Below are 72,089 nucleotides of genomic sequence, written 5' to 3'. Positions count from 1 at the left end.
TATGTTCCAATGCGTTGTTATGTTCATTGAGTTCATTTTAAAGTTTATCTTTGATTATGTTTCAGTTTTTTGGTCCTACCGTATGTGATATCTCGAAAACTTCTTACATGCAAACTATATGCCGGAATTAAATCAATTGATTCGATGAATTCTATCTACAGGAGGGTTGAGATCTTTTTCACAAATGAAATGATCACTTCAACAAAGAACAAAGATCCTAATGCAGCTAATAACAAGAAACGAAATTTTGTCTTTTTCTTTTTCAATAGCAACAAATAACAATAAATGCTAACTACTATAATGCAAGAGATTTTTTGTTTTCCTTTCCTTTAAGATGGCATGATGCATGTAAACAAATTCTAAGAGATATGCACAATCCAAGTTCAGTCAATGAAATAGAACCAATTCTAAAACACAAAATGAACCATGCAAGCAAGGAAAAACACAAAAACTAGTGAACTTCAAAGAGGCTAGAAGTGAAGTATTCAGAGTATAGAAGATCAAGCTTTAACAAAGCACTGGACAGGTGTAGAACAATCAACAAGCTGACTGGATGATCAAGAGACCGAAACTTCCCACAGAAGGCTAGACATGCAAATTCACTGGAAATAAGCAAACAGCTGAGGGATACAGGCTAAAACCAGTCAAGCAGAGGTTCAACACAGTTCCAGAGGCTAAAAGAGATATATAAAGAGACTGAATGAGCTTTCTACCCACACACAGGCAAAATTTACAGAGCTGGCGCGACTGTCAGCCTGCAACTTGCGCTACCACAGAATTGGCGCGAGTTGCTTTTGAGCAACGTGCGCCAACTGGCGCGACTGTCAGAGAAATAACCGCGCCAATTAAGCTTGCCAACTAAAAAGATAAAAGATACGACCTCAGGTCGGGTTGACAGTGCTCAGATGGGTCAAACAGTAAAGAATCAACTCAAAACTGACTCAGGAAGCTCATGCACTCAAGCAAGCAGAAGAAAATTAACATGCAAGACAGAAATCAAAGAGTTACTCCCCAGTGGAGTCGCCAATTTGTTGGTAAGGTAAATCCCCTCTGCGGACAGAGGCGATCCCACTAGCCTATCACAGAACTAGCCACAAACAAACCACGCTGCTACGCAAGTTCCTAGTTATGCATCAAAGGTGAATCAAGAAGACTAACCTGGAGTCCAACGCTATGATTGAAGCAGAGTTGATATCCTCGCTCCCTTGCTCCAACAGATCATAAACGAACACCTGCACATGCAAAGGAAGAGACAAATACCAACATAGAAACTACCAAGGCACAACTATATTTCAGTCAGAAAGGAAATAAATCAACATATCACCATGATAGATAATGAGATTGGAACTATAATAGCAGTCGCTCATCAATTAATAAACAGGAAAAGTTACAACCATTGTTCTGACGTCGACCCTTCTCCTGGCTGGGTGAGTAACTATATGTGTCTTGACATGCATCTCCTCTCCGGCAGCATAACCTCTCTAGCACTCATTAGCATTCTCTCCATGACCAATAATCATCACTACCATAACTCAATCACCAAATCACTAGCATAACACTAACACCAACACTCTCTTTTGCACTAGCTTGTCCAATGCATAATGACAAGCTTATATAGATGGAGAAGGGAGGAGGATGCGATGAACCGGGACACCTTTCGTGGAATTAGCAAAAGCCATAAAGATGGATAAAGCTCGACAAAAACTGATTTTCTATCCTCAGAAAAGCTCCATGTAATGAAGGAAACAACAGTCGGACGTGCATTAAGGCAAAAAGCACGACTAAATTTGGTTGGCGCGACTGTTGCTCTAAGATAGAGCGCCAATGGTCGCGCCCTCTTTTGAGGATCTCCATCATTGGCGCAGGTAGGATACTGTGGACTTGCGCCAATGGAAAAAGAGCACTTTTTAGGGATGATCTGCAGAAGGTGTCTTCAGGGAACATGGAGTACATACTCAGGGGAACATAATGCAAGTGTTTTTAGCCCTTGTCACTTCTTATAACTCCCGGAATGAGTCCTCCAAGGTACGACAAGAGGAGTAACAGGGATGGTGACAAATTACTGTGTAACAGATGCCCCCTAAAGCATGAAGTCCGAGAGGTGGAGAGGGGTGAAATGCTTTACCAGAACGCACACATAAGAGCACACAAGAGCACATATAGTTACTGCCACCGAGGAGCTGTATTAAGAGACATGACTGATAGTTCAATTACAAGATGTACGTGGTATGGTCGCAGCCATCCATAAGAGAGTACATAAATAATCTAGATCCATAGTATGGACGCAGCCATCTGGTTAGGATCAATGAACTGACTCAGGTATGGTCGCAGCCATCCAGTGAATGAGTCAAGTGCCAAGAATCACGCCTGGATTACAACAAACACAATCCAGGGTCTTGCGCTCCATCTCGACCCGAACAAGAGTACAAGTCCAAGCATGTGATTATATGAGCTGAAGTCGAACATGCATGAACATCGCCTGATTACCAGTCAATAATGGAAACTGTTAACAGACGCGAGAGGTACCACCAATAATGACAATGGCCCTCAAGGTACTATAGGTACAATCTACGGCGTGTGAATTAATGAGCTGAAGTCGAACACCCGTAGAATCATTCGATCGAAGGCCAATGATGAAAACCTCACGTCGAACACGAAGAACCTGCCATTGAGGCATGCAGGCTCCAAGGCACCGGAAGGGAGTCTCTAGGTCAACTTCCTGGATAATGAGCTGAAGTCGACAGGGAGTGACCTTGATCGAAGGTGGGCCATAATGTTTCCCACATCATCGACACGAGACAGAGAGATAATGTCGTGAATCAAGATTGTGCAAACTATCAGAGGGAGGTTGTTTATTTGCAGAGGTCAACTTATCTTGAACATATCGGCGGCACATTAACGGAATTGGCAGTATTTGACATCAATGTATCAAAGGTCATTATGACGAGGCAATGAGTGAATGAGAGGTCAAATAGGGTACCCAAATCCATGGAAGCGAGTGAAAGATATGAGATGAAATATCCCCACCCTGGACACGAAAGTAAAAAGTGCCATGTTCAAGAGCGACATACTGCCGTTACGGTAACAATTATGGTTCAAAAAATTTTATTTTCCCCCACCATTTCTGGCGAGTACCCCAGTTATTTTTAACAAGCTTGATGGGGATAGCATATGCTTGTGTTGTGACAAAATCCGATGTCATTAAGTTTTAACGAGTCTAACAAAGGAAGAACTCGACGTCTTTTCTTGTTTAGAGAGTTTGAAAAGACAGCAGAAAAGGAAACTCCAGGGATGTCCTTTTTCGTAAAGTTGTGTCTCTCGGGTCCGAAAAAGTATAAAATAATACCCGAAAGAACCACTCGATCATTACGATCGAGGAGTACTTTTCATGATTAGTGACTTCGACCTGAAAAAGTAAAAAAGCGGTCAAAACCACGTCGTTTCGTAACCACTAACGAGTTTGAAACGACAAAAACCCGGTAATCTTTTTATGTTTTAACGGTCGACAAAGAGAACTTAACACGACCGCCCCTTATCACCATTTAACGAGTCAAGAGGAGCGACTCGGCAATCTTTTCCTCTTTAAATGGTCAGAAAAGAGCTGAAAGCGGACCTTGAAGTAACCTTTTCTCGTGTTTTATCGAGCTCAAAAACCGAAAAAAAGAGTTCATTATGTTGCTCGAGTGGCACTAATCCCTGTCAACACACAAAAACAGCGTAAAATCATACTTTGACATAAAAATATTCAGAAAAATATGATTTTAATGTGTTTTTTAAGCCAAAAGAAGTTATAAATAGTGAAATAGTAAAAAATAAAATTACTTTTCACTTTTTACCTTGTGAGTTTACCGTTGGAGGGTTTTGGGTGCAAATTTCAACTGCTGATTGCGACCAATCCAGGAGACCATTCGAGCCGCCGTTTGAAACAGGTAAGAGGCCTCATCCTTAGCTTCATTTTTATTCCATTCTTTCAGTTTTCTATCCACAGAATTATCCTCTGTAAGGGGTATTGCAAAAAATAGGGTTGCGCCCATTGGCGCGAGTTCTCCTCACGGGACCGCGCCAATGGGCAATTTTCTCTAAAGGAGACGCGCCATTGGCGCGACTGTTTTCAAAACAGTCGCGCCAACCGCGCAAACCAATTTTCCCATAATTTTGACCGTTGAACCTGCAATTTTCTTTGATTTGTGGTTTCACCATTGATCTTATGATGACATTTTGGTGTTTTGGTTGCAGGAATTGGTCAAAATGGCTATAGAATGGAGAGAAAGAGAACATGAGGCCATAGATGCTTTGGCATTGGAAGATGACGCATGCATGGATGCTTTGCGAGATTGTGGTTTGAAAAAATTCTTCCTTACCTCATATCTACGTGCACAGCCCGAGTTACTAAGGTTTATTGTGGATGCCTGGGATATTGAGGATCAGGTATTTCGCCTGAAAGACCAGACATTGGAGTTGGATGTCTCTGATGTTTATTTTATTATTGGACTATCTCGGCGGGGCGCACGGCCCATCTTGACCAGTAGTAGACCTTCTGGGGAAAAGATGGGGGAGGTAATGGCCAGAGTTTGTCCTGGGGCCCATTTTGGATCCAATAGTGCCAAAGTGGACATTGTCACTATCCCAGATTTGGTGCTACGAGTGATACTATTCACTATCACTCGGACGGCTGGGGTACAGGCACCCCACGAGGCCAGCAAGAATCATTTGCTGCTGGCAACTGAGTGCCTACACCCTACATTATTTGATTGGGCCACAGCAGTAACAACAAATATAAAGAGGCAGCTTACCAAATGTAAGCGTGATGGCAATAAACAGTTCGGATATGGATCCATCATAGTATCATTTTTCCTGGAGCGGCTACCGATATTCCGGATCCCAGGAGGTATAGTGGCAGATCCAGTGCCACGGGAGCCGAGATTGGCTCGATGGGCACCACTTATGCCCAGAGGAGGTGGGGGCAAGCAGATGTCCTGGAGGCCCGAGTTCTTCATTTGGCTCCAACACCAGTTGATCGTCGTGGAGGACTGGCCCTATGCGAGCACTGGTTTTACTAGAGATCCAGACCTCCCATTGCCTGAGGGAGAGGACTGGGACGAGGAGCTAGGTAAGGACCTTTTATGTTTTCAATACTTTAGCATATTCGAGTTTTTATAATTTATGTCTGTTTCTTACAACATCTATATATGTATGCAGACGTTGGTGCAGAACGACCAGCCAGCTTGCCTCACAATGTACGGAGAGTACAACCTGCAGCGGACCCTCAGGCAGAGGGTGACGATGATGACCTAGTACAGAACCTCGAGGCACTTACTCGAGGGATCCCAGATTATGGCAGACTAGCGGACGTGCCTAGAGTGTACCAGAGGCATACGGTGGGAGTGTCTACTCGCGTCCATCGTCTGTTGAGACGTGTGGTGCGGGCGGTGACATGCTATCATGAGCATCACCGCGACTGGACACCTAGGTTTCATTTTTTGCACGTTTTTGAGAGGCATGTTGCCGACGGCTGTATGAGTTTTGGACATGTATTATTTTTTGGATGATGTAATGCGCGGGGCGCAAACATTTTGACACTCACGTATATATATATACATATGTTCATGGTTCATTATTGTGTTTTCATGTGCTTGCTTACATAATGTTTTAATTACAAATTATGCAGATGTCTATCTAATACATGATTGGCCAATGCATCAGATAATGTGTTTAATTGTCTCGGAACATGTTGATATGTAATAAAATCAAAATGTCTTTCCAACAACCTTACACGTAAATACAACCTTAGTATATGATGGTTTCTGACGGAATATTGCCTGTTGAGCTGGTGGACAACAAGTTGAGAGTCCAGGTTTACTATTAATGCGTGAATACCGAAATTAATTGCTCTAGCAAGTAACTCGATTACAGCAGTGTATTCGGCAACATTGTTAGTAGTATGGCCTAAACACACACCCTGGCAATCTATTAGCTCGTTATGAGGATCGTAGATTACCCATGCCGCAGAAGACAAACTGCGGGTACTGCGGTAGGCACCATCAGCGAAACCAACATAAGGTGCATCTGGCATCTGCACAAGAAGCGAAAAACACAATAAGTGGCAGCTATGTCTCGAAAACCGACACACAACACACCACAGTACATGTATGTACATAATAAAATGTACCAGCATCACGCATAGTACTTTTTGAAGTAAAGCCCATTTCGGGGCTTCCCAATAGGGTTTCCTTCATAATCAATCAGCTCGTAGGCCCCTTTCTGCAGGACTCTCTTGACAATATAAGGGCCTAGCCGCATAGACTCGAGTTTTCCTGCGCCTAGCTTATCTTTCGCTTGATCATAGAGTAGGACCAAGTCTCCCTCAACAAAAGAACGCGGATGGACGGTCTGATCGAAGTGAGTCTTGACTCGCTTCTTTTGTGTTTCGATGGCCAAAGAGGCCAGGCGACGAGTCTCATCTAACCGTTCTAGGTAAAGAAGGCGTTCTTCTAACGGGGTAGTGTTGGGAAGCAGTTCGATGGCTAATTTCAATGAAGGGATTTCACATTCAATTGGAAGGGTAGCCTCTAGTCCATAAACTAATTGAAATGGAGTGAAACCAGTGGCATCCTTCACGGCAGTTCGGTAAGCCCATAAGGCAGGGAATAACATCAAATGCCAGTTAGATTTATGCACACCAACGATACGTTGAAGCATTGTGACCAAGATTTTATTGACAGCTTCAACTTGACCATTAGACTGAGGGTAGTATGGAGTTGAACTATCGTGTTGCAAGCCTAGCTGGGTTGTTAACTCCGACATCATATGATTATGGAAGTGCTTTCCGTGATCAGTGACAATGGCTTGAGGGACACCGAATCGTGAAATAACATGATTGAATAAAAATTGCGCCGCAGTGTGACCGTCTTCAGTTAATGTAGGCATCGCCTCGGCCCATTTAGTAAAGTAATCGACGGCAACGATGATAAACCCATGCCCCCCGGCTGAGCGAGGGTTACAGGTCATATAATCAATTCCCCATTTTGCAAAAGGGCCGACGGAAACCACAGGGTGCAACGGAGCAGAAGGCGCTCGCATTTTCCGCTGGTATATCTGGCACTCATGAAAAGACCGGACGGCAAGAATGCAATCCTTGAAAATAGAGGGCCAAAAATAGCCAGCACGAAGGATTTTTTGGGTTGTAGCATATCCGGACATATGTCCACCACAAGCGCCAGCGTGGCAGTCATTGAGAACCCGTTCAGCTTCCTCTAGAGTAAGACAACGGCAAAGAACGGAGTCTACACCAAGACGATATAATGTATCTCCGATGATACGGTAGGGTTGAGATTGATGACGAATTCTCCGCCGAGCGTCTTTAGACACACCCGGACGGAAGGAGGACGTTTGCAGATATGTGATTATATCTCCGTACCATGGATCGAGGGTGCTAATTAGGAACAGGGTTTCATCTGGTATTTGGTCTTCTGCTGGTGAGGTCGAGGAAGACGATGGCAAAGAACAAATTAACTCAGCGAACACAAGAGATTTCTTAGACTTGGCAGTGGTAAATTCCAAGTCAAACTCTTGGAGGATAACAATCCATTTTGAGTATTTGCCCCCTAGTAACTGGCGTGACAATATATACGTCATGGGGTTGCAATCAGAAATCACAGTAGTAGTACGCAGAAGAATATAATGACGGAAGCGTTGTACAACACAAACCGCGGCTAGTGCCAACTTTTCGATATAAGCATATCGAGTTTCCGTGTCTAACAGGTTGTGACTCAGATAGTAAATAACATGTTCAGTGTTATCATCATCGGTTTGGACAAGAACCATGCCGATAGTGGTATCGGCAGTAGCCAAATACAAGGTGTAGTCGCGATAATAATTCGGAGGACGAAGCAATGGAGCAGAAACAAGTAAACTCTTGAGACGTTCAAAAGATTCCTGAGCTGTGGTATCCCAATGGAAAGGGATATCACGCTTCAGTAATCGCGTAAAACCTTTAGCTACTTCGGCATAGTTGGGAACAAAACGGCGTAAAAAATTGGCTTTCCCCTGCAAACTTTGTAACTGATGCAAAGAATTTGGGGGAGGGAGATTGACGATAGCTTTGACTTTAAGGGGATCCAAACGGATGCCTTCTTTAGAAACGATAAAACTGAGAAGTCTGCCAGATTCAACGCAGAAGACACATTTGTGGGGATTTAGCCGGATTCGGTAGTACCGACAGCGAAGAAAGATTTCGCGAAGGTGTTTAGGGTGGTCCTGAAGTTTAGCTGAATGAGCAGGAAGATCATCCAGATAAGGTTGCACAATATGCCGAATGTCATGAAATGCATACGACATTGCACGCTGGAAGGTAGCACCGGCATTTTTAAGACCGAAAGGGAGTTTTTTATAGGCAAAAGTCCCCCATGGGCAAATAAAGGTTGTTTTGTGTTGATCAACAGGAGCAATATTGATCTGGTTATAACCGGAGAAACCGTCCATAAAAGAATACATTTCACTGCCGGCACACTCGTCAATGATCTGATCAATGAATGGTGTGGGAAAATTATCTTTAGGACAGGCTTTGTTTATATCACGGTAATCGACACAAACCCGGATTGTACCTTGTTTTTTAGTTACAGGGACAATGTTAGATACCCAATCTGTAAGAGGAATAGGGTAAATAAAACCGGCGTTAAGAAGCTTTTCTACTTCGGCCTTAATCGCCGCAGCCTTCCTAGGATGTACAGGGCATAGACGTTGCCGAACAGGCTTAGCATCTGGGTACGTGATTATTTCATGGATCACTATACTAGAATCAATGCCAGGCATTTCTTCATAGGACCAAGCGAAAACATCACGAAATTCGCGAAAAAGTTCAGAATAAAGTTGAATCTCCTCTGGAGTACAAGTGACTCCGATATGAAGATGCTCGATTATCCCGGGTTTAACAGAGATGTCGAGAGGTTGGGTTCGTGTAATGTTTTCCATATTTTCTTCAGAAAAAACCTGATCAATTTGAATAGGCGTTTGAAGGATTTGTGATGGGAGACAAGGAGCGAACCGCTCGAGGCATGTCAGGAAATGCTGGGAGGCAGGGAGAAATGAGGAACGATGGTGAGAACTGTACCAGGGAGGTTCCTCTGGAGACATGGTCTCAATAATAGCTTCGTCGGAGAGGAATATTTCTCCTAGAGAATCCGAAGAAGCTTCATCTAGAAGTCCTGAGGATGGAGTAAGTGCAGAAGAGGGAGCCGAGGCAGCAATGATTTCAACATAATTAAACTCGGCAGGACTCAACGGCATCTGGTCGCCCTAGGAATCTACTTGGTCTGTAGGGGGTACGAGCCACGGATCAGAGCCAGTAACGATCATATTGACAGAGGCGACATTTATAGGAGGGAGTGGAAAAACACCCATAAGATCAGGATCTTTGAAAAGTCCAGCTCCCAAAGTCTTAGGTAATTTGGAAGTATGGTCCACGAACGGGATGGTGCCTTCGGAAGAAGAAGCAAAAAAGGATAGCTGGTCAACGGTAACGATCTTCCCTTGATGAGGAAAACGAATAATTCGGAAGAAAGATGAAGCAACAGCTTGCATTGCGTATATCCAGCTACGTTCGAGAAGGAGGTTGTAGGTTAGAGTAGCATCAACAACTTCAACTTCCACTTCGACCGTCTTCCCTTCCAAATAGATTGGTAAACATTGGAGTATACCGTAGGGACGGGACGCTCTTCCATCAAAAGCTTCCAAGGTGGTGGGAGATTGGCTCAACGCCGGAGATCCAATCGCTTTCCAACAGGCAACGGACATGATGCAAGTTGAGGCACCTTCATCAATAATTGTACGATGAATTGTCTTGGAATCAATAATTACCTGTATGAGGAAGGCGATTTGAGGAGGTAGTCTTAGAGTGTGGCATTCTAAATCAAAAGTTATTAAATCCGAATCGGCCGGATCTATGCCACCAATGGCAGATAGCATGGACTTCCTCTGAGAAGGGCAGCTCTGGAGAACCTCTAAAGCAGACATAGCCGACGGAGTCTGTGCTAAGTCCTCAACGATGTTGTAGTGCTGTGCAGCACGAGCATTCGGATTATACGAGGATTTACGGAGTACTCCTTTTGGAGGGGGTCGAAGAGGCGTTTCGGTGGTAGGTCTCTCAATGTGGAGTGGACCGGAACTGAACGGGGGAGCACTTGGGGGAACCTCAGGCTCTTTCCCGGCAGATGACGAATAATCCTTCGTTTGAGTACTGATATTAATGGGTATTGTACCAGCCATAAACACTTGAGAACCAAAGGAAGAGGGAGGCTGAGTAGGGTCAGCCACCATTTGATTTTTTTGAGTGTGTTGGGTGGGAAAGGGCTCCTTGAGCACCGCAGGAGTCCCAGAGGTGCCTTTTAATAAACGACTAACTTTGGACCACCTCGGGAAATCCTTGGTAAAGTGATTTTCATCGCAAATAAGACAAGGATATCTGGGTTTGCATTTAGTGCCGTCCTCAGGTTGAGGTTTTGGGGTTTCCTACTTAGGTTGCTCCGTCTTATTTTTCGCTTTCCCTCTTTTCTTCTCTTTCGAAGTCTTGCTTGCCGTATTAGATTGAACGACATTAACCTCAAAAGTAACATTCGAACCAGACGATGCCTGGGAAGGTTGTCCATTCGAAGTAGATGTTTTTTGCTTTGCAGGGTTCGTATTTTTCTTAGAGGGTGAATTAACCGAACCGATGATACCGTCAACAGTGGGTGTTGGCGGGGCTTTAGATGTTCCTTGTCTTGGGACATCAGGCAGATAATCATATAATGTACCTGACTGAGAATAAACCAAGTCAAGGTACTGAGCTCGAGCAATAGCTTGCTCTTCAGTGACACACGCCCCCATGGCGATATCCCGAGCGATTGGAGGCACGAACGAAGTCGTAAACCAATCGGTAAGAAGCTGGTCGGGAATCCAAAATTTGATCATACGTCTACGCCATCTCCATTCATGAATATGATCAGAGATATGCGTAGCTGTCGTTTGTCTTAAGGAAGTGAGGAGGTGCGTACCCGTTTCGTATCGAATGGGTAACTGGAAGTGAGTGAGAAACGCCATAGCCAAGGAATTGAAATCTTGAAAGGACCCGCGATGGAGTTCGATATACCACTTAGTGGCAGAACCAGTGAGAGTCCTTTGAAAAAGGCGAAGCCGAATTGAATCGTCAAGCCATGAATTAGACGAACACCACAAATGATAGGTCATAATATGGGCTTGTGGATCTTCATTGGCTTTACCATCGAATTTTGGACAGTCACCAGGTATTTTAGTTGGAACTGGAGGCCAATAAGGATTATGAAGGATAGGATCATTGGTTAATTTGGATACATCTGGTAATTCTAAAGTCGCTAAGAATGGTAATTGAGGATTGAAAGGCATCTGGGGCTGTTGGTAGGGTGGAGCACCAGGGTTCCACCCAGGTGGTGGTTGCCCCCATAGAGTTTGTCCGGAAGGATTTGGCCCCATAGTGGATTGGCCGTAAGGATTTGTATAGTGCCCCCCAGCATAAGGATTACCAAATGATGCTGCAGGCGTGCCGTATTGCTGTTGGTAAGTTTGCGAGGGATTTGCTTGCAGTTGTTGGTAATTCTGGTACGGGGCAAACGGAAACTGCCCTTGAGGTTGTTGGTAGCCATACAGTGGGGGGGCTCCGAATTGAGTTGAAGGACCAGGCTGGGTTGGATGAAAAGTTTGTGATTGAGACCCAATCTGCATTTGAAGGCCAGATGGGTGTTGGGGTCCCATTTGGGGCCATGGACCAGACTGAGCAGTACCAATGAACTGTCCTATAGGTTGGGCTATCTGGCCAGAAGGAAAACCTTGTTGATGGTGAGGTTGGCCGATCTGTCCAGACGGTTGGACCTGCTGATACTGAGGTTGGCCTACCTGCTGGAACGGTTGTTGCGCAGTTGAAGGTTGTCCTAGCAGACCAGATGGTTGAGGAGATTGGGCAGTTGGTTGGCCCAACTGTGTTTGGGGCTGACCAATCTGCCCAGAGGGTTGTGAATACTGGACAGTAGGTTGACCGAGTGGTCGAGTACCTTGTCCAGACATTGGACTATACTGGACATTGGATTGGTTCAGGTTAACAGTTTGTTGACCACTTTGTCCAGCGGGATAGCCTTGCTGGATACCAGGTTGGACTTGTTGAAAAGACGACTGACCTGAGTTACCAGAAGGTTGCAAAGAGGAAAAAGGAGCAGCAGTAACGAAAGGGTTCCCATAAATAGATTTCCCTAGTTGGTCTTGAGGGGGTTGTATTGGAGATTGCACAGATAAAACTTGACCACCATGGAAAGAGGTAGAGGTCCAATCAATTGACAATGGGACCGATACCTCAACAACCGGTTGAGATGACAAATATGGATCATATGGCTCCTGCATTGAGACATTTGTCATGGGGTGAAAGACTCCAAACAAAGAAGCTGAGGGACGACTATAAATAGAAGTCAAGGGGGCTGCACATACCGTTGGAGCGGTTGTGACGGAGGTAACAGATAGACCGCGACTTTGTGGAGTAAAAGGCTCCGTAGCAGGAACAGTGTGTGATGACCACATGGGACCTGTGAACGGAGTTCCAGAAGGCGTAGCATCTCTCAAAGCTTTATAACCCAGTGGTAAATTTGTAGTAGTAGGCGTACTACTAACATGTATAGGGTTCGTTGAGGTGGGAATTTCACCGCTCGTCGCAACGGACTCATCGGTTGTAGTAGGGGATAATTCATCCATGTTGGATGAAACTTGTGGGACTGACCCACGAGGGGAAGGCTGGTCCCAAAAAGGGATATCGTCCTCAAAAGGTTCCCACGTAGGGTTCCAATGATACTGGTAAGTCTCGTCACCCGGGGCACGAGAACTAAGTGGTTGTATACTTAAAACCACAAGAAGACTCACCACCGGCGCTTCGGTAGAAGACGAAACTAGTAATTCTGCCAGAATGAAACTTGAGAAGTTTATCGAGATAACTCCTACTTCGGGCTAACGCAAATAAAATCTAATTGGGTAGATGTTATCGTGGCCAATAAATTTTAAGACACTGAACTTAACCTTTTCATTTTTTAAGAGTCGAGAAAAGGGTAAAATATGACTCTAGTCTCCTTCGAATATTTAATGAGCACGAAGTGACAAGACGCTCACAGGCACCTTTTCGTTTAGGGAGTCCGAAAAGGATCAAAAGTGACTGCTCTGGAATTCTAGGTAGAGGGTGTGCCAAACTTTTCGCAAAACCACAGAATACTTTTTAGGGTACGGGTGGTCGATCTTCGTGAATGCTGTGTTCACTGCATTGCGAATCGTAGGGCGGCTGACACGGCTTCCAATGGATAAAGGCTTTATTCCTATATGGGTCTCCCAATATATACTTGACGGTACGTGGGAGCACAGTCCGTATTGGCAGCTACCGTTTCATCGTGGAGGAATCACCCAACCACTCGACGATAAACTACCAGGTTTAACGACGCCGGAACACGTCTCTAACCTAGACCTCTAGAGTGTTTGCGTTATGTTCCAATGCGTTGTTATGTTCATTGAGTTCATTTTAAAGTTTATCTTTGATTATGTTTCAGTTTTTTGGTCCTACCGTATGTGATATCTCGAAAACTTCTTACATGCAAACTATATGCCGGAATTAAATCGATTGATTCGATGAATTCTATCTACAGGAGGGTTGAGATCTTTTTCACAAATGAAATGATCACTTCAACAAAGAACAAAGATCCTAATGCAGCTAATAACAAGAAACGAAATTTTGTCTTTTTCCTTTTCAATAGAAACAAATAAAAATAAATGCTAACTACTATAATGCAAGAGATTTTTTGTTTTCCTTTCCTTTAAGATGGCATGATGCATGTAAACAAATTCTAAGAGATATGCACAATCCAAGTTCAGTCAATGAAATAGAACCAATTCTAAAACACAAAATGAACCATGCAAGCAAGGAAAAACACAAAAACTAGTGAACTTCAAAGAGGCTAGAAGTGAAGTATTCAGAGTATAGAAGATCAAGCTTTAACAAAGCACTGGACAGGTGTAGAACAATCAACAAGCTGACTGGATGATCAAGAGACCGAAACTTCCCACAGAAGGCTAGACATGCAAATTCACTGGAAATAAGCAAACAGCTGAGGGATACAGACTAAAACCAGTCAAGCAGAGGTTCAACACAGTTCCAGAGGCTAAAAGAGATATATAAAGAGACTGAATGAGCTTTCTACCCACACACAGGCAAAATTTACAGAGCTGGCGCGACTGTCAGCCTGCAACTTGCGCTACCACAGAATTGGCGCGAGTTGCTTTTGAGCAACGTGCGCCAACTGGCGCGACTGTCAGAGAAATAACCGCGCCAATTAAGCTTGCCAACTAAAAAGATAAAAGATACGACCTCAAGTCGGGTTGACAGTGCTCAGATGGGTCAAACAGTAAAGAATCAACTCAAAACTGACTCAGGAAGCTCATGCACTCAAGCAAGCAGAAGAAAATTAACATGCAAGACAGAAATCAAAGAGTTACTCCCCAGTGGAGTCGCCAATTTGTTGGTAAGGTAAATCCCCTCTGCGGACAGAGGCGATCCCACTAGCCTATCACAGAACTAGCCACAAACAAACCACGCTGCTACGCAAGTTCCTAGTTATGCATCAAAGGTGAATCAAGAAGACTAACCTGGAGTCCAACGCTATGATTGAAGCAGAGTTGATATCCTCGCTCCCTTGCTCCAACAGATCATAAACGAACACCTACACATGCAAAGGAAGAGACAAATACCAACATAGAAACTACCAAGGCACAACTATATTTCAGTCAGAAAGGAAATAAATCAACATATCACCATGATAGATAATGAGATTGGAACTATAACAGCAGTCGCTCATCAATTAATAAACAGGAAAAGTTACAACCATTGTTCTGACGTCGACCCTTCTCCTGGCTGGGTGAGTAACTATATGTGTCTTGACATGCATCTCCTCTCCGGCAGCATAACCTCTCTAGCACTCATTAGCATTCTCTCCATGACCAATAATCATCACTACCATAACTCAATCACCAAATCACTAGCATAACACTAACACCAACACTCTCTTTTGCACTAGCTTGTCCAATGCATAATGACAAGCTTATATAGATGGAGAAGGGAGGAGGATGCGATGAACCGGGACACCTTTCGTGGAATTAGCAAAAGCCATAAAGATGGATAAAGCTCGACAAAAACTGATTTTCTATCCTCATAAAAGCTCCATGTAATGAAGGAAACAACAGTCGGACGTGCATTAAGGCAAAAAGCACGACTAAATTTGGTTGGCGCGACTGTTGCTCTAAGATAGAGCGCCAATGGTCGCGCCCTCTTTTGAGGATCTCCATCATTGGCGCGGGTAGGATACTGTGGACTTGCGCCAATGGAAAAAGAGCACTTTTTAGGGATGATCTGCAGAAGGTGTCTTCAAGGAACATGGAGTACATACTCAGGGGAACATAATGCAACTGTTTTTAGCCCTTGTCACTTCTTATAACTCCCGGAATGAGTCCTCCAAGGTACGACAAGAGGAGTAACAGGGATGGTGACAAATTACTGTGTAACAATGCCTGTCCAAAAGAATGAACGTTGAGTGCGAGCATAAGTATTCTGAAAGCCTGAATGGCCTGCAGTGGGAGATGAGTGCAACTCTGCCAAAATGCGACTTTTGAGGGTGGATGTTGGTGATATCACTACTTTGCCCTTGTAGCGAAGAATCTCATCCTGCCAAGAGTAGCCCGTTGTGGAATTTGGATCCGCCTGCAATTTATTAATGAGTTGGGAGAGCGAAGGATGTGAAAACCATTCCTTGCAAGCCTCTTCAATCCACTCTGGAATGGGAAGAGAGATTGCTAGCAGGGTGCTTTCCGCCTCAAATTGGCGTGATAAAGCATCTGCTACGACATTTTCACGCCCTTTCTTGTAAATTATCTCATAATTATATCCCAACATTTTGGCTAGCCATTTATTTTGTTGTGACGAGGATAGGCGTTGCTCCAAAAAAAATTAAGGCTTTGATGTTCTGTGCGGATTTGGAAATGTCGCCCCAATAAGTATGGTCTCTAGGTATCCACTACATGTAAGATGGCCATCATCTCCTTCTCATAGGTAGATTGTCCCAGATTTGTCCCACTTATTTGTTGGCTAGTGAAGGCCAAGGGTCGACCTTCTTGCATTAAGACAGCCCCAATACCCGTACCTGAAGCATCACATTCAATCACAAAAGGTTTGGTGAAGTTGGGTAGTGCCAATACAGGATTGGAACACATGGCATGTTTGAAAGCTATAAATGCCTGTTGCGCTTCATCATTCCAGAGGAATGAATTTTTCTTGAGAAGTCGAGTGAGGGGTCTAGCAATGCGACCATAATTGCAGACAAATTTGCGATAGTAGCCAGTGAGACCCAAAAAATCCTCTCAAACTCTTCAAGGTCTTTGGTTGAGGCCAATCCTGCACTGCCTAGATCTTTTTGGGATCCACCCTGACACCAACACGCCCCACAATGTGGCCCAAATACACAACTTCTTCCATGCCAAAAGATCAATTGGACAATTTGAAAAATAATTTATGCTTTCGGAGCAGTTGCAAGAGCAGATATACATGTTGAAGATGTTTTTCCCAGGTGAGGCTGTAGATGAGGATGTCATCAAAGAAAACAAGGGCAAATTTTCTAAGATATGGTTTGATCAGGTGATTCATGAGGCTTTGAAAAGTGGATGGGGCATTACATAGACCAAATGGCATGACTAGGAATTCATAATGGCCTTCATGAGTTCGGAAAGCAGTCTTTGGAATGTCTACTTCTTTCTTGCGAATTTGGTGATAGCCCGAGCAAAGGTCGAGCTTAGTAAAGAATTGAGCCCCATTTAGTTCATCCAGCAAATCATCAACAACCAGGATGGGAAATTTATCTTTGACCGTCAGCTTGTTAAGGGCCCTGAATTTTGGACACATACGCCATTCCCCATTTTTCTTGAGCACCATGACCACAGGCGATGAATAAGGAATAATGCTAGGACGAATAACACCGGCTTCCAGGAGTTCCTTGATGATCTTTTTAATTTCATTCTTTTTGGCAAAAGGATATCTATATGGTCACACATTTGGTGGTTGTGCCCTTGGGACCAAAGTAATTCTATGATCATGTTCCCCTCTCGAGGGTGGAAGCTCATGAGGCTTGTCAAAGACCTGCAAATGGTTGTTTAAGAACTGTTGCATCTCAGGATGAATATGAAGAGAAGTGGGTTCGAAGGCCTGGATGGCATTAAATTGGGCTATAACTCCATGGTGGCCCTTTTTTAACAATTTTTCCATCCTATGCGAGTTGATGATAGAAGGAGCACTTGCCTGGAGTCCACGAAGGGTATGTGTGTGGTTATTCTGCTTAAAGCTCGTATATAACTCCTGGAAATTCATTGTGATTAGCCAGAGTGTGCGGAGCCATTCAACACCCAAGACAATGTCACACCCACCCATGTTGATGGCAAACATGTGGGTCTTTAGGTGATAATCCCCCATTTGAAGTTTGACATTTTCACAGCAGCATTCACATTTCATTGTTCCCCCATCAACAATCTGGACTTGGAAATTAGAGACTGCTCTGACAAAATAATGCATTGCTTTAGCGACTCTTTGGTGGATAAATTTATGTGTACTGCCACTATCAATCAAGACTACTACAGGGCGATGCTTAATAAAACCTCTGATTTTGAGAGTTTGGGAAGAAGAAATTCCTGCCAAAGCATGAAACGAGATAACTGGTTCTTAAGGTGTAGATGGGAGCTCATTGTCCAGCTGGCTATCCTCATCTTCCTCCTCTGGTCCCTCAAATGGTGGGGCTTCCTCAGATGAACTGTGATCAGTAGCATCAATTTGAAAGAATTTGGGTTCCTTGCATTTATGCCCCGAGAAGTATTTCTCATCACAATAGTAACATAATCCTTGCTTTCTTCTTTCCGCCATTTTTGCTGGTGACACCTTTTGAACCTTAAGTGTTTGGGTAGTGCTCGGAGCCTGGTTGGGGTGTCCCTTGGCTATGAAATTTGGATGAGTCGACTGGGCTGCTAACACCCGTTCTACTTCACGAGCTGTCTTGCAAGCTACCAGCCATGAGACTAGGTGTTGTAGTTGGATGTGGGCTTGTATGGAATCTTTGAGACCACTGATAAAACATTCTTAGTAGAATTCATCTACTAGACCTCTTGTGCGGAAGGCTAATGCTTCAAAGGCTTTAATATATTCTTGCACTGTGCCTGTCTTTCGGAGCTTAGTAAGATGACCCAAAAAGTTAGATTCATGGTCAAAGCGATCAGAAAGGGCTTTTGAGAATATCTGCCAAGTCATTGGCCTTGCATAGCAGTGTTGATGCCACTGCCACTGTTGCCATCTTTCTTGGTCCAAGTACAAGCTTCCCATACTTAGCTTAGTCGCATCATCTCTGATGTGATTCAATGTGAAATATTGCTCCATTTGTGCTAGCCATATGGACGGATGAGAGCCATCAAATTTATACGTGTCCAGCTTGGGTGGTTGAGGCTGGGACTGTTGGTGGTTTCCATAGAAGTGAAGAGAATGGCAAGACTCACCCTCAAGGTTTTCATTAAAATTATATGCCTCCGATTGTTCCCCGACTTGCCCTTTGTGATTGTGTCATTTAAGGTCTAGATATGCTTCATTCATACCTCCAACTTTTGTTCAAGGGTGTCTATCTTCTCATTGGCCATAGCTTGAGCTCTAGTTTGTACCATGCATAGATCTGGTGCACTTATCATTACTGTGAAAATAAATTTGGGACCACCCGAAATTTTGATGCTAACAAGTGAATGGTACCACCTTGCTCAACCCGTCAACCTGATTCTTATGGGCTAAGTCTCCTATAAGCGTCCTAGGAGGGTCTCAGATTTTATTTATTTATTTATTTATTTATTTATTTATTTATTTTTTACTCTGAAAGGAGTTTTACTCCTCGCTTAGCAATACTATAGTAGCCGATTCCCAGAAAAGTTAATTCTACCCAATGTCTTGCGAGAATCATGCCTAGGTATGGGAGCCACACAAAAAGTTAGATCTGTCAACGAAACCCTCAACTGTAGAGTATGAGTAGGAATGTGGCAATGATCGAACCCCCACTACTAGATCAGAATGGCGGATTTGATTGTTGTGACTGCTACAGAACCCAAACTGCTAGATCTGAATGGCGGAACTGATTGTTGTGGCTGCGACAGAACCCAACCTGCGAGATCTGAACTGGCAAAGATGATGTGTGACCTAGAGAAAGACAAGGGAACTATGGTCTCAAGGAGTGTCAGGTGCTCCAGATCGCAATATACATAAGGGTTCGATAGTAGTACTCGGCCCAATCTTTCAGGGCACTAACCAAGGAGGATCAACTGTACCCTTAGCCGTACAACCTGACTACCCTATCGTACGTGCGAGTAATCTCCCCGAGTGCTATTCTCGATGTACTATAGTAGCAAGACGGCCAACGGTTTATCTATGGCGAGGTTTCAAGAGAGCCTAGGGGCCTTCCGATATACCCAGAGGGTACTTGGAACACAGTCTGTGCGCGGTTCTGTCTAATGTGCTACTACTCGAAGGCGTACCCACAGGGGTTACAAGGAAGTCCAACAAGCGTGACCACCTCTTGTATTTCCTACGTGCATGCCTCCCAAAATCCACAAGTTTATGCGCTCAACGACAGATCCCATGGTTTAAAGACGCCGGAACAATCTCTAGCCAAAAAAAAAAAAAAAATCTGCTGAAAATGGAGATCCCACTAGCCCTGGAAAGTGCTCTGATACCACTTGTTATGCTCTTGACCTGCGAGAAGATACCAGAATAATAAATATACCCAGAACACAGAACAATGAGAAATAACGGCATGTATTTTATTATTCAGAAAGGAAAGCAATGTTCACTTGCCTCTTCGAGGGGGCAACCTCCAATAGAGCTAGGCTTGATTACAAAATAAGATATGATGCTCCTCAAGGGGAGTCTCTATCCTTTATATGGGATTCATACATGCAATACAATGGGTCAGTACCATGGTTCTTATTAATACCATTTACCTAAAACCATGGCCCATTTGCAACTAACTGTGGTCCCTTCTTTAAATGCGGGTCAACCACTTACAATTATTAATATGGACTTTATTAACTCTTTAACTAACTATAACTATGACTCGACCCTATTACATAAATAAGGGGGTTAGGGTTGGACCCTAACATTGGGTTACCTTGTAAATCATTGTGTTCTTGTAGTTTTTATGGTTGCATGTATTTCTAAATTATGATTTCCATTCTGCATAATTGTAGAGGAAATTTGTAATCTCTTGTTTTCAGTTCTAATTCATCGACAATATCAAATTTCTATTAATTTCTACATGGTATAAATGCCTGAAATCATAATAGAAACTATTCAATATATCTTTTCCTTTATAGATTTCAATTTGTAGATTCAGTGAAGAAGTTTTCTTTTGTGCAGGAAAATTCCTTTCAACAAATTCTGATTGGAGTATGCCCTAGATGGAACCTCAAATTTCATAGCTTGGAAGGATAGGATAGAAGATGTACTCGATGATAATGGAGCGTTGGAATATAGTCAAACAAATATTCCAAAACCAGGAATATCGGATGCATAGCAGTTAGCCCAGTGGAAGAAGGATACCACAAAAGCGAGGAGGATCATCCTGGAGGGTGTGAGAGATCACATAGTATCAAATTTACATGGAAAGGAGACTCCATTTTCTATGTGGAAGACCCTCACTGAATTATTCAAAAATAGCAGTGATGCCAGAAATTGGAATTGAGGGACAAGCTCTAAAACATCTGCAACTAGAAAAATGAAACCATTCCACATTACCTCTCTCTATTCACTTAGGTTCTAGATGAACTTGGAGGAGTAGGAGAAAATGTGACATCCTCTCAGCTAGTGAGCCTAGACCTCCTTGGCCTTCCGAAATCCTGACACAACTACCAGGACTCTATAAATGGAAGGGAAAAATTACCAAATTGGGAGAGACTTTGGTTAGATTTGTTGCAGGAAGAAATTCGAACGAAAACTAGATATGGAGTAAAATCCAACGCTGAGGAGGAAGAGAATTTTCCTTGGTCGGGAAGGCAAGAAAGATAAGGGCAAGAAGGCCGAAAGCAAGCTAGAGTCCAGTCATAACAATGGCAAGAAGAAGGACCCAAGTAGGATAAAATGTTTTCACTGCCAAGAATTTGGGAATTATGCAACAAAGTGTCTGCACAAGAGGTCTAACAAGAAGCCTTCAGGAGGAGAAGGAGGTGAAGAACTTGCCTCACAGTTTGAATTAGACTTCAACATGATTACATGCATGGAAATCACTATAATGGGGAGTGTGTAGTATCTAGATTCAAGTGCCTCGTTCCATATTACAGGATGCAAATAATTCTTTAGTAGCCTAGAGGAGAAGGATCTCCAATTGCACATAGAACTTGGGGATGATGGGAGGTACAATACCGAAGGAATCAGAACTATAACCTTTAAGAGGGAGTTAGGCTCCCATCTTCATCTGAAAGATGTTATGTATGTACCTGGGATGAAGAAGAATTTGACTTCTGTAGCTGTATTGGAGGATAGAAGCTATGACGTTGTTTTTAGTAAATGGAAAGTCTTTTTGAGAGATGTAGTTATTGGGCAAGTGAAATAGAATGTAGTTAGAGTGAAAAATACCTACAAACTTGAGGTGCAAGCTTGTATTGCACTGAGTAGTAAGACAGAAAATGTGTAGAGTCAATATGTTGGAGAGCTTTAACACAGACGCATGGGACACTTACATCGTGTATTGTCATGTCTCCAAGGATAGAAGGAAGAAATTGGAGCCTACATCTAAGATGGTGGTCTTTGTAGGATACACAGAGACTCCACATAACTATAGGGTGTATTTTCCCTCACTCAAGGCGACCGTAGTGAGGAGAGATGTCAAATTTTATGAGGAGAAGGCTATTAGATTCTTTCTAGAGTGAGAGTTGAGTATCCCACCGAAGGAGGAGCTTATAGATCCAAATGAGGAGCCTCAACAGAGCTTCAGGATGTTGTGGAGTAGCCACATGTAGTGGAGTAGAGAGGAGGCCGAGTGGAGGCACCCACTCAACCATAATCTTCTAGAGAGGGGAGGAAGAGAACCAGAGAAGCTAACATATTGGTGTAGGATGCACGGGAGCATGTGGGAGCTCCTACATATTTGCGCAGGTAGAGGAGGTTACCAGATAGATACAATTGGTATATGGCTCTCATGACAAAACTCATTGAGTTAGAGTCTTCTTCATTTGAGGAAGCAGTTTCTCAATCAATGTGGGTTGATTCCATGGTGGAGGAGTATAACTTCATCATGAAGAACAATGTATGGGAGGTGATGATGAGACCAGAGGACAAGCCAGTAGTTAGTTCCAGATGGATTTACAAAGTGAAGCATGTAGCTGATGTGAGAAACAAGAAGTACAAGGCCATATTTGTGTACAAGGCATTTTCTCCTGTGGCAAGATATTCCTCAATAAGAACCATTCTAGCATTAGCTGCACAGATGAGGTGGAAGATCTATCATATGGATGTGAATGTCGCCTTCTTCAATGGCGTTGTTGAGGAAGAAATTTACATAGAGAATCCAGAGGGATTTGAGACATATGATAAGGAGGCACATGTGTGTAGACTCAAGAGAGCCCTATATGGTCTCACCCAGGCACCTTGAGCATGGTATACTCAGATTGACACATATCCCAGTGGATTGGGCTTCACTAAAAGTGAAGCAGATGCCAATCTCTATCACATTGTGGTAGATGGAAAGTTTCTTATCATGGTATTGTATGGTGATGACTTGATACTTACATGGGATGAGCAGTTGATCCCCTCTCACAAGGAGGACCTTGCAAGAGAATTTGAGATGAAGGACATGGGCTTAATGCATTACTTCCTTGGGTTGGAAGTATGGTAGGGTGATGGTGAGATGTTTATGAGTCAAAGAAAGTATTCCTCTCAAATACTTCAAAGATTTCACATGTATACCTGTAAGAATCTCGACACTCCTATAGCTACAAACTAGAGGAAGGAGGATGCCTCTTCTAGAGAGACAGTAGATGCTACCATCTACATACATCTTGTGGGATCCTTGATGTATCTAGTGAAAAAAAGGCTTGACATATGCTATGCATTCAATCAGTTTCCTCAAGCCATGGTGAAGTCTACCAAGTTGTATTGGAAATCATCAAAGCATGTGCTAAGAAACCTCAGAGGCACAATCGATTATGCATTATGGTAGAGGAGGATAGAGGGAGTGAAGCTCCAAGGCTTCATTGATGCATATTGGGTAGGGAGTCCATCAAACAAGAAAAGTACTTCAGGTGCTATCTTCAGTGACGAGTCTGGAGCTATTTCCTAGTATAGCAGGAAATAAAGGTTTGTGGCACTCAACTCAGTAGAGGTTGAATAGATGGCTACAAGTCAAGCAACATGTGAGGACATATGGATGATGAAAATACTTATGGGTGTTTTCAATCAGGAGATGGATTTGACAATGATTTATTGTGATAATAAAAGTTGTATTAAACTCTCTGAGAATCCAATATTTCATGACAGGTCCAAGCACATTGATATAAGGTACCATCACTTGTGGGATTGTGTGCAGAGGAGAATTATGATGCTACAATACATTCTAACTGAGGAGAAGGATGCATATATCTTGCCAAAATCATTATGAAGAGGAAAATTCAAATTCCATAGGTGCATGATAGGGGTGGTGCAAAATCCCTTTCTTGCTAAGAGGGAGTGTTAGAAATTGTAGCAATAAAGGCTCAATTTGACTTTTGCCTTAGTCAAATTGAGGAATTCAATTTTCCACATCTTGTCGCTCCTAGAGACAACCTCTTGGTTGATGTAGAGGTCAATGCCTATGACATATTAAAGCATCTGAAGGATATAATAGTGGTATTTAGGATTTAAAGAATATCATGAATTAGAGTTGGTTCAAATATCTCATCCAAAGGCATATTCAATCAATACACATGTAGAATTCTCTTTTATTTGACTTAACATTCAGATCTGGTGGCCTATTTGCATAACACGTAGAAATATTGGTCGTTGTAGTATGAATGAAAAGAAGAACATCAGAAAAAGGAAATTAATACAGAGGGCTAATATCAAAATCCTTTGCATCAAATTCCAATAGAAAAAATGAAACAAATGATTCAGAAAGCGTGGATCGCATTTTAAGGACATTTGACCTCATACATCATAGGCATCATAACATGACATGGATGAATCTATAAATTTTAGATTATGTCCAAAAACTACAAGTACACACCTTCTAATAGGAAATAAACACATATGAGAAATAAACAAAGGAAGGATCACATACTATGCATTTCAGCATTCAAAATCACCATTTCTTCTTTAATAAACCACAATTTTATAATATTAACATTATAGAATAAAATCATTTCATTTTTTATTTTTATTTTTTTTAGAGTTTAATTGGTTAAGAAAGCTCAAGTCTTATTGCAAAATGATTGTTTCTTCTACCATTTCATCTCATTTGTATTGTTGTACCATCATACTACTTGTATGTGATAGGAACATGTACCATCATATCTCTGGTTTGCCAAATCATGGCAGAATTAAAGACTTATGTGGATAATTACTTATGTAGTAGACCTACCGGCTGAGAAAGCATTGTACTGTCATTGAATTAAAAATCTTTCAAGTATTGAGGTACTTGGTCTCTAGTTGGTTGGTTTGATGAGAAACAATTGTTAGCATCCCCATGGCTGGACTAAAATGTGATTGTGAGAACATAACATTGTATATAATGAATATAATGTTGCTATTATAATTATTATAATGTTTTCACCTCAAGCGATCCCTCTAGCCACACTTGAGGAAAGCTTTGCACCTCAAGGGATTTTCTCTCTCTAGACATTTAATATATTTGGAGCTAAAATGGATAATATTAAAAAACCTATCATATAGTGAATGTTTTTGTATATAACCATTCTCATATACAACATTTTGGTGGAAATAATTCAAGTTGTTAATATTCTTATTAAATTTCAAGAATAATGTTAAAAATTTGTGTAAAATAATATGTTTGTGTTAATTACTATGGCAAATCCATATTAATTTCAAAATCTATCTTGCATGAAGAGATATTTTTTTAAAGTGCAAATTAATAAATAAATTTATTTTTTTTAAACTTTAAATTAATTACATAATCAATTCCGATCAAATGTTTGAATTAATTAAGAATGCAAGAATGCACACATGAGGAACATGCTTTATCCATCATGAACTACCACTACCAACAAATATATTTTGGAAGGACAATTCATTCTTTTGAAAAGATAAGTTATCATCATGTTTTAAACTTTTCAAACACCCATGTTTATATCCAAAAGATTAAATGAATAAACAATAAAAGAAGGAAAAATCAATTTAAAATGGTTTTCATAATAAAATTTTGAAATGACAAATAGAGAATTAAATAATTTATAAATATTAAGCTTCATAGATATTTAGATTTGATATGTGTACTTTTATGACACTTGTTTGTTATTGTATATAATTATTATAAAATTTCTATTATAATTATTATAATGTTTGAATCTCGATTAATTTTCCTTTGACTAAAAGTTAAACCATAGTTTTATAATATTAACATTATAGAGGAAAATCACTTCATTTTTCTTAATTTTATTTTTTAGAGTTTAATTAGTTAAGAAAGCTCGAGTCTTATTATGCAATAATTGTTTGTGCCGCCATTTCAACCCATTTGTACTGTTGTACCATCATACTGCTTGTATGCGGTAGGAACATGTACCGTCATATCACTAGTTTTCCAAATCATGGAAGAATTAAAGACTTCTGCAGATAATTACTTATCCAGTAAACCTACCGGATGAGAAAGTGTTGTATTGTTATTGAATTAAAAAGGTTGCAGGTATTGAGGTACTTGGTCTCCGGTTGGTTGGTTTGCTGAGAGAAACAATTGTTGGCGTCCCCATCGTTGTTATAAAATGTGATTCTTAGAAAATAACATTGTATATAATTATTATAAAGTTGCTATTATAATTATTATAATGTTTGCACTTCAAGTGAACCCTCTAGCCACACTTGAGGAAAGCTTTGCACCTCAAGGGATTTTGTCTCTCTAGACATTTAATATATTTGGAGCTAAAATGGATATAATATTTAAAAAACTATCATATAGTGAATGTTTTTGTATATAATCATTCTCATATATAGCATTTTGGTGGAAATACTTAAAGTTGTTAATATTCTTATTAAATTTTAAGAATAATGTTTAAAATTTGTGTAAAATAATATGTTTGTGTTAATTACTATGGCAGCTCCATATTAATTTTAGAATCTATCTTGCATGAAGAGATATTTTTTAAAGTGCAAATAAATAAATAAATTTATCTTTTTCAAACTTTAAAATTAATTACATAATTAAATCCGATCAAATATTTAAATTAATTAAGAATGCAAGAATGCACAGGTGAGGAACTAAGTGCCATGGATAATGGTTGAGTAATCCTTCTACTTCCTGAAAAAATTCAATATTTTTGGTAAAATATTAAGAATAATTTGGGCTTATATTTTTAGAAGTTATAGTTGAACCTTTTAATCTTTGAAAATTGAAGAAATTATTTATATAAAAATTAATATCCTTTTTTTGGTGATGATTTGTAAATTCTTTTTAAATAAATTGATGTGATATAATATATTCATTTGAACTCTTGTCAAAAGCATTCCCTTTTGTAAATTGGTTTTAGTTAACTAGAACACAATTTTATTATAATATATCAAAGACTGACAATGACAAATTAGAAATAATACAACTATAGTTATATCAATGACAAACTAGAAATAACACAACTATAGAAATAATACAACCATAACTATATATATGACAAACTAGAAATAATTCAACTATAATGCGGAAAACGAGTTATCACATTTGAAGAAATAAACAAAAAGATTTTAGTTTGAACTATATGCATTGACCCTTGGATATTCCATTTTTGACCAAAATTTAAAGTGGACATTAGAAAACAAAAATACTTTTTATTTTATTTTATTTTATTTTTAATTCTATTTATTTACGCTTTGATTCTTTTAGAGGGATTTTCAAATGTATAATTTTTATGGTCATATCTTAGATGTATATGCAGTAAAATATTCACCAATCACCACAGTTTCTTTACTTCAAAAAAAGAAGAAGACTAATATTGAATTCTCACATTGTTGCACATTCTTATATATATATATATATATATATATATATATATATATATATATATATATATATATATATATATATATATGGGTCATGGAAGTGAATCCATATCAAATAAGCTCTCTAACATAGTTGTACATTTCATTTTTCAGTCTGTATTGCTTTTGTGTTTCTATAACACCCTATACTGCACAAACATTTACTTTGTTACCAAGTTTTACTTCATATTTTACTTTGTTTAACATAGAATGTTAAAGAACTAAGGTTGAATAGCCAGAACATATCTTGTTACTTATTAATTAAGAATTTAAACAGTTTGTCAAAGAACTGAAAGAAATAGTTAATAACTCCTGAGACAGTTACAAACAATTGCTCATATGTTCTCTCAAAAGGAAAAGAGGGAGAACCCTAAGGGGGTTGGAAAATATACATAGGGGAAGGAATCATGAATGACGCTGCCCATATTTTCTTTGAGATGGAGGAAAGTACCAGTGGGAAAACTATGAATTACAGTCGAAAAGGTATGATACTTGAGGCTGGACCGCAGTCCTGATGCCCAAGATACCGGACTGTGACAAACTTATTGACTGTCAAGAGTAGGAAGAGCTTGCAGGGGGGAATCTGGACGTAATCTCCAGATCTGTGGCGGGGTGGAGAGACCTCCCAAGAAAAGGGAATTACTCACATAGATATAAATAAAGTAGAACAAGATATGTAATACACGTTGTGCTCAGTAAATATTAGCTACAATGGGTTAATATTATTCAATAATGGATAGCCAACAGTAGGCAGATTTCTAGATATATATATGTTATGTCATGGTATATTGTTAAACATATTCTGTCATATTATACTGATGATTATATTATATTTCTTTATATAAACTGATGAATTATAAGGTAGAAGTACTGATAGATTTACACTGTTCTAGGAAAACAACTTAACCATTTCGGATTAACTTTATATTAGAAAATTAAAGAAGTTAAATTATGAACAGTCTCTGGCTTTTAAAGCGAGTACTATTTTCTTTTAATCAAACCATGAGATGCTTTCTAGTTCATAGAGCATACAAAGATTAAACCGAAAGGAATTCATTCTGCAAATTTAAACCTTTCTATAGATGCAATATCAAGATAATGCTAACTGTCAAATGCAAATAGGAAGATGATATGTCATTCATGGAATAGCTAGCACTAACCATTGCATAACCAGACTTATCTTTAACTGTACAAAAACATTAACTGAGTCGTGAGGGTTCTTTGTGACTCTCAATCGTTTTCCGTAGGAAAAATCGAGATCCAACTGCCCTCGCTCCTATCTAATTTCCAAATCATTCAAGCTGGGAACGTTGTTACTCATTATAACCAAAATAGTGCTAGAACCGACCAAAAAAAGTAAGATAATTCATTTATGGAATGTTCTTGAATTATAACCTGAAACCTGAATGGAAATATCAAACCATGCTTAAACCCTTATAGCCAAATTCAAACCAGTTTATAGTGTCATCCCATCTCGGACTATTCCAAACAAAATTACAACCCTCATATAGTTTCTCTCAGTATAACTATGAACTTAACGATGGCCATGCCTTGATATGGGGTTATTTATAAACCTGAGAATCTAACATTAAACACAACAAAGCGGAATGCTTTCATGGCTAGCTGAAGCTTGGAGGCACTTTTTAGCCATAAGTTCACCAAAAGACAGAGTGATTAAACCAACCTGTGACCAGAAGACAATAAACATCATAAGGAGGACCCTCGAAACTCTGAAATCCCTTGAAAACGCATTTCCGAGACCTTACCTGTGATCACATGGATGTCAGGATTAAATCCTGTAGGGTATTAAGAATAAAACGACTGATACAAGTTAGGAAGTTTCAGGGTTTCATCGTTACCTGTGTAGGAGGAACTCCAGGTGATAAGAAGCAACAAGCATTTAAAAAATGTGTCACAGTCGTTAGTGGCTTTTCACGTTCAGATCAATTCGAAAACAATCTTGTAGCTTGCATGGGATCTTACCTCCATGAAAGCACAATTTCTCCTGTCGCATCCTTCCTAGGATTGCACAACCGTGGACAGTTGAACTACCTGCATGCCAAGAACCAACTAATCAAGAGGAATGCTTCGAACCAATGGAAAACGAAAGCATATTAAGGAATTTACTGAGAGAAACTTCTAAAAAGGCTACCTGGACACTTGCTGGACCCCGTCGGGCCAAGGAGATTAAGCCAAAACCATGATATCTCTTCAAACCCTTAGAGAGGTTGCAGAGCCGAACCCCAAGGTTTTGCAAATCAGAAAATGGAAGTTGCACAAAACAGGAAGCTAGAAAAATATCACACAATTTATATTGGAGCTCCAAAAACGTCGAATCCTGAAACCATGATCCTACGGTGGGGAAATGGCCAAGTGACCAAGCGCCAGACCATTTTGTCAAGACTATTCAATGAGCAGAGTTAGACATTTAATGTTTGAGCTACAGGTGGCAGCTCAACCCTCGATCCACCCTCCATCATTAAGTGTTGCTTTAAACAATGAATTATGCATACGGGAGTCTAACCAAGGTGGAAGATCACGGTGGATATGAATGATAGGTCTTCATTAAGTCCTAACATTTGTACAATCTAGTTTAATCACCTCGTTATTCGCCAATGACTTAGTTAATAAGGTGTGGAATGAAATAATTTTTTTTATATGTGTTAAGTTTGTTACAAATGGTATTAGAGCCGAGGCTCGCACACTGAGACTTCTGGGATATATATATATATATATAATAAACAACTGAGTACATGTGAATGTGAACAGAGATATAGATCAGCACCCAAAAGAGCAGAGATGCAGAGGAGTCCCAGACTATCGAACCAGCCAGAGGCAACTTATGTAGAGGCCAACCCAGACATATGGATACAACTAGGAGAATAATATCGTCAAGCCAACGCTGCCCTGCTTGAAACAGTTCAACAATTACGTGCGGAGATGACAAACCTAAGAACGGATAACGAACGACTGAGGCAGGAACAAGAAAGAATCCTTAAAAGTCTGTCTGACCGACAGAATCAATGGGGACCAAATCCCAGTGCTGAGGATAGGGAGAAAACCCCAACGACCCATCATGGCGAAGATAATGTAGAGTCAGCAGAAGGACACAAGTAAGATGAAGAGGGATGTTTGGATAATGCTTCTGACCAAATAAAGACAAAAAGGTAGAAGGTGGAATTACAAGGTGAATTCAAAAAGATAAAACCGTCACTCTTTGAAGGAGAATCTGAAGAAGCAATTGAAGCATGGCTAATTGAAATGAGCAAGTACTTTCATATTTATGACTATACTAATAAACTTAAAGCACAGCTAGCAGTTTATCAACTAAGGGGTAAGGCCACCCTTTGGTGGGAAGAAATCAAGACGGTGAGAACAATTGATGAAGAACAAGTTACATGGCACAAATTTCAGAAGCATTTCAAGGATAAATATTTAACTGAGTGTTACTATGATGAGAAGGCAAAGGAATTCCATGATTTAAGATTGGGAACATTGACCATGGATGGATATGTGAAATGATTTACCTCCTTGTTACGATATGTCCCATATATGCAGGAGGAAAAGGCCAAGATTCAATGATTTATTAGCAGTTTACCCAACTTTATGAAGGAAAATCTAGAATTTGATTATCCTAGAACAATAGACGATGTGGTGCGAAAGGCCTGCATATGTTATCAGCAAATGAAACAGAAGAGTGAGGGGTCTAAAGGAGAAATGGGCAGGAGAGGGAGAAATTTACCCCCAAGCCGACAGAAAAAAATCACTAATGGAAGAAATATTCAACAAAGAACTTTCAGTAAATTTCCAAAGAACGAGTCAAAGGTTCCAGCCTACAACGAAAATGGACAGTCGAAAGGAGTTAGTAAACCTACTAATGACCAGCAGCCAAAACAGCCTTTGCAGTGCTGGGGATGTGGGGAATCCCATTATTACAAAAATTTCCCGCACAGGGCCAGAACATAACAACTTTCTAATATGCAAGAAGCCTCTACACTTGGAGATGTAGCAAGGAGTATGCCCAGAATTAATGTTGCTTTGGACGATCATCGAGCAGAGTACCAACCCACCATGATTGAGTGTGAAGGTATGATTGCTGATCAACCTGTTTCTGTTTTGTTTGATCTGTGTGCTAGCCTAATCTATGTCAGTCCTAAGGTGGTAGAAAAGTGACAGCTACAAAGCAGTAAGTTTAAGAAGCCTTGGTTAGTTCAACTAGCCACAAGGAAAAAAATAAGGGTATCTGTGAAAACAGAACACTGTCCTATAACAGTTTCAGGACAATCAATCCATGTCAACCTTAATGTACTTCCTTTAGGATCATATGATGTACTAATAGGGATGGACTGGTTGGAAGGGTGATGGTCCCTAGTCGATTGTAAGGAGAAATCTGTAAGTTATCTCATGGAGTCAGGACAAAGAAAGGAAATACAAGGAATCAAGAAAAATTTTAAGTTACGTCCTATTACTGCTAACCAGTTGGGAAGATGTATTAGGAAGGGTTGTCAGATTTATGTTGTCCAAGTAGGATACACCAATTCCAAGAGTAAAATGACTTCTTTGGAAAATATTCTTGTGATTCAGGATTTCATTGATGTATTTCCTGAATCCATTCCTGGATTGCCACCTAAGCGTGATATTGATTTCACAATTGAATTAATACCTGGAGCAGCTCCTGTTTCGAGAGCCCCTTACCGCATGTGCATCCCTGAGCTAATAGAACTCAAAATGCAACTTCAAGAACTTCGGGATAAATGGTACATTCACCCCATTGTATCCCCTTGGGGAGCCCCCGTGCTATTTGTGTGAAAGAAGGACAGAACCATGAGACTGTGCATTGATTATTGTCAGCTAAATAAACTGACTATAAAAAACAAATACCCTTTACCACATATTGATGATTTATTTGATCAAGTGCAGGGAGCTAGTGTGTTCTAAAAAAATTGACCTAAGATTCGGTTACCACCAGATAAGAATAAAGGATGAAGATATTTTCAAAACTGCATTTCGAACTCGCTAAGGTCATTACGAGTTTGTGGTGTTGCCTTTTCGCCTTACAAATGCTCCAGCCACTTTTATGAGTCTGATGCATAGTATCTTTCAGCCATTTTTAGATAAGTTTGTACTGATTTTTATTGATGACATACTAATTTATTCTAAGAATTAGGAGGAGCACGAAAAGCACTTGAGAATAGTATTGCAAATTCTGTGGGATAATCAACTATACGCTAAGTATAGCAAGTGCGATTTTTTCAAAAGCCAAATACAGTATCTAGGTCATGTTATATCAACAGAGGGAATAGTGGTGGATCCAGAAAAGATTAAAACCATTATGGAATGGACCACCCCGAAAAATGTTGTTGATATTAGATCCTTTTTGGGTTTAGCGGCTACTACCGTTGATTCATTAAAGGTTTTTCAAAAATAGCTTTTCCTATGACCTCATTGCAGAAAAAGGGGTGTACCTTCTGATGGACAGCTGAATGTCAGAAAAGTTTTGAGTAGTTAAAACAGTTGCTTACTACTACAACTGTGCTAAAAGTAGCAGATCCAAAAAAACCTTTTGTGGTTTGCACAGATGCAAGTAAGGAGGGTGTTAGTGGGGTATTAACACAGGAAAAGAAGGTTATAGTGTGATCTAACCTTACTAAAATCATCAAAGAAGCATCTCTCAAAGACATAGAATATGCCTTCCTTTGGCAGTACAATTTAGTCAAGTGTGATCTAACCTTCCTGACATCATCAAAGAAGCATCTCTCAAAGACCTAGAATATGCCTTCCTTTGGCAGCAATATTTGGAAGCTCAGGAGAAGGGGGAACAGTCTGATTATGGTATAAATCCAGACAAAATGTTAACATTCAGAAATAAAATATACGTTCCTAATCAGAATTTTGTCAAACAATTGTTATTGGATGAGTTTCATAAGAAACCTTACGCCGCTCACCCAAGATACTAGAAATTGTTTTCTGCCATTAGAAAAAGTTATTTCTAGCCAGGTTTAAGGAAGGATGTTGTTGAGTACCTATCCAAATGTTTGGAGTGCCAAATGGTAAAGGCGGAACATCAGCACCCCGCTGTCTATTGCAACCATTACCCATTCCTGAGTGGAAATGAGAGATGATCACTCTAGATTTCATCACCGGTTTACCTCACACTAAGAAGCATCATGACTCTATTATGGTGGTGGTGGACAAGCTAAGAAAAATAACTCATTTCATACCTATAAAATCCACCTATAAAATGGTGGAAATTGTAGACATATTTATGAGGGAAATTTTCCAGTTGCACAGAATACCCAGGGTGGTAATTTTTGATAGAGATGTAAAATTTACATCCACATTTTGGAGAACCCTCTTCTCTAGGTTAGGCACCCAGATTCAATTTAGTACTGCTTACCATCAACAAACGGATGGCCAAACAGATCAAGTGAATCAAACCCTAGAGGACATGTTGAGGATGTTTGTGATGCAACAACCGCATAAATGGGAGGACTACCTCCACCTGGTAGAGTTCGCCTACAATAACGGATATCACAAATCACTGGGCATGAGCCCTTTTGAAGTATTGTATGGGAGAAAGTGTAGGGTACCCACAGATTGGAATAACCTTGTTCACAAATTAGCATTGGGTCCTGATATGTTAGCTGAAATGGAGGATACAGTTAAAAAGGCCCGTCAGAATTTAAAGGTTGCCCATGATAGGAAAAAGGTTTATGTAGATAAGAAAAGATCACATAAGGAATTTCAGTTGGGGAATCATGTATACCTAAAAGTCAAACCCTGGAAAAGTACCTTATAGTGGAAGGGTTGTGCTAAGTTAGCACCCCGGTAATATGGACCGTTTCAAATCTTTGAAAGGATTGGACGAGTAGCATACAAGCTAGCTTTCCCAGGCCATATTCGGGTCCACAATGTTTTCCATGTCTCCTTGTTAAAAAAATATGTGTACAATCCTCAACATATAATTAACTGGGAAAATATACAGGTAACAAAAGAATAGAATAAGTAACATATGAATTGTTGTTTTTGAAAATTTCTGACAGCAGACTGTAATTTGTGCAGGTCAAACCAGAGGGAGAATTTCTGGTAGAGCCTCTTCGTATTCTAGATCAGAGAGAAACCATCTTGCAGAAACGATCCATCACCTAGGTTAAAGTGTAGTGGAAGCACTTTGACCCAGAAGAGGCTACCTAGGAAGAAGAGGAAACTATGTTGGAAGCTTACCCAACACTATTTTCTTTAAAAAAAAAAGGAATAAAGAGAACACTAGGGACGGTGTTCCTCACAAGGGGGGGAAATTGTAACACCCTATACTGCACAAACATTTACTTTGTTACCAAGTTTTACTTCATCTTTTACTTTGTTTAACATAGACTGTTAAAGAACTAAGGCTGAATAGCGAGAACATATCTTGTTACTTATTAATTAAGAATTTAAACAGTTTGTCAAAGAACTGAAAGAAACAATTAATAAATCCTGAGACAGTTACAAACAGTTACTCATTTGTTCTCTCAAAATGAAAAGAGGGAGAACCCTAAGGGAGTTGGAAAATATACAGAGGGGAAGGAAGCACGAATGATACTGCCCAGATTTTCCTTGAGCTGGACGAAAGTACCAGTGGGAAAACTGTGAATTACAGTCAAAAAGGTATGAGACTTGAGGTTGGACCGCAGTCCTGATGCCTAAGATACCAGACTGTGACAGACTTATTGACTGTCAGGAGTAGGAATAGCTCGAAGGGGGGAATCTAGATGTAATCGCCAGATCTGTGGGTGGGTGGAGAGACCTTCCAAGAAAAGGGAATTACTCACACTGATATAAATAAAGCAGAACCAGATAAGTAATACACGTTGTTCTTAGTAAATATTAGCTACAATGGGTTAATATTATTCAATAATGGATATCCAACAACAGGCAGATTTCTAGATATATATATGTTCTGTCGTGGTATATCATTAAACATGTTCATTATATTCTATTGCTTTATATAAACTGATGAATTATAAGGTAGAAGTACCGATAGCTTTACATTGTTCTAGGAAAACAACTTAACCATTTCGGATTAACTTTATATCACAAAATTAGAGAAGTTAAATTATGAACAGTCTCTGGCTTTTAAAGCGAGTACTATTTTCTTTTAATCAAACTATGAGATGCTTTCTAGTTCATAAAGCATACAAAGATTAAACCGAAAGGAATTCATTCTGCTAAACCTTTCTATAGATGCAATATCAAGATAATGCTAACTGTCAAATGAAAACAGGAAGATAATATGTCATTCATGGAATAGCTATCACTAACCATTGCATAACCAGACTTATCTTTAACTGTACAAAAACATTAACTGAGTCGCGAGGGTTCTTCGTGACTCTCAATCGTTTTCCGTAGGAAAAACCGAGAGCCAACTACCCTCGCTCCTATCTAATTTCCAAATCATTCAAGCTGGGAACGTTGTTGCTCATTATAACTAGAATAGTGTTGGAACCGACCAAACAAAGTAAGATAATTCATTTATGGAATGTTCTTGAATTATAACTTGAAACCTGAATGGAAATATCAAACCGGGCTTAAACCCTTATAGTCAAAGTCAAACCAGTTTATAGTGTCATCCCATCTCAGACTATTCCAAACAAAATTACAACCCTCATACAATTTCTCTCAGTATAACTATGAACTTAACGATGGTCATGCCTCGATATGGGGTTATTTATAAACCTGAGAATCTAACATTTAACACAAAAAAGAAAAATGCTTTCATGGCTAGCTGAAGCTTGGAGGCACTTTTTAGCCGTAAGTTCACCAGAAGACGGAGTGATTAAACCAACCTGTGACCAGAAGATAGTAACCAGTGTAAGGAGGACCCTCCAAACTCTAAAATCCCTTGAAAACACATTGTTGAGACCTTACCTGCGATTACATGGATGTCGGGATTAAATCCTGTAGGGTATTAAGAATAAAACGACTGATACAAGTTAGGAAGTTTCAGGGTTTCATCATTACCTGTGTAGGAGGAACTCCAGGTGATAAGAAGCAACGAGCATATGGAAAACCTGTCACAGTCATTAGTGGCTTTTCACGTTCAGATCAATTCGAAAAAAATCTTGTAGCTTGCATGGGATCTTACCTCCATGAAAGCGCAGTTTCTCCTATCTCATCCTTCCTGGGATGTGCACAACCATGGACAGTTGAACTACCTGCATGCCAAGAACCAACTAATCAGGAGGAACACTTCGAACCAATGGAAAACGAAAGCATATTAAGGAATTTACTGAGAGCAACTTCTGAAAACGCTACCTGGACGCTTATCAGACCCCTTCGGGCCAAGGAGATTAAGCCAAAACCATGATATCTCTTCAAACCCTTAGACAGGTTGCAGAGCCGAACCCCAAGGTTTTGCAAATCAGAAAATGGAAGTCGCACACAACGGGAAGCCAGAAAAATATCACACAATTGATATTGGAGCTCCAGAACCGTCAGATCCTCAAACCATGATCCTACGATGGGGAAACGGACAAGTGACCAAGTGCCAGACTATTTTGTCAATACTATTCAATGAGCGGAGTCAGACATTTAATGTTTGAGCTATAGGTGGCAGCTCAACCCTCGATCCACCCTCCATCATTAAGTGTTGCTTTAAACAATGAATTATGCATACGGGAGTCTAACCAAGGTGGAAGATCACGACGGATATGAATGACAGGTCCTCATTAAGTCCTAACATTCGTACAATCTAGTTTAATGACCTCGTTATTCGTCAGTGACTTAGTTAATAAAGTGTGGAATGAAAAAATATATATATATATGTGTTAAGTTTGTTACATTTTCAATTTTTTTTTCTCAAATATATATTTAGTTGAAATATGTTATAATTAAAATTAATAAAATTAGTGTAGATTAGTGTATAATTAAAACATGTTACAATTAAAATTAATTAAATTGGTATAGATTAATATGTTATTAGTTGTTTTGAAATAATAAAACTTATTATAATTCAATTGTTAATTAATAATAAAATAAATAATTATTATTAAATATTATGTGTAAATAAATTTAATATAATGCACTGCGAAAACCCCTTAATACTTAAATTTAATTTTATTATCATTATTCATAAAAACTATATTATTTCAAATAATTTATCTTTTATTTATATGGAAAATAACCACTTTTTAGTTGATTTCATCTTGCAAATATAGACTCATTATCATTATTACTAGCATTTGCACCAGATGTTGCAAAGGAAATTTCGTAAGGCATAAAGTGCGGAAATCCATTATCCATATAGTGTGTGCATCAGGTCAATGACCTAAATATCAACATGTCTATTCACTTTTTCTAAATGTTGTAAACGACCAGAATTATAGAAATATTCCTAAATGTGTACCAATATTTATAGGCACACTCCTTATACCTTAAGATTTTTGGTTGCAGCTTCAGATTTGGAAGTCTTGAGATTTACCAAAGCTTCAATTCTTGCTTCTTCTCGCTGATATCTGAATTTTACAGACAACTTGAATGCTCACAGATTTTGTTGTGAAAATTATAAATAACAAATGTTAGCAATCTATTAATTTAGAAAAAGCTTTGTCAGAGATAAAGGTCTTATCGTGTTTATCAATACATAGCATTGTAGGTTAGAGCTCATTTCAACTTTAAAAATTGGAAATTGAAACAGAGAAATAAAGAAAAAGATATAAAAAAAAGGAAATTTCACAGAATTGTAATACGATCTTTTAAATGCATTAACACTAAGCGAATGATATGTTCTTTAAAAATGCGCCCATGAAAATCGTTCTCTATTAACGCAAGCAAGAAATATTTAATCACCACTGCAAATTGCTTTGACATTTGTTGTGGTCTTTAACACTACATCTAACTGGTAAAGTTTATGTTCAAAAACACTTTTTTACATTCCTGGTCTAAGTAGAAAATTGTTTTTTGTTAACCAAACTACAGAGAGCAATCTGCATGTAGAGGTTGTGTTCACAACAGGCAAACACTTGGTGAAGAAAACGGACAAAAATATCATAGCTTTGGGGGTGGAAAGCTTTGTCATGTTAAGCAAGGCAGAAGTTGACTCAATTCAAAATTTTAATCTCAAGCATGTCACATCCAAGGAGAGTGCCTTTGATCAGGTCCGTACAGAAGGGAAGCCTCTGTGTCAAAAGACTGTAATTGCAGGAATTTCAACTGATAGAAAAGCCTAGTAACTGAAACATTTGGTTCAACATTTAGTCATTCTATGTTTCTTCAATAACATAAACACTGGAGCATGGCAGATTACTCACAATGCTCACACCTTTTTAGAACATTGATTGAAGGGGATTTGGCTTACTTATTTGTTTTATATTTCATTGTATATTTAGCAAATTAAAACATAAATTATGGACTAAACAAGAACATGCCCAGGGACAGAAAATTCTTAGAAAATGGTTGTCGGCATTCTAATCCAAAGAATTGGAAAGAATCCCCAAACTTGTCAACTTTAAATGTTGCAAGAATTCCAAATTCATTGTCTATGTTCAGTTCTTCAGAAATGTCTCAAATTTCAGCTCTAGATCTTCTTCCAGTTACTTATGGTGATTCGATAGATTCTGATGAGAATAATGATGAAGGTCAAGCAACTAAAACAGATGCTCTTTCTGGACTTCCTATTAGTGTCTAGATCTTCTTCCAGTTACTTATAGTGATTCAGTAGATTCTGATGAGAATAATGATGAAGGTCAAGAAACTAAAACAAATGTTCTTTCTGGACTTCCTATTAGTGTGAGAACACGTGAAAATTGTCAGGAACTTTATGGCATTCCAGATGCCACTAGAAGTGATGTTTGTGCCCAACACCTGCCAGAAGGTCAAAAAAATTTGTCCACGTTAACTGCAAAAATAAAGATAGAAGAAACTCACGATGACCCTATTCAACAAGAACTAAAGAAGAATATAGATATGGGGATTTGTTAAATATTTCAATGGGAAAGGACAAATATAACATGGAGGAAATGTCAAATAATAAACCAAACCAATCATCAGAAAGGAATATAACCTGCCACACATCTGTTGCTGAGTATCATAACAGCTCTAATGAACTCAATGTTGATGAAACTCAAATTTCCTTTATAGTAAAAAGCAATCAGCTACAGAAAGGTATTTTGGTTCCTCCATCTTCTGAATTAGTTCTAATACATTCAATAATCCCGACAAAAGCTAGAAAAAACTTCAATGAGCAATGCTCTTTATATGTTTCTCCCAATACAAAATTATCATTCCCTGCTCAATAAAGGTAGTGAAACGATCCCTAAGCCTGTGAATGCATTGGACCGCTGATAAGTACAATTCTTAACTTTAGAGAAGTATGAGTGAAAATTGTGACATGAGTGAGAAAGGATTTTGCTCTTCTGGAATTGGAAACTATAAATCTTACCCAATATACTATATCTTCTTCAAGTTCTTGAAGTTTTTTGGGTTGTTAGTTGTCAAGTCTCTATATGGCACAAGGTTACCACAGTGTCCTCTGTGTACCCAAGAATTCCTTTCAATTTTCCCTCAGATTCCTCCCTATAAAATGAAACGTACCATATATAGTTAAAATGAAATACACAACCTCGAAACTTATTCCTGACAGAGATTGTATATATCCTCATCCCTTCCTCTTCTTAGGGGGTAACTGAGACTACTTAATGGCCGCCTTGATCTCGTCATAAGTGGCAGACTTCTCAAGTCTAATAGTCAAATCAACAACTGAAACATCTGGTGTGGGTACTCGGAAGGCCATTCCAGTCAACTTTCCATTGAGAGCTGGTAGAACCTTGCCAACAGCCTTCAAAAATACAATCACAATTAGTAGCTGTGAGAACATAAAAGGCGATGCTGGTGGGGATTCATATTAACAAAATTCTACTGCTCCTGTACTGCTAGGAATAATGTTAAAACCAGCTCCTCTTCCAACTCGCCAGTCCTTGTTTGATGCTCCATCAACTGTCTTCTGTGTTGTTGTTTACATACATAAACATAAGTCAATGCAGCTTGCAAATGCCTTGTATCAATAAAATTCAAGGGCATAATACTAGTTCATAGTAAGTGTACCTGTGATGGAATGGAAAATTGTCATGAGACCTTCAACAATGCCAAACTTGTCATTGATTACCTGCCAGAGAAAACAGAGTGTTTTTGTTCTCTTTTAACATATAGTTCCTCCCCAGCAATATGTAATTTTTCTCATATAAAGACACCTATACAATGAAAACTGTGATAATTTAGTAAAAATATCATTGCAAACCTTAGCCAAGGGAGCCAAGCAGTTAGTAGTACAGCTTGCATTTGAAACAATGTTCAAATCAGATTTGTATTGGTGCTCATTAACCCCAACAACAAACATAGGTGCATCCTTGCTTGGAGCTGAGATAACAACTTTTTTAGCACCTGCCTATTAGAAATCAACAAAAAAAAAAATTATTATATGGAGTTCAAATTGTAATTTCCATTGTTGCACTTTATACCGTTTGAAATTTACAAAATTAGATATGTTAATAGCCTTTCAAATATTTTTGCATGCACCACAAAAAAAATCATAGAATAGATTGTTCTCCAAAGAAATAGAAAACAAACATGTTATTTTTTAATCACCTTGTCAATTTCTAATAGTCACAACTATGGAGCAATTTTAAGGTAACCTTTCATGAGGTGACTGCTCAATTTGAAAGAAGTTTCAACTTAGAATAGGGTTGGTTATGTCGATATCAGTCAATAGTGTCAATTTTATAAATTGAGAAAGAGCCAAAGCAGACATGCTATTGCCAAATCTCCTTGCTCATGTAGGGAGGGAGCGGTATTACATGTGACAACTCCTTAGTTACCTGAGCCTCAAATATCATTTATCAACTTTTAGGTACATTTTATTTTTAATTAGTAGCATGTTGGATAAACTTTGAGGGAAAAAATCAATTAATTGAATTGTGGAATGGTAATATTCAAACCTTCAAGTGAGCAGTTGTTTTCTCTTTGTCGGTGAAGACCCCTGTGGATTCAACCACATACTCTGTGCCGACCTCGCCCCATGGTATTTTGTCAAGATTTCTAAAGTTTTCAAACCAAAATGTGAACGGTTGGAAAAATGGGAACAAATAGACAATGTCAGCACTTACACTCTGTTCATGCCTAAGCTCAAGCAATAATTGACCTAAGAAACTCTCATTGATCTCCATAAACAAGTGTTTTACCTGAAACCGAATACAGCAACAGATTTTTCTCCAAAGAGTAAAGTTTTTGAGTCTTTGACCTTGACTTCATGATGCTTCCACTGTCTGTGGACACTATCATACTTGAACATATAATTATGAAAAATAACAGAGGCATAGAAATTACTGCAGAGATCTTGAGTGGGCAAAATATGGTAGAAGAAAGCTATCAAACGAGTTAATAAAATATTCCTGTTTCAGTTTGTCCGTAAAACATAAATGCTGTTGGGAATAAATCGAAGAACAAAAAATGTAAAACGAAGAACATTCTTCAAGTAGACGATCCAAAATTCATCAGGAGAATGATCTGCAAATATGCCTGAATTTCAATGAAGAATTCCTCTTAGATAGATAAATAAGGAAGAAGAGAAAACTTGCTCATTTAAGTTTTGGGTCAGGTTTGTAGACGACACTAGTGTAAATTGGCCTCATGGTGATATAGAACTTAAAAACTTTTTGAACCACCTCAACAGCATATCTAAAGACATAAAGTTTACAATGGAAACCGAAGAAAATAACTGCATCCCTTTCCTTGACATTCTCCTCATTAGAAACAATGATGGCTCCATAGGCCATAAAGTTTTCAGAAAGAAAGCTCACACGGACAACTACCTCCATGCTGATTCACATCACCACCCAGCGCAAAAGACCGGGGTACTGCAAACACTCTTCACTAGAGCTTGTAGAATCTCAGATGACAACCACGCTGATGAAGAAATTGCTTACCTGAAAAGAACTTTTGCCAGCTTAGGATACAATAGTAAGAGCATCCTCAAAGCCATTAAAAAGGCAAAATCTGGAAACAATATAAACAAAACAAAAGACCCCTCAACTTCTAATGCATACCTTCCATACATTCAAGGTATCACTGACAAAATTGCCAAAATTCTCAGGAAAAAAGACATCAAAACTTCATTCAAACCCTTGTCAACTATCAAGCAAGGTATGAAGTCTGTTAAAGACAGCCAGGATCAACTTCAGCAGAAAGGAGTTTATATCATAAACTGCTCTTGTGGAAAACATTATATAGGGGAAACTGGCAGGTCTGTAAGAATAAGACTCAAAGAGCATAGCGCTGATATCCGTAAAGAAAGAACTCGCTCTTCAGCTCTTGCTGAGCATGTAGGTAAAACAAACCATCACATATGCCTTGAAGAAACCAGAATCGTTGCCAGAGAAGAACACCATTTCAAGCGTAAAATTCGTGAAGCAATTGAAATCATAAAACATCCTGGTAACCTTAATAGGGATGGGGGATGGGACATTAGTAAAAACTGGAACTGCCTGCTTAAAAATAAAAATAAATCTAATTCTCAACAATAAAACTTTAAAAGGAAATCTTATTAATTAATAAAGCATATAAATCTAAGTTAAAAATTAACAATACATGAATCTGAGTATATATAAAATAAAAAATAGAGCTCATAAATAAACCTAATTCTTATCAATAAAAATTTAAAGAGAAATATAACTAATCAGTTTAACAATTGAAATCCACATAAAACTAATACATTAATTTAAAAAGAATAAAAAATAATACATTTAAAAATAATACAATTAAAATTAATACATTAAAAATAATACATTATTATTAATTGAATCAAAAATAATACATTTAAAAATAATACTTTTAAAATTAATACATTAAAAATAATACATTAAAAATTTTAAAAATAATACATATAAAATTAATGCATTAAGAATACATTAAAAATAATACAATAATACATTTAATATTAATACATTAAAGAATTACATTAAAAATAAAAATAATATATTGAAAATTAATACATTAAAAATTGAATCAATAATAATACAATTAAAAATAATGCATTTAAAATTAATACATTAAAAATAATACATTATAAAAAAAATAAAAAAATAAAAAAAATTTAAAAATAATACATTTGAAATTAATGCATTAAAATACATTAAAAATAATACATTTAAAAATAATACATTTAATATTAATACATTAAAAATAATACTTTAAAATTTTATTATTAATTGAATCAAAAATAATACATTTAAAAATAATACATTTAAAATTAATACATAAAAAAATAATACATTAAAAAATTTAAAAATAATACATTTAAAATTAATGCATTAAAAATACATTATAAATAATACAATTAAAAATAATACATTTAATATTAATACATTAAAGAATAAAAACTAATACATTTAAAAATAAAAATAATATATTTAAAATTAATACATTAAAAATTTTAGGCTAGGTTTTTAGGGTTAATTGAATTATTAAAATAATAAATAAAATATTAGTTTACTAATATAATCTCTAGGTCGGCCTAAAAAAACCCTAAACGATCAACCTTATCCTTATTTATCTCAGATCTTTTTCTCTCTTCTCTGTACATCAAAGTCCTGATGATGAGCCTTGCTCTAGGCTCGAAACGTCGACAAAAAGAAAATGATGAATACTGTGGATTATCCGAATACAATCTCTCAAAAACCTCTCCACAGAAACCTGCAATCCAAAATAATGTATATATTATACAAGCGGACTTTGCCAAAGAATAATGTATCATTATGCAAACGAACTCAAATATTCTTGAAATATGCCGTATATAATGATCGAGCAGGATTTGAAATTTCTACATTTAGGAAAGCCATGGATGAAATTTCCCCCAGAGATTTGATGGAGCCCGTTTCAGAGGTATGATGGAGCCCGTTTCAGAGGTATTTCAGGGCGGCATGGGAGCTCGTTCCACATCTTTATAAAATATCTTCTCCTCATTTTTATATTTATCCCTGCCTTTATATTTCTTTTCCACACCTGAATTCCTATCATGTTTCCTTGTTACAAAGAACATAATAATAAGCACAGCTACAATGACAGTTAACAGCCCTGCCACTGCAATACCAGCAATCCTCCCACTAGTTAAATATTTGCTTTTTCTTTCATCGTGGGAACTCTTTCCTGATGATGAATTATGCCCAGGGCTTCTTGGGGATGATGGAGAAATAGAAGAAGGTGGTGGAGGGGCAGGAGATGTGTCAAACCGGTTGCCACCATACCTGTCAATATAGGGATGATGAAAGTTAAGAACCCTTGTGCCCAGGTTATCCAAAATCTAGAAATGACAAAGATCAAGATGCATAACAAGCAAGGTGATCAAATATTTTTGAAATTTGCACGAGTTATCCAAAATGTTGCATATCCTTACTTGAAGTTTGTAATTGTCAACAATTTTGGAGGAATCCATCCAGTAAAAAGGTTGTTCTCTATATTTCTGTTGAAATACAGTAACAACATTTTATGAATAAAATTGGCATTGCCACCAATCCAAAAGAAATGCTTCTTGAGTGCTATCTTTTATCAGTTTCTGTAAATTAATCTACACCTTCCAAAAATTTTACCACAGCTAAAAAAATTCGAGCATTGCATTTCTGGAAATGAACAGATATAGTCATTGAAAAGAGAATTACAAGTCTGTCAAATGCAGATCTGCTAGATTATTAACAGTTCCACTTAACATATTATTCTGCAAATGCCTGCAAGCAAACCTAAAATATTTTAGAATTTTTCAATAACAACCCCTACTCAAGTAAAAGAAAGCTTATTGTCATTTAAGCTTTGTATATGCCAAGAAAAATGTATGTAACTTATAGAGAAGAAAGACTTGTCAAATCGCTCATGGGGGCAGGGAGTGGACCACTAAAATTGTTAGAAGAGAAATCTCTGCAAAAGCAAAGATCGATTGAAAATATTCTAAAGCTCATACTAATTATAACAAAATATGAATTGATACAGTTTTCAAACGGAAGTTAAGAAACACTCAAAAGATCAAATGAAAATACTTACAAATTAACTAAACCTGTAAGACCCAGAAAAATGTCTGGAATTGCACCCGTTGATTGATTATTATTGACAATCCTGCAAGGATTGTAAGTATTTGCATTAGTTGTATTGCATTTCTACAACTTTTGATGAAAAAAACCAAAATACAATTTGCCATTACTTACAAATCAGAGAGTAATGTTAAAGTTGATAAAGAATATGGAAGGCTTCCAGTCAATTGATTACCAGAAAGCAACCTGCCAATTGCAAAAATCATTGGCCTTATTGTGCACTAGCCACCTTTTATTGTATATTGCATCATCATATACTATAAAATCTAATAAAAGAACTCCCTATTGCCTAAATTCTACAAAGCATGTTCCCGAAGCATTGCCAAAACATCTAATAATTGCCTACAAGCCTACAGGCGTTGTAAGTGAGGTGGAAGTTGAAAAGGAACAACATCTCCAATATGATTATTGGTAAGATCCCTGCATTATGTCACAATAGTGGCTGTCAACTTTGCAATCTAGTACAAACTCATCTGTTGCTTTTTTTAACAGGCATTCCTTCCCTGTTAGTTTCAAGGAAAGGATTGCACAGTAAATCATTGAACTAATTTGAAGGTTTCATCTTGCTACTTACAGAGTTATTAAAGTTGTGAAGTTTACCAATGAATAACCCAGTTGTCCTCCAATATTTAAACCAGGAAGAACACTGATTATCCAGTGTCAATCTCAGTACAAAGTCCATAAAAAGCAAGGCAGAAGTTGACTCAATTCAAAATTTTAATCTCAAGCATGTCACATCCAAGGAGAGTGCCTTTGATCAGGTCCGTACAGAAGGGAAGCCTCTGTGTCAAAAGACTGTAATTGCAGGAATTTCAACTGATAGAAAAGCCTAGTAACTGAAACATTTGGTTCAACATTTAGTCATTCTATGTTTCTTCAATAACATAAAACACTGGAGCATGGCAGATGACTCACAATGCTCACACCTTTTTAGAAAATTGATTGAAGGGGATTTGGCTTACTTATTTGTTTTATATTTCATTGTATATTTAGCAAATTAAAACATAAATTATGGACTAAACAGGAACATGCCCAGGGACAGAAAATTCTTAGAAAATGGTTGTCGGCATTCTAATCCAAAGAATTGGAAAGAATCCCCAAACTTGTCAACTTTAAATGTTGCAAGCATGCCAAATTCATTGTCTATCTTCAGTGCTTCAGAAATGTCTCAAATATCAGCTCTAGATCTTCTTCCAGTTACTTATGGTGATTCGATAGATTCTGATGAGAATAATGATGAAGGTCAAGCAACTAAAATAGATGCTCTTTCTGGACTTCCTATTAGTGTCTAGATCTTCTTCCAGTTACTTATAGTGATTCATTAGATTCTGATGAGAATAATGATGAAGGTCAAGAAACTAAAACAAATGTTCTTTCCGGACTTCCTATTAGTGTGAGAACACGTGAAAATTGTCAGGAACTTTATGGCATTCCATATGCCACTAGAAGTGATGTTTGTGTCCAAAGCCTGCCAGAAGGTCAAAAAAATTTGTCCACGTTAACTGCAAAAATAAAGATAGAATAAACTCACGATGACCCTATTCAACAAGAACTAAAGAAGAATATAGATATGGGGATTTGTTAAATATTTCAATGGGAAAGGACAAATATAACATGGCGGAAATGTCAAATAATAAACCAAACCAATCATCAGAAAGGAATATAACCTGCCACACATCCGTTGCTGAGTATCATAACAGCTCTAATGAACTCAATGTAGATGAAACTCAAATTTCCTTTATAGTAAAAAGCAATCAGCTACAGAAAGTTATTTTGGTTCCTCCATCTTCTGAATTAGTTCTAATACATTCAATAATCCTGACAAAAGTTTGAAAAAAATTCAATGAGCAATGCTCTTTATATGTTTCTCCCAATACAAAATTATCATTCCCTGTTCAACAAAGGTAGTGAAACGATCCCTAAGCCTGTGAATGCATTGGACCGCTGATAAGTACAATTCTTAACTTTAGAGAAGTATGAGTGAAAATTGTGACATGAGTGAGAAAGGATTTTGCTCTTCTGGAATTGGAAACAATAAATCTTACCCAATATACTATATCTTCTTCAAGTTCTTGAAGTTTTTTGGGTTGTTAGTTGTCAAGTCTCTATATGGCACAAGGTTACCACAGCGTCCTCTGTGTAACCAAGAATTCCTTTCAATTTTCCCTCAGATCCCTCCCTATAAAATGAAATGCACCATATATAGTTAAAATGAAATACACAACCTCGAAACTTATTCCTGACAGAGATTGTATATATCCTCATCCCTTCCTCTTCTTAGGGGGTAACTGAGACTACTTACTTAATGGCCCCTTGATCTCGTCATAAGTGGCAGACTTCTCAAGTCTAATATTCAAATCAACAACTGAAACATCCGGTGTGGGTACTCAGAAGGCCTCAACTTTCCATTGAGAGCTGGTAGAACCTTGCCAACAGCCTTCAAAAATACAATCACAATTAGTAGCTGTGAGAACATAAAAGGCGATGCTGGTGGGGATTCATATTAACAAAATTTTGCTGCTCCTGTACTGCTAGGAATAATGTTAAAACCAGCTCCTCTGCCACCTCGCCAGTCCTTGTTTGATGGTCCATCAATTGTCTTCTGTGTTGTTGTTTACATACAGAAACATAAGTCAATGCAGCTTGCAAACGCCTTGTATCAATAAAATTCAAGGGCATAATACTAGTTCATAGTAAGTGTACCTGTGATGGAATGGACAGTTGTCATGAGACCTTCAACAATGCCAAACTTGTCATTGATTACCTGCCAGAGAAAACAGAGTGTTTTTGTTCTCTTTTAACATATAGTTCCTCCCCAGCAATATGTAATTTTTCTCATATAAAGACACCTATACAATGAAAACTATGATAATTTAGTAAAAATATCATTGCAAACCTTAGCCAAGGGAGCCAAGTAGTTAGTAGTGCAACTTGCATTTGAAACAATGTTCAAATCAGATTTGTATTGGTGCTCATTAACCCCAACAACAAAAATAGGTGCATCCTTGCTTGGAGCTGATATAACAACATTTTTAGAACTTGCCTATTAGAAATCAACCAAAAAAAATTATTATATGGAGTTCAAATTGTAATTTCCATTGTTGCACTTTATACCGTTTGAAATTTACAAAATTAGATATGTTAATAGCCTTTCAAATATTTTTGCATGCACCACAAAAAAAATCATAGAATAGATTGTTCTCCAAAGAAACTGAAAACAAACATGTTATTTTTTAATCACCTCGTCAATTTCGAATAGTCACAACTATGGAGCAATTTTAAGGTAACCTTTCATGAGGTGACTGCTCAATTTGAAAGAAGTTTCAACTTAGAATAGGGTTGGTTATGCCGATATCAGTCAACAGTGTCAATTTTATAAATTGAGAAAGAGCCAAAGCGGACATGCTATTGCCAAATCTCCTTGCTCATGTAGGGAGGGAGCGGTATTACATGTGACAACTCCTTAGTTACCTGCGCCTCAAATATCATTTATCAACTTTTAGGTACATTGTATTTTTAATTAGTAGCATGTCGAATAAACTTTGAAGGAAAAAATCAATTATAATTGAATTGTGGAATGGTAATATTCAAACCTTCAAGTGAGCAGTTGTTTTCTCTTTGTCGGTGAAGACACCTGTGGATTCAACCACATACTCTGCGCCGACCTCGCCCCATGGTATTTCGTCAAGATTTCTACAGTTTTCAAACCAAAATGTGAACAGTTGGACAAATGGGAACAAATAGACAATGTCAGCACTTACACTCTGTTCATGCCTAAGCTCAAGCAATAATTGACCTAAGAAACTCTCATTGATCTCCATAAACAAGTGTTTTACCTGAAACCGAATACAGCAACAGATTTTTCTCCAAAGAGTAAAGTTTTCGAGTCTTTGACCTTGACTTCATGATGCTTCCACTGTCCGTGGACACTATCATACTTGAACATATAATTCTGAAAAATAACAGAGGCACAGAAATTACTGCAGAGATCTTGAGTGGGCAAAATATGGTAGAAGAAAGCTATCAAACGAGTAAATAAAATCCTCCTATTTCAGTTTGTCCGTAAAACATAAATGTTGTTGGGAATAAATCGAAGAACAAAAAATGTAAAACGAAGAACAATCTTCAGGTAGACGATCCAAAATTCATCAGGAGAATGATGTGCAAATATGCCTAAATTTCAATGAAGAATTCCTCCTAGATAGATAAATAAGGAAGAAGAGAAAAATTGCTCATTTAAAAGGACTTTACCAAAGAATAATGTATATATTATACAAGCGGACTTTGCCAAAGAATAATGTATTCATTATGCAAACGAACTCAAATATTCTTGAAAGATACCGTATATAATGATCAAGCAGGATTTGAAATTTCTACATTCAGGAAAGCCATGGATGAAATTTCCCCCAAGAGATTTGATGGAGCCCGTTTCAGAGGTATGATGGAGCCCGTTTCAGAGGTATGTCAAGGCGGCACGGGAGCCCGTTCCACATCTTTATAAAATATCTTCTCCTCATTTTTATATTTATCCCTGCCTTTATATTTCTTTTCCACACCTGAATTCCTTTCATGTTTCCTTGTTACAAAGAACATAATAATAAGCACAGCTGCAATGACAGTTAACAGCCCTGCTACTGCAATACCAGCAATCCTCCCACTAGTTAAATATTTGCTTTTTCTTTCATCGTGGGAACTCTTTCCTGATGATAAATTATGCCCAGGGCTTCTTGGGGATGATGGAGAAATAGAAGAAGGTGGTGGAGGGGCAGGAGATGTGTCAAACCGGTTGCCATCATACCTGTCAATATAGGGATGATGAAAGTTAAGAACCCTTGTGCCCAGGTTATCCACAATCCAGAAATGACAAAGATCAAGATGCATAACATGCAAGGTGATCAAACATTTTTGAAATTTGCACGAGTTATCTGAAATGTTGCATATCCTTACTTGAAGTTTGTAATTGTCAACAATTTTGGAGGCATCCATCCAGTAAAAAGGTTGTTCTCTATATTTCTGTTGAAATACAGTAACAAAATTTTATGAATAAAATTGGCATTGCCACCAATCCAAAAGAAATGCTTCTTGAGTGCTATATTTTATAAGTTTCTGTAAATTAATCTACACCTTCCAAAAATTTTACCACAGCTAAAAAAATTCGAGCATTGCATTTCTGGAAATGAACAGATATAGTAGTTGAAAAGAGAATTACAAGTCTGTCAAATGCAGATCTGCTAGATTATTAACAGTTCCACTTAACATATTATTCTGCAAATGCCTGCAAGCAAACCTAAAATATTTCAGAATGTTTCAAGAACAGCCCCTACTCAAGTAAAAGAAAGCTTATTAGTCATTTAAGCTCTGTATCTACCAAGAAAAATGTATGTAACTTACAGAGAAGAAAGACTTGTCAAATCGCTCATGGAGGCAGGGAGTGGACCACTAAAATTGTTAGAAGAGAAATCTCTGCAAAAGCAAAGATCGATTGAAAATATTCTAAAGCTCATACTAATTATAACAAAATATGAACTGATACAGTTTTCAAACGGAAGTTAAGAAACACTCAAAAGATCAAATGAAAATACTTACAGATTAACTAAACCTGTAAGACCCAGAAAAATGTCTGGAATTGCACCCGTTAATTGATTATTATTGACAATCCTGCAAGGATTGTAAGTATTTGCATTAGTTGTATTGCATTTCTACAACTTTTGATGAAAAAAATCAAAATACAATTTGCCATTACTTACAAATCAGAGAGTAATGTTAAAGTTGATAAAGTATATGGAAGGCTTCCAGTCAATTGATTACCAGAAAGCAACCTGCCAATTTCAAAAAGCATTGGCCTTATTGTGCACTAGCCACCTTTTATTGTATATTTCATCATCATATACTATAAAATCTAATAAAAGAACTCCCTATTGCCTAAATTCTACACAGCATGTTCTCGAAGCATTGCCAAAACATCTAATAATTGCCTACAAGCTTACAGGCATTGTAAGTGAGGTGGAAGTTGAAAAGTAACAACATCTCCAATATGATTATTGGTAAGATCGTTGCATTATGTCACAATAGCGGTTGTCAACTTTGCAATCTAGTACAAACTCATCTGCTTCTTTTTTTAACAGACATTCCTTCCCTGTTAGTTTCAAGGAAAGGATTGCACAGTAAATCATTGAACTAATTTGAAGGTTTCATCTTGCTACTTACAGAGTTATTAAAGCTGTGAAGTTTACCAATGAAATAACCCAGTTGTCCTCCAATATTTAAATCAGGAAGAACACTAATTATCCAGTGTCAGTCTCAGTACAAAGTCCATAAAAAGCATAAAGAACCACTAAAATTTGACTCCTTACTTAAGAATGAGAGGTTAAAAAGGCCAGAAAAATATGACCAATTACTAGTTGAATAAAACAGAGTAATATTGCATCTATAGGATCTAGCATCGAACATACGTTCCAGTGATGTTAGGCCCCACGCACTGAACACCCAACCAATTCTCACCGCAAGGATCACCTACACTTTGAACCCATCCTGCAAGGGGAGGTAATCCCAGGTTTTTATATAGAACATTTATCGCAAATACTGCAAAACAAACAAACCTACTTTGCTGAGCAGCCAAATGCAAGGATTTAACGGAAGTACTAATAAATGTAGTAAATTTAAAGGTGAAAGAATAATGATTGCCGGTGCCGAAAATGTTACCTCAACAGTGAAAACGACGCTCTGTAAGTGTTGTTGAGCTGCCAAACAGCGTGAGATTCCCGCTGTTAACGGCATACAACGCCTTGAAGGTCAGAAAAAACGTGATTTATTTCTGTTCTATCTAACATTAGACGCTTAGGAGCGAAGAACTTCCTTCTTTACATACATAAATAAAAAGTAATAAACAAAAGCAATGGTTAAAAACACACCTCGAGCTTTCAAGCTGCCAAACCCCAGTATTGTCCGTTTTCGAAACCACTGGTGTAAATATCATTAAAGGTTAAAGGAGGACTTTAATTTTACTTTAAAGCAAAAATTAAGGCCTGTAAATGCTGGTAACTTCACAGGAAGACGATCAGGGTATTGACCAGCCCATAGCCAGTCGGAAAGTGTATTTTACAGTTTCTGACATTTCCAAAGCGTTCTTATATTTTCGACCGCAAATTCAATGCCAGCAAGCACAATTTTTGCGAGAGGACGAAAAAAATATAATACGAAAACACTCAAAGGTTGAACCACTGTTTGTATTTTGGTTTTCCAACGTCCCTAACGATATGGCCTATTTTCGACAGTCTGGAGCTTGAAAAAAGGCAGTCTGGAGCTTGGAAAAAGGCTAAAGCAGTGCTGCCCGTAAATTAAAAATAATGGCCACTAATGGCAAGGGACTGTGACCGTTCAAATCAGAAAATGCCTCTACAGTTCCGTTTCCCCTAATTTCCTCCGCGAAATGGATAAGAATGACAGCGGTTCCGTGGAATGATACTATGTGCGCAGAGCTCCGGATCAATGAATCCTTTTCTCTCATTGAATTCATCTCATTTCTACATTCACGAAAGCCATGGATGAAATTTCCCCCAGAGATTTGATGGAGCCCATTTCAGAGGTATGTCAGGGCGGCACGGGAAGCAAGAGCAGAGAATACTTTGCAGCAGATAATAGACAAGAGGTCGACCAAATGACCCTCCATATCCAGAGAACCTTCAGATAACCTTCCTTTCATCCAACGATTAACAATTCTGTAATCGTCTAACACATAATCTAACGGTATACAAGCATGACACGTAGATTTGAGTGGGCAAAATATGGTAGAAGAACGCTATCAAACGAGTTAATAAAATCTTCCTGTTTCAGTTTGTCCGTAAAACATAAATGCTGTTGGGAATAAATCGAAGAACAAAAATGTAAAACGAAGAACAATCTTCAGGTAGACGATCCAAAATTCATCAGGAGAATGATGTGCAAATATGCCTAAATTTCAATGAAGAATTCCTCCTAGATAAATAAATAAGGAAGAAGAGAAAATTTTCTCATTTAAAAGGACTTTACCAAAGAATAATGTATATATTATACAAGCAGACTTTGCCAAAGAATAATGTATTCATTATGCAAACGAACTCAAATATTCTTGAAAGATACCGTATATAATGATCAAGCAGGATTTGAAATTTCTACATTCAGGAAAGCCATGGATGAAATTCCCCCCCAGAGATTTGATGGAGCCCGTTTTAGAGGTATGATGGAGCCCGTTTCAGAGGTATGTCAGGGTGGCACGGGAGCCCGTTCCACATCTTTATAAAATATCTTCTCCTCATTTTTATATTTATCCCTGCCTTTATATTTCTTTTCCACACCTGAATTCCTTTCATGTTTCCTTGTTACAAAGAACATAATAATAAGCACAGCTGCAATGACAGTTAACAGCCCTGCTACTGCAATACTAGCAATCCTCCCACTAGTTAAATATTTTCTTTTTCTTTCATCGTGGGAACTCTTTCCTGATGATGAATTATGCCCAGGGCTTCTTGGGGATGATGGAGAAATAGAAGAAGGTGGTGGAGGGGCAGGAGATGTGTCAAACCGGTTGCCACCATACCTGTCAATATAGGGATGATGAAAGTTAAGAACCCTTGTGCCCAGGTTATCCACAATCCAGAAATGACAAAGATCAAGATGCATAACAAGCAAGGTGATCAAACATTTTTGAAATTTGCACGAGTTATCCGAAATGTTGCATATCCTTACTTGAAGTTTGTAATTGTCAACAATTTTGGAGGCATCCATCCAGTAAAAAGGTTGTTCTCTATATTTCTGTTGAAATACAGTAACAACATTTTATGAATAAAATTGGCATTGCCACCAATCCAAAAGAAATGCTTCTTGAGTGCTATCTTTTATCAGTTTCTGTAAATTAATCTACACCTTCCAAAAATTTTACCACAACTAAAAAAATTTGAGCATTGCATTTCTGGAAATGAACAGATATAGTAGTTCAAAAGAGAATTACAAGTCTATCAAATGCAGATCTGCTAGATTATTAACATTTCCACTTAACATATTATTCTGCAAATGCCTGCAAGCAAACCTAAAATATTTCAAAATGTTTCAAGAACAGCCCCTACTCAAGTAAAAGAAAGCTTATTAGTCATTTAATCTCTGTATCTGCCAAGAAAAATGTATGTAACTTACAGAGAAGAAAGACTTGTCAAATCGCTCATGGAGGCAGGGAGTGGACCACTAAAATTGTTAGAAGAGAAATCTCTGCAAAAGCAAAGATCGATTGAAAATGTTCTAAAGCTCATACTAATTATAACAAAATATGAACTTATACAGTTTTCAAACGGAAGTTAAGAAACACTCAAAAGATCAAATGAAAATACTTACAGATTAACTAAACCTGTAAGACCTAGAAAAATGTCTGGAATTGCACCCGTTAATTGATTATTATTGACAATCCTGCAAGGATTGTAAGTATTTGCATTAGTTGTATTGCATTTCTACAACTTTTGATGAAAAAAATCAAAATACAATTTGCCATTACTTACAAATCAGAGAGTAATGTTAAAGTTGATAAAGTATATGGAAGGCTTCCAGTCAATTGATTACCAGAAAGCAACCTGCCAATTGCAAAAATCATTGGCCTTATTGTGCACTAGCCACCTTTTATTGTATATTGCATCATCATATACTATAAAATCTAATAAAAGAACTCCCTATTGCCCAAATTCTACAAAGCATGTTCCCGAAGCATTGCCAAAACATCTAATAATTGCCTACAAGCTTACAGGCGTTGTAAGTGAGGTGGAAGTTGAAAAGGAACAACATCTCCAATATGATTATTGGTAAGATCCCTGCATTATGTCACAATAGCGGTTGTCAACTTTGCAATCTAGTACAAACTCATCTGCGGCTTTTTTTAACAGGCATTCCTTCCCTGTTAGTTTCAAGGAAAGGATTGCACAGTAAATCATTGAACTAATTTGAAGGTTTCATCTTGCTACTTACAGAGTTATTAAAGCTGTGAAGTTTACCAATGAAATAACCCAGTTGTCCTCCAATATTTAAACCAGGAAGAACACAGATTATCCAGTGTCAATCTCAGTACAAAGTGTTAACACCCAGGTTGTTCCCTATGACTCCCAAGGGAATACGGCCGGGGTAACCACTAACCAGTCTTTGGATCACAGTTTCTAGCCAAAATGTAATCAGAGAGGGCTCTCTCTTTATGATTTGTCTCTGTTATGATGGAGTTTTAGGCTAGCTATTATGCTCGGGTTTTGGTTTAATGTTTTGGTTGAAGGATTTCTTTCAGGTCTTATGATGTAGTGTTTAGATAGTGAAATACCATTGGGCAATGGAGTCTGGAGTTGTGAAATGACTTGATATACAGGACTGGTGTTGTTCAAACTGCAGGGCCTATTGTGTATTTTAGACAAACAAAATTAGATTAGATGGTGATGTATGTCAACTAATAGAAAGCAATTAAGAATTTTCTATTAAGTTGGTGAGGTGAAAGTGAACACACTGCACAGGAGCATGACTTGAATTCCTGTGACAAAGGCCACTGTGATAGGTGTATTCTAAAAGTGCAGCAATTAAGAATTACACTTATCTAGATTACAGCTGAAGAAAAACATTCATAAACAACACAGATTGAACTCGGGGTACTCAGTGAATAAATCCTGAAAGTTATTCTTTTTCCTTGCTGCTTAGTATTGAAAATCTGATAACATATATGGATTTTAACAAAACAACTAATTAACAGAGAGAGTTACAGAGACTTATTGTATGGTGAAATACACAGGAATCCAGCAGTCATCTACAGACACCAGAACGCATTCAACACTTCAGAAATCCGAGAAATTCCATCACTTTCTTTATTAGACTTTTGAAAGGATTACAGCATAAGAGTTTCTTTAGGAGAAATCAACAACAACCCTTGCAAGCTCATGCGAAGGGGACTTTATAGCAATGCTTATACAAAATATCTCAGGTATTGAGTCATCTGAGAGAGAAAATATCTTCATAAATGCGTACAGAAAGTAGGAAAAAAAGTTATTTCACTTTGAATGCAGCATAAATGCTCTTTATGTTTGTCAGAGGGTAATTTTGACCTTTGGAGGTCATTGAGTCGGTTGAGCCGTTTTGCTTTAACGCTGAATGATGCGTCTTTATTTCTTGCTGCGCTGTATTTTCTCGGCCCTGCCACCTGTAGTCTTCTATTTCTGCTTTGTTGGCCGATGCATCTGCTGAGTTGGCTCAACTTTAATCCATCATGCATGCTGATCTTGTTGAAGTGTGTTCTGCATGACAACTGATACTCTTTAAGAAACAAAATTGTTAAGTGGCTCCCTGTTTACAAAATCTTCTGTATGGCATTTTTCCACCATTCTTGCGTAGGGAGTTGATGCCTGAGAATAGCATCCATTGCCTCCTCTGCCTCTGTGTATTTGAAGAAATTGGGAGCTACCCCAAACAGGTGATTGATCTCATTCATTATAAAAAACAGATTCTCAACTCTGTTGTAAAGAGACTGTCCTGTGGCTGGCCCTGTTTCCTCTGAGGTGTTGGGCTTATCATTGATCTGGCTGGTGGCAAATGTATTGACCCTTTTAGCATATTGGTCATGTGTGAATAATCTCCCTGCGCTGTTCAGTAAGCCAGGGAGTCCTCTGCTTTCCAACACTTGAAATTTTTCCAGAAACTTGTTCACCTCAGTCTGCATATCCTGGGTTCTTCTTTCCAATGTCTGCACATAGTTTCTCAGTGTGAGAACCCTTTTAACCATTTGGATAGTGTCAGTTCTGTTTGTAATTCCCATGGCAGTTAACTGGGAAATTGTTCTGTGCTTAAGTACATTGATCATTCTGGTGGCCACTTCAGGCATACTGCCCAATTGAGCTCTTGATCTGTGAATCTCCCTCTGTGCCTTTGGGATGAGCTCTAGTTGCTCATGGATAGTTTCAATGTATGGCCATTGCTCATTGATAGATTTTCCAATGTTAGCCCATAGCACTATTTTCAATTCAGCCACCACTTTGTCCAACTTGAGATCATTCTCTAGTTCTTTTATTTTGTTCTTGAGGGTTTTCACCTCCCTGTCTTTCTCAGCCACAGTTTGTTTGGATTTATCATATCTATCATTGACTTTAGCCAAAGATTCTTTGGCTGAATTGAGCTCCAACATTTGAGCTTCCAGGACTTGGATTTCGTTCTTCAGCTTTTGCATATCTAGGCTTTGGGCCTGCTCTGTAGTTGTTGGCGCTGCTGAAGTAGATGTTGCTGTTTGCTCGGTCTGTTGAGGAGGAGGGGCAGTGATAGGAGCAGTTTCCTCCAGATTGATGATCTGTGGAGGAGGCTGAGAAGTCTGCCCTTCTTCTCTTTGTTTCAAAGATGCCTGTAATGCTGCCTTTACAGCCTCTGATTCTCCCAACTTCTCTTGTGCTTGGACCAGCTGTTTATAAATGGAGATTAATAAATTTGTGGTGTCCTTCTCATGCCTTTGTTGGGCTACCTCATCTGTCTGAGAGTGAATGGTAGCTGGGATCTTGATTTTCTTTCTCATGGCAGCCATGTCAGCATCCCTTAGCTTCAAGATTTCTTGTATCCCTGAAATATCTTTGGGATCATGCCCAATTTCGATGATTATGTCTTCAAGGGACCTTATTCTGTTGTCCTTCGCCTGGGATGATGCCTTTCTCCAATTCCAGTTGAGAGGCTGTGGCATTGAGGCTGCTCTTTAGCTTATAATTTTCCAATGTTTCGTCTGCTAAAGAGGCATACACCATTTCACCAGTCTGTTTATGCAGTTCAATTTTGTCCATTGGGTGTATGTCTTTGGCCATGACCTCCAGGTTGGTCCTGAGGTAATCTAAGGCAGATTGGGGCTGCAGTGCTGTAGGCATAAAATGATTCATGATCATCTTGCCCTCACCTACATCAAAGGCAGACATAAGTCTCTGCTGATTAGAAGGAGCCATGTTTAGCAGATGATTGTACAGTTGTACTTTGATAGGCTCATTCCTCCTTTTGATGTCTATAAATTGTTGTTTGATGCTCACTTGTCCTTCTTTTTGCTGTCTGGAGGAGCTGACCTCCCCTCCCATCGCCCTGTCCTGTTCCTGCTGGAAGGAACTTGCTGAAGCTTCTCTGCTGGGTGGGACCATGCCCAATGCCTCTCTTATTGCTATGTCCTCCTCAGCAAAATCATTTAATCTTTGTCTCTTTTCTCCCTGGTTGATAGATGAAGTAAGGGGAGTGTCTCTATCCCTTTTCCTGCTTAGGTCCTCCTTTTGAGGAGTTTGGAGGACCGAGGCATCGGTGGTGACTTCTGGCCTAGGAGGCACTATGTTCTGAGCCTGTTGCTCAGTGGAAGTTGGAGTATTAATTACTCCCTCCTGCTGTAAGGGCTGTTGACTGTCATGTTGCCCTTCTTCTCTCTGCAGATCTTGTTGTTGTTGTTGCTCTGCCTGCTGCTGCCCTCCTTTATCTGTTTGCTCTTGGGTCACTGGAGGTGACTGCTCCTTCTCCTGATGTGTCTGCTCTGTTTCCATTTGCTTTTCTTTGCCTGTGCTGGATATATTCTCAGTGGCCTTGGTAGTTTGCTGCTTGGCAGTTGTGGAGGATTCAGCTGCTCCCGTTTGTGTGCTTGGAAGTGTGAATACCTGTGAACAAAGCTCAAGGTCAGCCATCTTCTTTAGATTCCTTAATGCCCTGTTGTTCAGCTCTTCTTGTGACAAGGGCTCTTCTAAGGTCCCTCTCCTCCATTTGTCTTGATTTGCATACTTTTCAATGTGAGGGATGCTATGGTGATCATAGGCAGATAACTTATATTTGAGCCTCCTTGTAGTTATGAAATGGTTAGGGTCATAGGGTACCCATATAAAACTGGTTTGCAGGCCAAGGGCCTCAAGCATTCTCTCTGCTTCTCTCCATCCTTGCTCCCTCTCATTATAGATAAAATGGCCAAGTTGGCTTTTGACCTTCAACTGTGCTTTTTTACCTTTTCCTGAAAAGTGAAGCACATCAACTCTGCCAAATTGCCTAAAGTATTCTAGGGCAAATAGCCTCATAGGCACATACTTGGGTAGTTTGAAAGGAGGTAGATCACACCCATATATCCTGATGACAGTGTGGTTTTGGTAGAAGTACCAATCCCCAATGCTATAAGCTTTTGACAGCTGAAGAATCCTTTGCATATCATCAGTGAGTCTTGGAGGAGGTGAGCTCATCAGCATTGCCATAGCTGGATGGATGAACAGATCCATGAATTCACAGTAGGTGTATGGAGACTCAGGTCTAATGTGGAAGACAGAAGACCAATAGACCACTGATCTAGGATTGCCTTGGGCATCCATTCTTTTGATTGAAAAGTGAAACTTCTCATGTTGATGGTACAAGATCAAATGGTAAATGTAGGAGGTGTATCTGAACATCCTGTCTCTCCTTAAATTCATCAATTGCTCATGAATCTTGTCTGATATGTAGGTGGTGTTAGCGCTTGGAATTCACCTAGGCTGAGATAGACAAACTCTCAAGGCTACATCAAACCATTTCACCTCGTAGCTAGCCCTACGAGGTATGAGAAGGCTCTCTCGGGTCAGATTTGATAGATCTTATAATATAATAAGCTGACCAATTAGGATCAAAGATATTAGGCTAGTAAATTGATAAGGGGGGTTGATTTAAAGATTTTTTGGGTTTTTGGTGGCAATTGGAGGGAGTGCAATTTAGGGTGCGGGGATTGAGCTCAGTTTTTGCAGGTGGGTCTTTGGGGCAAGGTAGGAGTCTATGCTGATGCCTTTAACTGAAAGAGATGATCAGGGAAGAAAGAAGAGAGGCTAAAGAGGGCAAACAATGAATTTGAATCCTCTCTAGACAGTGGAAAACATAAATTTTAAACAAAATTGAAAGCTGAGCATGGCATGCATGAATTCAAATTTTATCACTTCTTTTGTTTAAATAGCAGCAAGAGATCAAGAAATGGAACACATAAACACACTTACAATAACAGTAGGAGACACACCATCAACATAATAATCCACAAGAATCCACAATGAAGTCTGCAAAACCCTGGCCTTCCTTTTCCTCAAATTGCAGAAAATACAAGTCAAAAATACAATAGCCCTTCTCCCTCTAGAGTCCAACCATCAAAATGAGAAAGAGAAGGCATAATATAGAAGGTCAAACCTCTTTCCCCACCTCTAGGGGTCGAGCTCAGCTTCCTAGGAGCTGTTGCAACTAATTCTAAATCAGTCACTAGATAATAGGCCAGCTCAACAACTTACCTCTAAAACTTAGGAAGCTTATCTATGCATTAAATATTCACTATTTACATCAAAGAAGCTTCTAGAAGTGGTAAAGAAGAGTAAAAGTATCTAATGCCATGAAATTTACACAATAATCCATCATTTACATGCCCAAATAGTCAACCAAAGTGAAAATAGTGCTTTTCTGGCCGAACTAGTCAAAAATTGGCAAATCTGGAGGTTTTGGTCGCGCCCCTGGAAGTTCTGGTCGCGCCCCTTTACAGCTACTTTTGAGTGGGTTCCACTGATCCAAATCAGGTGCAAGATGGCTCATTGGAAAGCTTGGCCTGTCTACTTTCCATCCCAAGTGGAATTTCTGAATTTGGTGTATATTTGACCCCTCAAAAACCATTTCTCCCAAGGTCACTTTATGCAACTCAAAAAGTGGGCAGAAAGTCAATTTTTAGGTGTATTTTGAGCTTTTGGAGGCTCAAAACTCAAAATTAGGCTGCCCCCAAGTACTGGTAATTTTTATTTTTGCATGCCCTTTCCAAAAATGCCAAGTTTGCAAAATTCCGAGCAGCCCTTCAAAATGGTCTCACCCGGGGTGAGACCAAACCGTGGGCAAAACCTGTAATTTTACCAAAAATTTGCAAAATGCTCCAAAATTCTCAAAATTTTCAGATTTTGATGTTAGATCAAGGCTGATCAGTACCATGATGAGTGAGGGATGCCTCAGCCAAGATGCGGAGTGGATTTGTCCTTTTCTTCTTCTTCCGGGCCTCTGACAGCTCTCTTTGGAGAATTTTCATTCTCGCCTTGCAAACATGTAATCTTGCCCAGTAGTGTGTCTTCATGTTCCGGAGCAGCTCTTTGTCACGGTTTGCCTTCTCTAACAGTCCCTCCAAGCGCCAATTTGCTCGGATGAGCAATAACTCTCTATCCTTGGGCAATGGGTCCCCAGGCCTCCTGCGGTTGATGTCTCGGTCGAATCGAATCCTCCATAACTCATCCAACTCCTTCTCGGTCTCCAGCTGTTTGGTCCGCTGCTCTAAATAAGTGATAGTCCACTGAGCCATCTCAAGCTTCCGCTGCAACACAAGGTTCTCTTCCTTGAGCTCATAGAAATCTGAAGAAGGAGGAGAATGAGCATCACGACCAGTGAAATCATCATGTGCCTCGCCAACTGCCTCATCCTCGACCATGGGCTGCTTGCCCTCTCGTACTGCCTGTGCCGATGAAGAAAGCGAGGCCCCTTCCACCTGATGTGGAGATAACACTCGCTGCTCTGATGATGAAGACGAGACCCCTTCCACTGGCTGTAGAGAAAGTACTCGTCGGGCTGCTGCAAATAAGGTCCTGTGACCTCTCTGATATGTGACCCGAGGAGAAGAAGCCATGTGTCTCGGGATGCTGGTCTCGGGCTGATGTGATGGCCCTCCTTCCTCATGAACTGCCTCAGGCCCTGAATGTGGCTGTGTGAAAACATCTCGGGAGATGAAATCCGCCCAAGGGATGCCCTGCTGGCTCAGCTGATGGGAAACTACTAGCTGAATAAGACCATGATGGCATAGGCTCCGGAGCTGCTGTACTGGAGTCTGTCTCCGAAAGGTAGTGGCTATCCTCTGAATGTCATGAAATAAGTATGCCGAGATGTTCATCATCCTCACTCTGGTGAAGTGCATCATCATGCGGATATGACAAGAAAATACTCGTGAGAATCTCCCCTCGCATGTGAAGTAGTGCATAATGAGTCTCATGGTGTCTATATACTCTGCTCGGAGGAACTTGATAGGAAAGTTCCTTGTCAAGTGATGCACAAAGGCAGGCCTAACATATGGCTCATAGTATACGAGGTCCACCCACTTGCGCTTTGGCCATACCTCACCCACATTGGGTATCCCGGTAGCATCTGTGATAGCCTCTGGAGAAAACACAAAATTCACCCCTGCAAGGGTGACCTGCCTGTCATGGAGATGGAGGACAAACAACCGGGCCAAGTCTCTGTGATGCTGGATGTGTGACAGCCTCTCACAAAACTGAAAACAAGCCATATGCTGAAAACAAGACACTGCCAATGGGCAAGCCTGCAACTCTGTCAATGATGTGGGCTCTTCCCTCCTGTGATGACCACCCTTGCCTCCCCTACGAGGCCTCTGCTGTATCTCAATCTCAGTAGATGATGATCGGTCATCACCTTGCTCATTAGTCTCAGTGGTTGACATGGTGTTATTGAGCAAGGTGGAATAAATAAGTCAAAATGACCGCTGCCCTGCCTGCAAAATGCTGTGAAGTATGCTGTTTTCAAGGGGAAACATCATGAGGGATATGTTAGGGGAGGGAATTTACATATAGGAAAGGGAAAAAATATATATATAAGCAGGGAATTCTGAAGGAAAACATCACATAATGCTAAACATGTTATTCTATCTTTCATCATTTGCAAATCAATACTTTATTTAGGGAAACTGTGTTTTCCAAGCACCAAGGGAAAGGACAATGAAAATCATCATGATGGAGGGAAGGATGTCATGGGCGGAATAGGGTAGCATCAACTTTGTACAAGTAACAGGCTGCTCATTTCATTTTGTTTAGAATGTCATTGAGGAGCATACTCTGTTTTTACTCATGTGAAAATATCCATTTGATGCTAATAAAAAACAGGGGTTTAGGGTATTTAATTGCAAGATGATGAGAAGGGGTTGCTGTGATTATTCTGCAGCGGAAGGAAGAAGGAATTGGTAACTTGGGAATTAAGGAAAAAAGAGGATATTAGGAATTAGGTTTAGGGGGACCATGAAACCCTCTTTACAAATCACTGCCAATCTAATTTACATAACAGCAATTCATTTAGAACAGAGGCAGCTTCATCATGCTTTTACCATGGGGAATTAGGGTTTCACTGTGTGCTTTGATCATAGGGAGGGACATTCAATTGCATAAGGAGTTTTAATGAAGGGAAATGCAATTGAATTAGGGTTTTAATATAAGGAATGGATAGGGAAAAACAGAGTTTTATGGATAGAGAGATGATACCATGCTAATGAGAAACCCTAACACAACAAAACTGTTTCCTTTGACAATTATGCAGCTGTATTTTTGATGAATTTTGTGATGACTTTAACACAGCTTTGAATCTTTGACATATACACAGCAAGATGACACTTTTCTTTATTTTTTATAAGGCTATGCAAATGACATTTTCACTGTTTTTACAATTTCTTATGTGCATGCCTTGTCATCACTTTTCTTTTTGTTTTTTTTACAATGTTTTCTTTTTTACTTTGCTGTGTATTAACGTATGCAAATTTGCTGTGTAGAGAGAGTAGGGTTTTAATCATATAACATGGGGAAAAGGTAGGGTTTGTAGGGTTTGAAAGGACTAGGGTTTGCACATGATTTAGGGGTAGGATTTGATAGGATTTAAGGGGCAGGTTTGGTATGACTAATTTGCAAATGAGATTAACAAATATAACATGTTAACATATGTAATTTAATTTTGGGAAAATGAATGGAGGGATATAAGGAAAAAAAAATTGCCTTGAAAAACAAACAAACTGTCATACATATTGCTTGCAAAACATCAAGTCATTTAGCTTATTCTCTATTGATTCCTTGCATAAAATCATGAGCATTACCTTCCTTTGCAACCACAAAACCATCACACAACACGTGGAAGAGACATACCTCAACAAAATCGAGCAAATTTGAGGGAGATTTGGCGTTTGGGTGAGTTTTTAGGGCGGGCAGACTTTTTGGTCGCGCAAGCTGCCAGTTTGGTCTCACCCCTCCGTTTGGTCGCGCCTGTGTAATTTAACACAGCGCGTTGGCCTTTTTTTGGTCGCGCCCACCCACGTGGTCGCGCAGCAGAATTACCCTTGTAATTTGCAGAATTTTGCCCGAGTTGCCTCCTCTTGCCTCTAACATGAATTTTTGACCTTCATATGCACAATAAGAGTAACTAAAGAGGGAAAATTGCTTTTATAGGTTCATTTCAAAAAAAATTTAACTTTAGAACCCACTTTCTAATGTTTCCACTTGGACATTCTTTTTAACACTATTTTAGAGTCTTTTTGTCCTGGAATGAGCTTTTTGATGCGTTTGACTCCGTTCTTCTTGCAGGTTGACCGCCTGATGGACTGTAGCGAAGGAACTAGGGTTGTTGCCGGCATTTTTACAAATTTTTGAAAATTTCTTTGTTTTTTCAAATTCCACATGACCTTGGAATTAAAAACAATGTTTTTAAATCCAAGGCATAAGATGAGCTGTAGCTGAAGAAGATGACAATGAAACATATGTACAAAACTCCTTCCGGCTTGCTGGGCACTTACTGACCATGACTCATGACCTTGAAATGATTTTGACTCATAACCCTAGACCTAAGACCATGGGACTTCAAAACAAGAATAAAAACAAGCATGACTCAATTACATTGTGGTATGACCTGATTCAGCAAAGCCGAGAAGGGAACAAAGACCAGCTCCTCCATTCAGTGTTATGGCATGCCTAGCGGGATGCAAAACTGACACTGATGAGACACCTATAAATGCAAATGCAAAGAGTTATTGATCACTGATGGAGGGCTCAAGACCGACACTAACAGGTGGCATAGTCATAGCAGATTGGTGACTTGCCAGGAGCAAACATAAGCATCATTACCAGCACAGTTGCATCAATATGCTCAATTGAACTATATCCCAAGATGGGAGAAATCATATCTGCCAGGTCTCTGCCCAGTTCATTGAGATATACATGAAGAATTGGAGGGCCCATCACAATCTTAGTTTTGATGTATAATTGATTGAATTTAACAATTTGAGCATCTGTAAGTTTATCCCCTTGTTTTATCAGGTTTACCAGTGACAGAGGAACCAACTTCTTCTGAGGGTTGAAGCAGAGCATGTCTCTGATAGCTTGAGGGGTAACATAGAAAATTATTGAACCAGATGGGTCAACAACAGCCCTCTGAGAGACATCATATTGTTCAGCACAGAGGTGGATTAGCTCAGGGAACTGGTTGACCTGAGGGAGTTTGAAAGTAGGGAGGGAAGACTCCCATAAGCCCAATACATCTGTCCCATTTTCATGCTTGGTTTTCAACTCATTTAACAGATGAAGGTGGAATTTGCTGCTCATAAGCTTCTCTTCTGTAATTTGGTAATCTATGTCTGCCAAGGCTTGCCATTTCAGGTTCTTTTGAGGGGCATTCAGAGGTTGAACATTTAGTACTACAGGTGTCTCCATTGCACAGGAGGATTTTGAATCAGGTACAAAGTGATTTTGATTGAGCAAAGCAGTACAGGGGAATGCCTCTGAACCAGGGAGGTGAAGTTATCAGGAACAGAGAGTGGTTCTAGGAAATAGCAGTTGAAATACTATTTATAGTGCAATCAGGACCAATGTTTGGCCTTTCCTTGTCTTTTTCAGTGGTTGAATTTGGTTTAAATGAGTCTGCCGCGATTGCGCAGACAGAACTTAGTTTTTTAACGAAATGCAGGTAAAACAAGGCTCGGCTAGTGTTTTTGGAATTCACAATTGTAAATGAGGTGCTTGCAGAGGGAAATTGCAGGTGAATTCGTGAGTTTCCCCGTTCCTTAAGCTCTCTGAGTAATTTTATAGACAACTGCAGGCATACGGAGGACAGAAGATGAGAAATACCTGGTAAACAGCGAGCAGAGGTCGCGTATGCGGGCAGGATTGGTACTCTGGAGGTCTCCTTGGTCGTTTTTAGCAGGTTGGCGGAGTTCAGAACGTAAATCTCATGCAGCAGAGAGAATAGCAAATAAATGAAAAGAACGTAAAAACCGATATTATGGCCAAAATATGGACCTTTTTGGCAATTTGGCGCATTTTTGTGATGACGTCAGCATGACATTATTGGTGGGGTCAAGGTCGGATGACGTCAGCTGACGTCATCGGGTGACGTGGCGAGATGCTATTGGTCCATGGGGGACGGTACGGTGGCAGCCACGTCGGCGGATGGTCGGGCGCAAGGGTCGACGTGTCGGCATGGTGGCAGTGACGTGAGGTGACGGGGAGCTGACGTATTATGGGTGGGATGAGGGAAACCGGAAACCGTCGGCGGTTTCATATCGCACCGCTTACGGTACGGGGGAGGTAAGTGTCAGGCGTACCTCCGATGAATGGTGGTGGAGACGCGTGGCTACGGAATGACGTACTCAAAATACGGCCATCGGAAGATAACTTTCGGATGGGAGATCCGCTCCGATGCAACGATGGTCGTCAGATCTGGGGGGTCTGATCGGACGGCTATCGGGGAACTGATGTGACCGGGGAATAAAGCGGGTAAACAGTGGACGTCGGAACAAGTCCGCTGCGAATAGAGCCATTGGATCTTCAATCTTTTAATCGGACGGCTGTCGGGAGGACGAGATAGTCAACGGATATGGTGGGGGCGGGGATTATTTAATGATTATTTTCGGCATATGCGCATAAGCGGGGAACATTGGACTTATGGGTTTTGTGAAATTTTTGTGACTACGCGCCCAATCTTTGAACTTTGGGTAAGGGGAAATAAGTGGGTTTTGATGTGTTTTTAGCAATTTTGAGCGGGTAAAGGTAGAAACAAGGTTTTATAGGTTTTTACGTGTAAATGGGGGGCCAAAAGTGAGAGAATGGATTTAAAAGGGGAAAGAGGGTTTGGCTTAGGCTTGTCAAAATGACCAGATGTCATTTGATCCCTAACATAGGACTTATTGGCTATAATGCCAAAGGGGGGGTATATTATACAGAATTTGAGGTTTATACACCATGGTGTTTAATACTAGTAGGGGAAAGGTGATATAGGGATTTACATAGTAAAGTTAGAGTTAATATGGATGGGGGGTGATCAAAAGGGAAAAGCATTGAATTTGTTTGCAAAACACTTGGTCTAAAGAGTAGATCAAAATGAAAAGATTTTTACACAAGAAATGTGGCTTTTGAATGAACAAGAACCACCATGAAACCATGGTCTTCCTCCATGAATCTCAGCTCATAAGGGGATGTTAGCAATGAAAAGAAAGGGGGGAGGAGGGAGGTTAGTCATGCTCCTTGCTGTAACTTGATGAAGATGAACACCTTGTCACTTGATAGACTTTGCCTTGGTAAGCATGGTTAACACATCTGCACTGGTAAAGATAACCTTTCTGCAACCCCAACTACTTACCCAACTACTTGCCTAGCATTTTTTATTTCTTCTTGGAGGGTGCACTTGGACTTGCAGACCCTTGCTTGCCTTTTCTTTTCTTTGGCTTTTTCTTTGTAATTGCTATCTACTTCTACCCTTATCTCTTCCAAGGTCCCAGATTAAGCTGTTGGGAGCCTTTTCTTCTCTACCTGAACTACTTGTCTGCCAAGTTTAAACAGTTTGGACAGACTCCTTTCTCTATTCTACAACTGCAAATTTAAACCATGGAATGATCCAGATTAAGTTGTTGAATCATCCATCAAAATTTGAAGCTCATACCAAGTTATAAGCATAGATTGAGTTCTCTTGGAAATATGTGATCTTTGAGTCATCAAAGCAGAACAAATTTGGACCTTCCATAGCCAATCATGAAATATGAAACCTATTGGTATAGGTATCTAACAGTGGCTCCACATGGGGATGGTTTTTCTTTTGAAAGACCAAGAACAACAGGTCAAAATGCCTTGGCCTTTTACTTCTTTTATGAACTTGAAGTTTTGCTGCTCTGAATTGCCCAAATTGTGTGCTTTTCTTCTTGGCAGACCTCTGTTTCTTTGCTCCTTTTGCTGACCAATCTAATAACACTTGAGAAACTGTATTTTACACATTCTAAACAGACAGTAATATATACATTTGGGTATGTACAATGGAAGCTCATGCTGCACTTAGGGGTGGTATTCAAAATAGTGCTTCAGCATCCTGCCATTCACGGGACCTTCATCCAAGACAGTTTCACTAAGACTCTTTAGGAAGTAAGTGTTGTTACCTTGTACTGCCTGGACAACAAATGGTCCTCTCCATAAAGAATCAAATTTTCCATGTTTTCCTTTCTCTTCTCTTCTTGCATCCCACTTGAGGACTTTATCACCAACATTAAAATCTTCTGCTTTGGTTCTTCTATCAAAGGCTTTCTTTAGTTTTTCTTGTAGTACCTGAACTCTGCTGAAAACTTGATCTCTGGTTTGATGCAGACATATGATTTGATTTATTCTTCTTTGCATATTATTTGGTTCAGCTTGGCTTTCTTGAAGAAGCTTCATAACAGGCACTCCTAGTGAAGAGGGGAATTTGGCCTCTAGTCCATAAACCAACTCATATGGGCTGGTCCCAATTGATCTCTTGGTTGTTAGTCTATCTGCCCATAAGGCATTGACTAGTTTCTTGTGCCAGTTCTTTTTGTTCTCTTCAAGTACCTTCTTTATAATGTTTACAAGGCTTTTGTTTGATGATTCAGCAAGGCCATTTCCTTGGGGATAGTATGCAGTAGAATGGCCCAAAGTAATATGAAATTTGTGACAGAAATTCACCATTTTCTTGGATCTGAAGGCAGCAGCATTGTCTGTAATAATTTTATCAGGGCAGCCAAATCTAGCCAGTATGTTGTTCTCCAAGAACTGAATGATTACTGAATCGTTTGCTTGTCTGCATGGGGCAGCTTCAATCCATTTAGTGAAGTAGTCTGTGGCTGTTAAGATCCATCTATGTTGGCCTGAGGATGAGGGATGAATTTCCCCAATGAAATCCAATCCCCATTGTTGAAAAGGTCTCTCTGTTGCAATAGGCCTTAAAGGAAGTGGCAGCAGTTGTCTCTTTCCCTCAAACACTTGGCATTTATGACATGATGTGATAAATTTCTTGACATCAGAGAACATGGTGGGCCAGTAGTATCCAGCCCTTAGTATCTTATCCACAGTGGATTTCCAGTACAAGTGTCCACCACAGTCTCCTGCATGAAACTCTTGCATGATATTGTTAGTTTCATTTTCAATTAAACAGTGCAGCAATATACCTTCATGGTTCTTCCAAAGTAAATTGCCATCCATTACACAAAATCTTGATGTTTTCATTTTTAAGAACCTACACTTAGTTTTGGACAGTCCTGGGGGAGCACACAGGTTTTGTAACACATAACAGATATCAGAGTACCAGGGGGATTGTTCAAAGGCTACATTGATCTTTGGAGTCGCCAGCTCGGTTTCACTGTCCAGCTGATTGATGTCTAAGGCTTGAAAATTTGTTTATGTCATTAATTTTGCCAAGCCTTGCCCTTTTATTAGTTTTGTAGGTTTTATCTCGATGTCAAATTCTAAGATGCTGGCAATCCATTTTCCTCTTCTGCCTTCTAAATTCTCTTGGGTGAGAATGTCTTTGACAATAGGACTTGGTACATATGCTTTGACATGGGAATAAAGGATATAAATCCTAAAGTCTTTAATTGCTTTGACTAAAGCGTAAGCTTGTTTTTCCATGATTTGATACTTCAAAGGTGCATCCCTAAGAGCTTTGCTAAAGAAAGCAATTGGCTTCTCATTTCCTTGGTCATCTTTTTGTAATAAAACAGCAGCAATAGTATGTTGGGAAGCAAAAGAGAAAATAATAAATTCTCTGTCAAACTGAGGGTTGGTTAAGACTGGGGTTTGGGTGAGGGCCAATTTTATACCTTCAAATGCTTGATTGGCTTCCACAGTCCACTTCACTTTTGAATCCTTTTTCAGCATGTTGTTTAATAATCTGGTTAGCTCTGCTAGGTTTGGGATAAACCTTCTCAAGAAATTGATTTTTCCCAAGAATCCTTGTAATTCTTTGACATTCCTTGGGTGAGGCATTTGCAGGATAGCTTGTATCCTATCTGGGTCAATTCTAATGCCATCTTTTGAGATGATGTGTCCTAAGAGCTTACCTTCTTCTAAACCAAAGAGGGATTTCTTAGGGTTCAAAGAGATTCCATATTTTCTGCATTTTAGGAAGATCTGTCTTAGATGTTTTATATGTTCTTGGTCTGATTTTGAAAAAGGTGTTAGGTCATCTAGATAAATGACTAAAAAGTCATGAATTTCCTTGGCAAAGGCAATATCCATTGCTCTTTGAAATGTTGCCCCTGCATTCTTCAATCCAAAAGGCATTTTTACATATTTGAAAGTTCCCCATGGAGTTGTAAATGTTGTTTTGTCCTGATCATCAGGGTGAACTAAGATCTGGTTAAAACCGGAAAATCCATCCAGTAATGAGATCCTTGAGGCCCCTACTACCCTTTGAAGAATGTGATCCATCTTGGGTAAGGGGTAGTTATCTTTTAAGGATACTTGGTTTAGATTCCTTAAGTCCACACACAGCCTGATCTCACCTGTCTTTTTCCTTGTAGGGACTAAGTTGGAAATCCATTCAGAGAATCTGATTGGTGCTATGATGCCTGCTTTGAACATCTTGTGCACCTCTTGTTCCATCGCTGGTAGAAGCATAGGATTGATTCTCCTCAGTTTTTGTTTAAAGGGCTTTTGATCAGGTTTGAGAGGGATGGTGTGTTGGATTATAGAGGTGTCATAGGACTTTAGGTCCTCATAGCTCCATGCAAAAACATCCTGGAACTCTTTGAAGAGGTCAATATATTTTGGCTTTTGGTCAGGAGGTAAGGAAGCAGATCATTTAATTATCTTGGGTTTGTCAATTGTACCTATATTGCACTCTTCAATGGCTGCATTCAGGGGCTGCATTTTTGGTTTTCTGGGAATATCATTTGAATCAAAAATGTCTTCTAGTGGGGTTAGGCCTGTTGGTAAAAAAATGTCTTTTAGCTCAATGATTTCAGTTTCAGCATTGGACACTCCCTCTTCCCAGTCAACTTGTTGAATTTGCTGGATGTTTTCTATATTGAAAATAGTTGGATTCAGCATTTGCTTTGCAGTCCTAGGTGATATTGGCTGAGCAGACTGTTTAAACTATATATGTGATGGACTTGCTCCATTAAGTATTTGTGATTGACTTGCTGTCTCAAGTATTTGTGATTGACTTGCTGTCTCAAGTATTTGTGATTGACTTGTTGTCTCATTGTCAATATTTAATCCTACAAATTCTTACTGCAGAGTTAAAAACTGGTTTATTTGCTTGTCATCCTCAAATACTTGCCAATCATTGATGTTGTTTGGTATGGAGGGTCTGTGTTTTACTTCAGCTGTGAAACAATGGTGGGGCTCAAAGGGCAACTTGCAGGTACTTGCAAAGGTGGCTAAACTATGAGCATGTAGATTTTGGGTTCTGGGAATTTTAGTAATTTGGAATTCAGAGAAGAAGTTTAGTACCCCGGCAACAGCAGACCTATAAGTCCTTAGTCTTTTGTCATTGATGACAAAGTTTCCTTTCACTTGTTGGATAACTAAATCTGAATCTCCCATGATTGAAACCCTGGCAGCTTGTAAGAATTTTGCCAACTTGAGTCCTAGTAAAAGGGCTTCATATTCTACCATGTTATTGGT

The 72,089-nt window shown here is 39.0% G+C and overlaps 3 protein-coding genes across 4 annotated transcripts; all 3 read right to left on the bottom strand.

The window, feature by feature from the left end:
- Positions 1-39,734: 39,734 nt before the first annotated feature.
- On the bottom strand, positions 39,735-42,165 carry LOC149256233 (glyceraldehyde-3-phosphate dehydrogenase, cytosolic-like). Its single transcript, XM_089455274.1, has 8 exons — positions 42,045-42,165; positions 41,530-41,713; positions 41,287-41,386; positions 40,590-40,736; positions 40,397-40,457; positions 40,212-40,303; positions 39,988-40,130; positions 39,735-39,868 (listed from the first exon to the last, which is right to left on the bottom strand). Exons 1-8 carry the CDS (start codon positions 42,163-42,165, stop codon positions 39,787-39,789), a joined length of 930 nt encoding a protein of 309 aa, XP_089311400.1. The 3' UTR covers positions 39,735-39,786.
- A 1,717-nt stretch (positions 42,166-43,882) lies between these two features.
- LOC149256232 (protein STRUBBELIG-RECEPTOR FAMILY 6-like) lies at positions 43,883-48,890 on the bottom strand. Of its 2 annotated transcripts, XM_089460702.1 has the most exons (12): positions 48,665-48,890; positions 48,320-48,438; positions 48,127-48,187; positions 47,726-48,025; positions 47,469-47,602; positions 47,091-47,241; positions 45,778-46,891; positions 45,538-45,609; positions 45,377-45,448; positions 45,001-45,066; positions 44,739-44,804; positions 44,077-44,589 (listed from the first exon to the last, which is right to left on the bottom strand). In XM_089460702.1, the coding sequence occupies exons 10-12, from the start codon at positions 45,048-45,050 to the stop codon at positions 44,256-44,258; spliced, it is 450 nt and encodes a 149-aa protein (XP_089316828.1). In that variant the 5' UTR covers positions 45,051-45,066; positions 45,377-45,448; positions 45,538-45,609; positions 45,778-46,891; positions 47,091-47,241; positions 47,469-47,602; positions 47,726-48,025; positions 48,127-48,187; positions 48,320-48,438; positions 48,665-48,890; the 3' UTR covers positions 44,077-44,255. The 2 variants fall into 2 exon arrangements, 1 of the variants encoding a protein (XP_089316828.1); XR_016267271.1 differs by lacking the exons at positions 45,778-46,891; positions 47,091-47,241 and adding an exon at positions 43,883-44,038 and having other exon boundaries at positions 44,170-44,589.
- Positions 48,107-49,369, bottom strand: LOC149256231 (glyceraldehyde-3-phosphate dehydrogenase, cytosolic-like). Its single transcript, XM_089455273.1, has 4 exons — positions 49,260-49,369; positions 49,017-49,116; positions 48,320-48,466; positions 48,107-48,187 (listed from the first exon to the last, which is right to left on the bottom strand). The coding sequence occupies exons 1-4, from the start codon at positions 49,367-49,369 to the stop codon at positions 48,107-48,109; spliced, it is 438 nt and encodes a 145-aa protein (XP_089311399.1).
- Positions 49,370-72,089: the final 22,720 nt, after the last annotated feature.

The sequence above is a fragment of the Pinus tabuliformis genome, chromosome 7, assembly GCF_031772625.1.
Source record: "Pinus tabuliformis cultivar Carrire ecotype Pingquan chromosome 7, CPIR1, whole genome shotgun sequence".
NCBI lineage: Eukaryota > Viridiplantae > Streptophyta > Pinopsida > Pinales > Pinaceae > Pinus > Pinus tabuliformis.
This window is presented reverse-complemented; position numbering and strand designations above follow the sequence as displayed.

Coding starts and splice junctions, on each gene's coding strand:
- LOC149256233 (XM_089455274.1), bottom strand. CDS start 42,165: ATGGAGGTAGTTGTCCGTGTGAGCTTTCTTTCTGAAAACTTTATGGCC. Junction 40,304..40,396: donor AATTTTCCATTCCATCACAG/GTACACTTACTA, acceptor GTATGTAAACAA/CAACACAGAAGACAGTTGAT. Junction 40,131..40,211: donor TTCCTAGCAGTACAGGAGCA/GTAGAATTTTGT, acceptor GTATTTTTGAAG/GCTGTTGGCAAGGTTCTACC.
- LOC149256232 (XM_089460702.1), bottom strand. CDS start 45,050: ATGTTAAGTGGAACTGTTAATAATCTAGCAGATCTGCATTTGACAGAC. Junction 44,805..45,000: donor GATCTGCATTTGACAGACTT/GTAATTCTCTTT, acceptor GTATTTCAACAG/AAATATAGAGAACAACCTTT. Junction 44,590..44,738: donor TTGACAATTACAAACTTCAA/GTAAGGATATGC, acceptor CTATATTGACAG/GTATGGTGGCAACCGGTTTG.
- LOC149256231 (XM_089455273.1), bottom strand. CDS start 49,369: ATGTTCAAGTATGATAGTGTCCACGGACAGTGGAAGCATCATGAAGTC. Junction 49,117..49,259: donor GTTGCTGTATTCGGTTTCAG/GTAAAACACTTG, acceptor TGAAAACTGTAG/AAATCTTGACGAAATACCAT. Junction 48,188..48,319: donor ACTTGGCTCCCTTGGCTAAG/GTTTGCAATGAT, acceptor TTTCTCTGGCAG/GTAATCAATGACAAGTTTGG.